Here is a 72,089-nt window from a genome sequence, read left to right on the forward strand (position 1 = left end):
TATAATCTATGTATGTATAAAACGAGAAAGAGAGAAAGGCAAAAGAAAACTGGGTAGGAAAATATTTGTATTGTATAATTATAAGTGTATAGGACGAAAATATATGTATTTGCATGTGTATATATAATTTTCTCTGGCTTTATACAAACAGAAGTGCAATTTATACATTTCATTTATGTTTGTATAAAGTGAGAGAGGCGAGTGAGCGAGCGAGATCTGGGAGAGGGGAGAGAGGGGAACGAAAATATATGTATATATACAATTTTCTCTCGCTTTATACAAACACAAACGCATTTTATACATTTGCATTTTTGTATAAAGTGAGAGAGGCGAACGAGACTGCCACCAAACGAGAGTGGCGAGCGAGATTCCACCAGGGAGAGTGACAAAAATAGCAATAGTTTGCTATAGGGTACAATTAAATCAAAGTATATTTATAGCATTTAATTTGAATTAATAGTTTGCTATTATATACAATTTTCCCATATATATATATATACTTTGATGGTATCAGACAGTAAACACTCATTGATAGTTTAAAACAAGAAATATGAAAGTAAGAGACTAGCCGCTTATAAATAGTTTTTTACTTTTTGGGGTACAAGTGTTTTTTTCCCTATTATCTTTTTTATATATGGTTGGAGAATTTGTATATCACAAAATAAAAGTAAACATGTTAATTATAAATTAATATGATTAAGTCGTGCGATATTCAAATCTTTACTCCACTCTACTATAATATTACTATTGTACTCCCTTTGTTTATATTTACATGTCTAGTATTAATCTATCACACTTCTTAATTTTAGAGAAATAATAAATAGAATCACAATTTTATTTAATAAAGTCAATATTTTGAAAAGTATACTGCAAAATGATAATAGTTAATGATAAATTAGAAACTAAGCGTGATAAATTTAGACAAATAAAATTATATGTATAAAAGGAACAAATGATATGTAAGTCTAAAAGGAAAAGAATTACAGATTAAACTATTGCACAACTATAATAAACTTCAATTCACATGTCTAAATAATATTATTTTTTTATTTTTTTTAAAAAGAGCCTAAATATGAAAACTCAAAATTACCCATGATTTTGAATCTATTGGCAATAAACATGCTCACACTTCTATATAGGTAGAAAGAATTTTTACCCTGAATAACAATATACTATAAGTTGATCCATTGTGAATCAATCCTAATATATATGTGATTTTTCTTTAAAATCTCTGCTCCTCTAGCTAATTAAATGTTCAAAGGGAAAAAACTTTGATTTATACATAAATTTTTCAAGCTATCAGTTTGTGTAGGCCTATGTTAAGAAATTGTTGAAGCTAAAAAGTAAAAACAACTTATAGCGTTATATGTTCTTTATGGATATTCTTGTACCAATTAGTTCGTAAATTGAGACTTAACACTCATAACAATAAAGTGCAAGATACCATATCTATAGATGTTAAGCATATTAATCTGAACATAAACAAAGAAGTACTATCTCCATAGAAAATTGTACATAAATCGATTTCGTATATGAAAAACCAAATGTTTCAGTGAGTTCTTTGTCTTCTGTTTGATGTTTGATGTGATAAGTGGGATTTGTGAATCTGGCCAACCAAATTAGGAAAATAAGTAAATAACAACAAATATTTTATTCATCATGGGTTAGAATTGAATCCCAGAGCTGAGAGTATGTCTCATTCCGTCTTTCAAATTAACATGTAGTTGAATTTATTTTGTGCATATAAGCCCCCACACTAATGAAGACTTTAAATGAACACGTTCTTCGGTAAATGTGAGCTTGTGTTTTAATACAAAGGAGTAATTAATCAGCACCATGAGCATGAGAAATACATGTGTGCTATGTTGCACCACATGCATAATATGGAGGGAGGGTGTGGTAACTTAATGAAAAAGGTTGATATCTACTACTTTGGAATTCTTGTCCTTGTGATAGTCTCTGGGAGGACACCATTACATGTCCTTAATTTTCTAATGAAACTGGAGAAAACAAATCTGGTAAGTTGATGTACACAACTAGCTCATGCTGGAAATGTGTTAGTTGTTGAAAATGGTGTACTAAGTTATGAAGAGGAGCTTAGTATTGTTGAACATAGGAAAGAGTTTGATTTGGGTGCTACTTTGGGTGATGGAGATCGATAATAAAGCAAGAAATATTAAACAATGGGATAAAAATTAGTGGTGGAAACAGGATGGTAGTAGTGAATTATGTAGCAAAGATTATGTAAAGGAGTGGATTGGAAGCTAGATTTTGTTGGAAAAATAATTGGAGTATCTCAAAAATATAATAATCTTCAAAAATTATCTAATTTATTCACCCTTTATGAGAATTATTGGGCATTGATATCCCTTCCTTAAATAGCATTGTTTGACCAGTTTTCCTTTTCCAAATTGCTAACAGTAACTTTTAATTTGGACATTATTCTTCATGATTAGCAATTACACTCCTTTATTCCCATTATTAATTTCCTTGAATTCCAATCCTTTTTGCCGTTGGAGCTATCAACCACTTTTATGGTGTGAATCCTTTTCCTATATATATTTACCATGATTTTTCCTATGGATGATATAGAAAAGAACAAAGTCTTCCTTGGATGTAGAACAAGAAAATTGTTCCTTCCTATTGTTTGAGTTGCTGGGTTTTCTACCATTCTAAGATCTTTGTTAGATTTTGGCTCCTAGTTTTATACTAGAAGAGCTTGTTGAATCCTGGGGGATACACCTTAACGGGTGAAATATCCTTAAGGACAATGCCATAGGCACGCCTCAAGCTATGAAATTTCCGTGATTTCCAATAGTTTCCGAACAGATTTGCCCATCAACTAATCCTGAATGGGACTTAAATGGTTGAGCTTTAAAGTGTAGTAATTCTTGACAGCCTATTTCATTGAACATTTTGCATCATAGATGCTATAGGTGATTTTACAGTGATAAGTTTCCACATACTTGATATCCTTAAATATTCATATCTTATTTGATTACATCTTTGTTACATTTATGATTCGAGGATGTTGTTTATGTTGGTATATATACTATTAACCATATGTTAAGATATAATATATATTTGCTCAATTTTAATAGATCATACATTCGTTTATGGTGTCTGTTTACTTATATAGTAGATGATTTAGTGTGTAGAGTTTTAACTTATACACAGAGGATTAAATCATCAGTTCTTATAAGTATAAAGTTTTTTGTTCACAATCTAGGATGGAAATTGGACATGCCATCGGGTATGATTGTAGCACAAGATTATATGTATTTATCCTGATTATGGGAACGGTATAGTTCCAACTTCTTGTGTTAGTGCATTTTGTATGTTGAACGGGACCGAGTAGAGATAGTTGTTTTAGACTGACTGACGAAAACATATTCTCTAAATTGTTAAATGTACTTATACTCTTAATCTAGATATAACTATTATGATCTGTCTATATTAATTATCGTTTTGATTTATTAAAATGTGAGATTCTGAGATGGGTCAATATTCCTGGTAAGTTGGATGATAATAATATATAATGGTGAAATAATAAGTTAGTTGATGGAATCCATTTCTTGTTATAGAGATTGATTGATATGCCTTTTTGAGAAACTTCTAAGTTTTCATCTTGTCAAACCTTGCAAGTGGATTTATGAATCCGACACATGAAATAAGTTAAGTAGTGCGCTAAAGGAAATTAATCATTAAGTTAAATTCGTCAGTAATTTAATTTATTGATTAGTATCTGAAATCTTAACATGGGGAATTACATAAGTGTTTAATGGGGAATTTCGAAATATAAATAGAGGAGTTCAATTACGAATTTCTAGTGGAATGATTTGTAATTTATTATGGTAAGAATAATTCAAATTAATTATTTGGAATTATTTCCAAAATAGAAAGCCTCAGTAATTAATTTTGTGGTCCCTACAGTGCCCATATTTAACTATAACTCAGAATCCTATTTTCTAAGGGAGAAGGAGAAAAGTAGCGTTAGTTTGGTTAAAAAGAAAACAAACGTATATTTTTCTTCTCCTGGTTAGAGTGGGAAGAAATCTCTATAAGTAGGGATTCTCCTAACCTAGAAAAAGATTGATTAGTTTTCTATTCATACTTGCCCACCCAAGTATTGAGAGAGTTCGGATGTGAACTTGGGATCACTGTAGAAGACCATAGCTATTGTCTATCTTGTAGATTCGTTTGAAGGTCTGTCTATCTTGGGGATTCGCTTGAAAGTATATGTTCACACTTCAAGAGGTAATTCATGAATTAAATTTCAATAAGTTTGTGTGTTCTAGCATGATTATGTGGTCTTAGCATAAACGGTATTGATTATCTATTATTCATGTAAGCCGTAAGATTCAGGTATGCTTTCGCTGTGCATATATGTTTTCCAACAATTGACATCAAGAGCCACACTTGCATCTATACATATGTTTTGTTGATAAATCTTGGTTGACGTGGATGTTTGGTGGCGAGAGCTAATCTGTCTTTTGCGACTTTTGAGATAAAAGGTTAACAAAATTGGCTTTGTTGATCCAAGCACGTCAGAAACATTTTGTTAATCACAACGAATAGTCTCTATGTGTTGTTGATTTATTATTAAAAAAATTGGACATTACAAACTGCACGCCATGTGAGTGGTTGAACATATGGTCTAATTATTAATGGGTACTGGACTTGCTTGTACAGAAACTTTAATTAGATATTGACATATTTTAAGAAATACTCACGCTATGTAATTTTTTGCCAATGTGATAAAAGAAATTTGTTGGGTACCAATTCTTGGTTCTTGAAGCTCACGTGCAAATGGTAGCCAATGTTGATTTTTTTTTAAAGAATTTTTTTGGGTTTTCTTTTTCTTTTTCTTTTTCAATAATTATTTGAGCATCATTCTTACACATTTTATAAATTAAGAATTTTTTGATTAATAAATAGTTATCATCAATGTGATTTATTTATTTGAAATCAGCAAAAATTCTTAAAAGTTATATATATATGAGATTACAATATGTGAATTAAGAATTATGATAAATAAATAGAATCTACGAAAGTGGTCTATTTATTTGAGTCGTTAGAATATTCTCAATGTATCATGTATGGATTGTACTTCATAAATGTATACTAGTAAAGGTTTGTTTACTCGGAAGGAGATTTACCTTTAGATACTAGTAACACTTAAATTAATTCATGAGAAGAGATATTAAAGATTTTCACCGGTTTAAAGGGAGAAATATAATATCTTGAATTCTCAAGTGTATTAATTGAGAGAACAATATGTTGTAAAGAGGTTAGTTGTGTGTCTTAGCCGAAAGACAGGACACAAGTATGTTTTGTGCTCATGTGATAATTATTAAAAAGAGAATAAAAATGTGAATCAAGTTATTTTAATCTTTAACTATGTCTGAAACTATTACTTTTCAAATTTGATCATAGTTAAGGTGGTCATGAATTTTATGATATCTGATTGACTTGAAATTTGATGGTTCCAACGAAAATTGTTTAGATGATTTTAAATAGTTTGTCGGATTAAAATATGATAAGATCATTCTTAATGTCAGTTATGTTGATGTAAAATCTAGAACATGATTACACATGATGATTTAATATGAATTGATATGTGATAAGAATGTAGGTCATATTGTTTTAATTCCTAAAAATGCTTAAATCACCCAAATTTGAATTTGGTCAGAGTTTTGGAAATAAAGATTCTTTATAGACTCCAATTGACCTGAAATTTGGTAAGTTCATTGATAACGGCCTAGTAAGAAGTACTCATTGCTATGTGGTTATATTTTTTTGAGGTTGTTAAATTGATTTTAAAGTTGCTCTTTGGAATTAAAATGTGATTTAGTATGAATGACATCCTTTATATTGGTTTTATTTATGTTATATGTGGTACATGATTACACGTGATGAGTTAACATAAATTGATATATGATAAGGATGTAGATCTGTTCATTTTTTCTAAAATCGTTTGAATCTAAATTTCATCATAGCTTTGGAGATAAATATTAATTTTGAACTTTGATTGATCTGAAATTCGAAAGGTTCATCAGAAATAATCAAATTTAAAACACTCATTGTTATATAGTGATTTGGTAATTTGAGGTCGTTCAGATGATGTTTGTAGATAATTTTTGTATCTTGAAAATTTAATTTACCGGAAAAATTACTCGACTAAGATATAGTGGTGATAGAGATTATTCTCTATGGTCTTCATGACTAAATTTTAGTGAAGTATTAAGTTCATGTGTTGGCTTAGACCTTCCTCCCTATCGGATGAAATTAATACAAGTCATTAAAATTTAATCTCTAGTTTTGATTATCAGTATTGACTCTCCCTATCTGAGTAATATTTGATTGGATCAATGGATCTAGGGATAATGATATTATTCACTTGACCTAAATTAACATATACTCTCCATCTGAGTTAGCTTTTGTTCTAAATTTGTCGAAGTGAATATCTGACACCATATATGTATGTTGCATGAGTAGTCATTTTTTCATCAAAATTTATTGTTCAAGATACATTGATATCTATGAGGTGTGTTTTGAATTTTAATATTCAATGTATACATAAACATGCTTTTCTTTTGGAATTTTAGAATTTCGTTCTTAATTCTTAATTCGTGTATCTATTTCACAAAATGATGATATATGATAAGAATTATTGAGCGGGAAAATCTTAAATTCTATTTTGGCCAAACAACGTTTTCAATCAAATTGATCATAGTTTTGGAATTCGAAAAAAAAAAGAACTCTGATTGATCTGAAATTTGGTAGATTCATAAGAACGACCTAGTAAGAAATTTAATTTTTTTTTGGATCGTTATATGAGTTTTTTGGTCATATTTGATTAAATAGTAGTGAAGTATTAGTTTTATGTGCTGGCTTAGACCTTCCTCCCTATCGGATGAAATTGATACAAGTCACTATGTATTTAATCGTCTAGTTTTGATAATCTATATTAACTCACCTAAACTAAGTAATAAAAGACTGGATCAATGTAACTAGAGGATTTTCACTTGACTTAAACTAACAGTAGACTTTCCATCTAAGTTAGGTCTGTATAAGTTTATGGAGTGAATAATCGGTCATTGTACATGTGTATTGCATGAGTAGTTCTCCAATCCCATCGATTGTTTATTCAAGATGCATGGATATATATGTATAAATGAGCCCTGAATTTTGTTATTTGGGATTATTCGAAATATTATGATCTATTTAATGTATTATATGTCATATTCTCAATAGACTTTACGCACCCACTGGGTACTACTTAAGCTTTTCTTTTGGTAGAGATAAGATATTAATTCAAAGAATGCAATATTGTACATATACCTTATGTTAGAAGAAATTATTTTCAGTTTCTAACTAGATAAGAGATGAATATTTGATATATTTATTTGTAACTCTCCTATCATTGAGTTTGATGAATATTTCATTTCTTGTGGTATATTGATGCGTGATTTTTTTATTAATATTATCTCGCATAAACTAAATTTTATTAATCTATCTCATAAGAGAAAGTATCTTTTAGATTTAATGAAACTTATTGTACACTAGCATCTAAGTTATTTATTTTGAATAGAACTTCGAGGTTGGTTAATGGATGGACATAACGGTTCATTGAAAGTGAAGTCACTACCAACATGTGAGTTCTGTTCAGAAGGAAAAATAACTAAGAGACCATTCCTCTTAAAAAGGAAAAAGTGGTAGTGATAAGTTAGAATTATTTTATTTTGATTTGTGAGGTAAATAAACATTCAAGCAAGAGGTGAATTTGAATATTCTGAGATTTCCACAAACAGTTACTCATGATATGAATATATATTTTTTGATGTTTTGTTAGTCTGAATGTCTAGATAAACTGATCAAAATATTTAAGACAAATAAAAATAGCATCATGAAAAATATATATAAAGTCACTGCAATCTAATTGTAGTGACGTCAACCTCTCTGCAGAGCTCATGAGTCACTCATCTTATAGAATAATTGCATTTCAATTGTCTGCACCAGACACTGCATAATAGATTGATGTAGAAGAGAAAAGAAGTAGACTCTTATGAAGATGATACGATTAAGTATTGACTTATTATTAGTCGTAATAACTACATATCACATCATGAATTCAATTTCTTTCGAATCAGTACCTTGAACAACTATAGAACTAGTTGGATTTGACGTAAGTCTAATCTATGACATGTTAAGATATAGGATTGTCCATGTACTGAGTGGGAGAATAAGAAAATTGAAATTAACAACGAAATGTGTGTGTTAATTGGATATCCTAAAGAATGAAAGAAGGTTTATTATAGTGTTCTAAAGAAAATATGCCAATTGTTAACACAACTGTCTGATTTCTAGAAAAGGATCATTTAGTAAACCATGTTCCTAAAAGTAAACTAGTTTTACAGGAATTGAACAAAGAAATAACAAATAAGTCAATTATAAATTCAAACGCTCAAGAACATCTAATGGGTATGTCAGAATTGACATTCCATTGCATTTAAGTAGTGGGAGAAATGTTACCAGACATAAGAAAACTACTATCTCAAGTAGTGAGAGTGATGTTGAGCAAATTAAAAGAACAATTCATGAAAAGTTGTTAATATTTCAATATCAAAAGATTTTGAAGAAAATATTAAAACTCAAGAACGTGAAAGTGTGATTATAATAGTAGTACTTAGTCGTAGTAGGAGAATCATAACGAAGATTTATTTGTTTTGTATGCTTGAGAGAACTTTTATGATAGAGCTCCTGAAAAGAAGAACACTCTTTGAGGGTTTCATGATAAGGTCTCTCAAGATCTAGTACAAAAGCGATTTGTTACGACGAAACACTACTAGACAAAATTGCATGAGAAAATAGCTTGGTAAATTTCTTTCGATAAGAAATAAAGGAATGCATGTGAAAGTTGTAAATGCATAGTTAAGAGTCTAAGTGAAAGATTGTTAGGGTATTATTAATCATGTGTTTAGACATAGTATTTTAACAATTTTCATGATTAAATATCTAAGTGGGAGATTGTTAGGGTATATACTATTAACCATGCATTTAGATATAGTACATTATAACAATTGTGATGATTAAAAGTCTAAGTGGGAGATTGTTGGGATATATATACTATTAACCATATGTTAAGATATAATATTTATTATAGAATAAATATTTACTCAGTTTTAATAGATCATACATTCATTTATGGTGTCTGTTTACTTATATAGTAGATGATTTAGTGTGTAGAGTTTTAGCTTATACACAGAAGATTAAATCATCAGTTCTTATAAGTACAAAGTTTTTTGTTCACAATCTAGGATGGAAATTGGCCATGTCATCGGGTACGATTGTAGCACAAGATTATATGTAATTTATCCTGATTATGGGAACGGTATAGTTCCAACTTTTTGTGTCAGTGCATTTTGTATGTATTGAACGAGACCGAGTAGAGATAGTTTTTTTAGACTGACTGATGAAAATATATTCTCTAAACTATTAAATGTACTTATACTCTTAATCCTGATATAACTATTATGATCTGTTTATATTAATTATCGTTTTGATTTATTAAAATGTGAGATTCTGAGATGGGTCAATATGCGTGGTAAGTTGGATGATAATAATATATATTGGTGAAATAATAAGTTAGTTGATGGAATCCATGTCACGTTATAGAGATTGATTGATATGCCTTTTTGAGAAACTTCTAAGTTTTCATCGTGTCAAACCTTGCAAGTGGATTTATGAATCCGACACATGAAATAAGTTAAGTAGTGCTCTAAAGGAAATTAATCATTAAGTTAAATTCGTCAGTAATTTAATTTATGGATTAGTATCTGAAATCTTAACATGGGGAATTTCAAAATATAAATAGAGGAGTGCAATTACGAATTTCTAGTGGAATGATTTGTAATTTATTATGGTAAGAATAATTCAAATTAATTATTTGGAATTATTTCCAAAATAGGAAGCCTCAGTAATTAATTTTGTGGTCCCTAAAGTGCCCATATTTAACTAGAACTCAGAATACTATTTTCAAAGGAAGAAGGAGAAAAGTAGTGTTAGTTTGGTTAAAAAGAAAACAAACGTATATTTTTCTTCTCCTGGTTAGAGTGGGAAGAAATCTCTATAAGTAGGGATTCTCCTAACCTAGAAAAAGATTGATTAGTTTTCTATTCATACATGCCCACCCAAGTATTGAGAGAGTTCGGATGTGAACTTGGGATCACTGTAGAAGACGATAGCTATTGTCTATCTTGTAGATTCGTTTGAAGGTCTGTCTATCTTGGGGATTCGCTTGAAAGTATATGTTCACGCTTGAAGAGGTAATTCTTGAATTAAATTTCAGTAAGTTTGCGTGTTCTAGCATGATTTTGTGGTCTAGCATAAACGGTATTAGTTATCTATTATTCATGTAAGCCGTAAGATTCTGGTATGCTTCCGTTATGCATATATGTTTTCCAACAGTTTACGATAAATTTAAAGAACATGTTTGGAGTATTTTTCTGTGAAATCTTATTATTGGTTCTATCTTTTCACTTTCCATACTGGCTGCAACAGAGTGCAAGTTGCATGTAAAAAGGATTTACTTATTTATATCTATCTTTCTCTGAATTTTGATTAACATTTAACATTGGAGTTTCAGTTCAGATGAAAAAAAAATAGAAAGAGCTATAGTAAATACATAAATATAGAAATGTTGATTTCCTAAAATAAAATAAAAATAAAAAATCTTGATTGTGATCCTCTTTTTCTTACCTGATGCACTTTTCTTTTACTCTGTAAATTCATGATCCTTGCATATGCTATAGTTGTTCTTTTTCTTCTTTTGTGGTAAAAATAACTAATCTTTGTAGATTTATTCTTTCGATATCTTTTATTATTATGTTAATTATTTTGTTATTATTAATCAACTTTTACCATTTCAAAAAGAAACATTATCCCTTCAAACTGTGGAAAATCAACTGAGCGGCAAGATATTCAACATTCAAATGAAAAAACTATTCACAAAAAAATTGGATGCAACACAAAATTTATCCATTTTGCCTTACATTTAGAAACAAGGTGTGATCCATAAACCAATGTCATCTACAACAATTCTTGTTACAGATATGAAAAAGTGCACAATTGAACATCTTAGTTCAGAGGAAAAAGAAAATCCAAGCATGGCAAACAAATGTAATCCTTCCTCCCATAAACATGGCATGGAAAGGAAAAATTCTCCCATGAAAAAGAATTAAAAGGTACTTGAATTATTTTATACATTGTTTAAAACTTCACCTTTGCAATTGTCACGACCTAGACCGTCGTGATTGGCACCCACACTAACTCACCGGTGGGAGAACCACTACTACAACTCAAACCAAGCAACTAAAGCAATAACTAAGGCATTTAAGTCAAACACTAAGGAAAATAAATAGGGAGTTCCCATAAACTCCAACAAAAGTAATAATAAACTAACAATGCGGAAGAATAACCTAGAACCTGAAAATCAATGTACCAAAACATCTAACAATGAACCAAGTCTAAACATTAAGGGATACAACCACATACTAATGAACTAACTAAACAACTGTCTAAGTCCGAAAATGGTGGACGTAAATGAAAGAGAATTCCATGGCAGCCCGGAAGAATTGACTCACCCTTGAATTCGAAAGACGATCATTGATCTCCTAAGCGAGTTCTGTCAGTAGCCGCCCGCTTGAAGATGTCCTGTACTCAATAAAAATAAGAGCAAGGGCAGTATCAGTACACAAGCACAGTATATTGGTAGGATCACACGACTATCCCACTAGTGCAACATAAACAAGTCAAGACAACAATATAATCACATGCATATATATCAACATATACAACATTATCAATATTTACGAACAACAAACAGTTTCACATTTTATATCAAATCATTGGTCCACTCATGGAACCCAAACCCAAACAGTTAGCATACCGGAACGTGGTATCCGATCCCATAATTATGCCAGAACGTGGCAATCAATCCCATAGTTATGCCATAACGTGGAAACCAATCCAAGTTAGTTGCCTGAACGTGGCAACCGATCCATTCAACACACCACAATCACAAGTATATCATCAAGATCATACATTTAAGTCATGATTTCATGGCAATCATTATCCATCTATCTCATTTACAACAAGTGTGATCAACATTGCAACATTCATATATGTACAAGTATCATAATGAAGCAAGAACAAGCATACATCACACAATCATAGAATCACAACCATCACCTACCTCGAAACAAGCTTGAAACCCTAAGAAACTTGATCGGTCACTTTCTGAATTCGTTCTGCTTGTTCTTGGTCTACAAACAATCAATATATTACGGAAATCAATAAACAATTACTAATTACCCGAATTACTAACAATTCTACGAACCCTAGATCAAACCCATGATCCCAATTATCCAAATTAGGGTTGTTTCCACCATAGAATCTATAACAACGCCCCCCCATCAATATTCCCCCATCCTATTACGTTCTACGGATCGAAAAATGGATTCGGGGAGTGAAAAATGTACCTTTAGCCTCAAGAATGGTGAAAAACGAGTAGCAGTCGTCTGGGGTTCGTTCCTTAGCTCTAAAATTTTAAAAGTGCATAATAAGGTCATTTAGGGGTTTATTAACGACCTTAAGTCGCATCGATCCCGCCAGAGCGGCAAAAAACGGTGCCAAAGCGGGTTACGCGAGACAGAGAGCTAATTCAAGAATTTCGAAATTCCCATTTCACAACACACCTCTAACCCACGACGCTCGGAAAATACCCATTACACCAAGATCAATTTCGGGAGTTCTACCCACCCAAATTCAATTACGTAAAGTCGTATGGATTCTTTAACGAGTTATCTAACTACTCATGTAATCAAAATCATAAATGATTCACCCGATTGTTACTAGATTTCCCTACACCTCGATGACTTCGAATTCGTCCAAATCTGGACAAGGTTAGGAAAATCCAAATACTACAAAAAAGTTTTTCGACCCCAAATTTCCCACCGTTGGCTTTTCTATAACGACGGAAACATGTCGTTACAATAGATACCAATTTACCCATCAGTCGTCCCCGAGTGACAAAACTTAGGAAAATAGGCTAAGGAAGGAACGAAGTAGTACCTGAATCGACGAACAATTGGGGATACTTGTCTCGCATGTCCCTTTTGGTTTCCCAAGTAGCTTCCTCAATGGGACGATGCTTCCATTGAACTTTCACGAACTTAATCTCCTTGGTCCTCAACTTGCGCACATCACGATCAAGAATTGAAATCGATTCCTCTTCATATTGGAGGTCCTTGTCTAACACAATTGAGTCCCACTTAATGATATAATCCCCGTCACCATGATACCTCTTCGACATGGACACATGAAATACCGGATGAACACTTGATAAATTAGGAGGTAAAGCCAATTTATACGCTACCGGTCTCACACATTCAAGAATTTCAAATGGACCAATGTATCTAGGACTTAGCTTACCCTTCTTACCAAATCTCATCACCCCTTTCATAGGTGATACCTTAAGAAGAACATTTTCACCGGATTGAAACGTCATGTCTCTTACTTTATGATCCGCATACTTTTTTTGTCTACTCTGGGCTACTAGAAGCTTGGCTTGAAACTCCTCACCTTATCTTGAGCATCATTCACTAAATCAACCCCCAATGGTTTCACATTTCCAGCCTCAAACCATCATATGGATGATCTACATCCCCTCCCATAGAGTGCCTCGAATGGTGCCATATCAATGCTGGAGTGATAATTGTTATTATAGCAGAATTCACACAAAGGTAAGAACTTATCCCAATGTCCTCCAAGATCAATCACACACGCCCTCAACATGTCTTCTAATACTTGAATAGTCCTCTCCGACTGCCCGTTTGTCTGTGGATGGAAGGTTGTACTAAAAGTGAGTTGTGTGCCCAATTCATCATGCAATTTGCTCCAAAACTTGGATGTGAATTGGGTACCACGATCTCAGATGATAGAGAGGGGGACCCCATAACAACCTCACTATCTCTTTCACATAAACTTTAGTCAATTTCTCACTATTATAATCTATTATTACCGGAAAAAAGTGGGTTGACTTGGTCAATCTATCAACCACTACCCAAATAGAATCAAACTTCCCCAAAGTCTTGGGAAAACTAACCACAAAATCCATGGCTATCATTTCCCACTACTATTCCGGAATTGGCATTCTTTGAAGTAAACCTGCAGGCCTTTGATGTTCATACTTCACTTGTTGACAATTTTGACACTTCACCACAAACTCCGCTATGTCTTTCTTCATGCCAGGCCACCAATAAATTAGTTTCAAATCTCTATACATCTTGGTCACACCCGGATGAATAGAATATCGTGAACCATGAGACTCCGCCAACAATTTCTCAATCAAGTCATCTACTCTAAGAACACAAATTATCCCTTTAAAATTGAGCAGCCCATCTGCATCAAGAGTGGTCTCCTATGCCTTACCAATCACAATTTTCTTTATAAGTTCCTCTAAATTCTCATCTTCAAATTATTTGGTCTTGATCTCTTCAATGAAAGTGGTCCTTACCGCAATACTAGCTAGCACCCCACCTCTTTCTGAGATGCCTAACTGCATGAACTTAGACTCTAAGGTCTAAATTTCTTTAGCCAGAGGTCGTTTGGCTACACTTAAGCAAACTAAACTACCCATACTTACCGCTTTTCTACTCAAAGCATTTGCCACCACATTAGCCTTGCCCGAATGGTATTGGATGGTTACATCATAATCTATAAGTAACTCTATCCACCTTCATTATCTCAAATTCAGATCTTATTGAGTGAACACATGCTGCAAACTACGATGATCAGTAAACACTTCACACTTAATGCCATAGAGGTAATGCCACCATATCTTAAGAGCAAATACTACCGCTGCCAACTCTAAATCATGTGTTTGATAATTCCTCTCATGCACCTTCAATTGGCACGAGGCATAAGCTATAACTTTATTATCCTGCATCAACACAACATCCAATCCAGAATGTGAAGCATCACAATAAACAATTAAATATTTACATTCTACCGGTAATGCTAGAATAAGTGCGGTGGTCAAAAGAATCTTGAGCTTTTGAAAGCTCTCCTCATATTTTGCAGTCCATTCAAATGATATCTCCTTTTTGGTCAAATTAGTCAAGTGAGTGGTGATAGAAGCAAAGTTCTTCACAAATCGACGATAATGCTAGCGAGCCCAACAAAACTCCTGACTTTTGTCACAGAGCTAAGCCTAACTCAATTCTTAACCGCCTCAATCTTTTGGGGATCTACCATTACCCCTTCTTTCGAAACTACATGCCCCAAAAATGCAACTGATTTCAACCAAAATTCGCACTTAGAAAAATTAGCGTATAACTTTTGCTTCCCAAGAACACCCAAAACACTACGAAGATGGTTGGCATGCTTTTCCTCACTTTTCGAATAGACCAAAATATCATCAATAAAGACTATGTCAAAAGAATCAAGAAATGGCTTGAACACCCCATTCATTAAACTCATAAAAGTTGCAAACGCATTTGTCAAACCAAAAGACATAACCAAAAACTCATAGTGCCCATAGCGAGTTCTAAACGCCGTCTTGGGCACATCCTCAGGCCTAATTTTTAATTGATGGTAGTCAGGCCTTAGATTAATCTTAGAGAAAATCGATGCACTTTGCAATTGGTCAAAAGATCATCTATTCGAGGCAAGGGATACTTATTTTGAATAGTGACCCTATTCAATTGTCGATAATCTATACACATTCTCATATTACCATCCTTTTTCTTAATAAACTAAACTGGAGCACCCCATGGGGAAGCACTAGGATGAATAAATCCATTATCAAGAAGCTCTTGGATTTGAGCCTTAAGCTCTCTTAATTCTGTCGAAGCCATGTGATATGGAGGGATAGAAATGGGACGAGTACCAGGTTCTAAATCAATGCATAAGTTTATATCTCTATCCAGAGGCATACCCAGGCAAATCATTAGGGAACACTTCACTAAATTCAGACACCACGGGAATAGACTCAATGGATAGAGCCCCAATCTCAACATCCCTAATATGAGCCATATAAGCCAAACAACTCTGCTCTACTAGTTTACTAGCCAGAATATAGGATATAATTTTAGCTTGTTTACGTTTGTACACCCCTTCCCACTCTAATTTTTTCCTTCCTGAAATTTCTAGAGTTACAGACTTAGTATTACAATTAAGCACAACATAATAGGGGGACAACCAAGTCATGCCTAAGATTATGTCAAAGTCAATCATATCCAAAATCACTAAATCAGCCCAAGTCTGAAATCCCATAAACAAAATAGGGCAAGCACGATAGACATGGGTAACTATGACTGACTCTCCAACTGGGGTAGAAACATGGATAGGGGCATCAAGTACATCACAAATCATATCAAACACTGAGGTAAATCGCATACATACATAAGATTAAGTAAACCCCGGATCAAATAACACATTAGTCATCCGGTCACATACAAGAATAGTACATGTGATCACCGCGTCAGACGCCTCTGCCTCATTCTTGCCCAAAAAGGCATAACAATGAGCCCTATCATCTTGACGAACCACTTCCCTGCCTGGTTGCACATTACCTCTGCCTGTATTACCATTTCCTCTACCTTCATGGCCTCGCTGATTACCTCTTCGCCCACCTTGTGGATGTCCTCTACCATTATGACCATTCCTCGCGAGTACCACTGCTCTAGGCTGCTTCTGCGCGGAATCTAACACACGTGGGTAGGGAGAATCTCTCCTCATATGTACAGGTTCTCCATAATTGTAACAAGTACGATCAAAAGATAGTCTGTCACCCGTCGAAGGAGCGAGTCCCTAGCTATCCGGAAAATTATGAGATGGAATTTATGAGTAACTACCTGTAGAGGCGGGCATAGCGGATTGAATTGGCTTGGCGGAGATAGTATGCCGCCGTCAGATTCTTCCAGTACTGCTGGGAAGCGCCCTGTTCCTATCACGACCCAGGGGTACCCCCTAGATGCGACACGGTGTACAAGACTCCGAAAAGTCTCATACAATCCTCATAGCATTCTTGAACATAATAACATAGAAAAATAATGCGGAATTTAAAAAATTTCTTTTACAGTCGAAATCATTTTTCATAAAAAGCAAGGGGAAGACTTTCCAGAAGATCAAAGCATCAACGATGTAAATATATTTTTTGACTAATTTAAAATAGTATGTAATAAGTACCCCCACTTTTGTAAATGTTTAACTATGTAACTATCCTACTTCAACATCCAATAGTATGATATTCACATGAATGAATATCTAGAAAACATACTTGGCAGGTATAATATAATAATATTGTTTTTATTCAAATGTATTTTATTTTATATGTGACTCATTAATTTTAGCTTCATAATAAGACTATACGTTGGGCCCGTGCTTAGCACGGGCAAGAACCATCTAATGACATCAACCATGAAAATTAGATGTGAAATAGGAATGGAAGAAATTGAGCAAAAAATTTAAAAAACAAATAAAAATGGACCTAATATTGAAACACCCGATGAATAAGATAAAGCTCCAACTGAAAAAATAATCTTTGAAAGCATGAGAAAAATAAATATCAACAAATTAAAAAGAAACAAAGGAAGAAAATTTATGTTGAAGAACATTAAAAAGAAAAGTTTTGACAGAATAAGCCATGAAATTGGGAAATATGAAAAGAGTTGAATAAAATTGGGGATGAGATAAAAGCTTAACCTAAGATTAGGAACATGAGAAATGAATTAAAAGAGTTGAACATAGCATTTTGAAGACCTCCAGATGTTTTTGCTCTTAAGAACTGATATTTCTAGAATCTAACATTGAGGAATACGTATAAAAAATCATTTTAGTGTTGAACAGGAGAGTAGATTTTTTTTGGTCAATAAAGAAAAGAAACTCTTGTGATCCTTCTATACCTTCCTTATAATGACTAATCACATAATTACTATTTTACCCTTCAATACAATCAGGTTTTCGAGAGTGCCCTTGGCCGTCCATCCTTCACATTTCTATATAATAAAAATTTATGTAGAGGTATGCCAAATAAGTGCTCAAGTTTTTCTAGAAAATTAAAAAAACCTTCATTGAAACAAAATAACACAGTGATTATTAACTAAAACTGTTTATTCAATTTTTACATCTTAGATACAATTTATTGTCCATGCTCTGCATGTTCTCATGAAGAAAGATTTAAAGATTGTAATAAAATTATAGAAATATCCTCTCTTACAGCTCTGCATAATCAATGGAATTAAACCAATTATGATAAAGGGCTCATTATTCAGCGTGAAATTACAAATTTGTTGTTTTAACTTTTCAACAATTTGTCTGGACAGGTCACATTCCCTAAAATTTTAGAAAGACTAAACCCCAACATATTGAAGCATGTTTATCTTAAAAGGATAACTGCGCATCAACATATTTCTGAAAATTCTACTGCGTAAAATAGGAACAAATATTCTTGAGGCATAATTTTTTTTTCAATAAAGGGTAATAATCAACAATGAAAATGTCACCGGGAATAAATATATGGCTCCTACAAAGATGAGATACCATCCTAACAATATAATTAAATGTAAAAGAGCAAGCATGCTTGTATAGAATTATAATATAGGTCAAGAGGGACCCCCGATTTAGGCTTAGAACTACTACGTTAACAATCCAAAGGGAAAGTTGAGTCGTTCAACGCATGAGATAGTACTGACAATGTACTTTCTCCTCAAATTTTCAGCAGAGAACAAACATATAAAAAAAAACATATATAAAAGATGCATCAGTCATCAAGGTCCTTTACTGGTTACCCTTTCATCTTCTAATTTATGGGTTTTGCTAACTGGTAGAATATATGGGATCATACTTGCTCGGATAAAGTTCTGAAGGTCCATTCTATCAAAACTCAAATATACAACACAAGGCCTAGTAAATTATTCATATGTACTTACCAATTAGTGTAGAGTAACCTCAAAACTTGTGTTATATAGGTACTAAATGATATATGCTATGCAAATAGCATAATACTCACATTCTCACTGAAGGGAGAAATTTTACCTTAGGTTGTTAATACTGAACCCATTACACATGATTATAGCCTAACAGGAGAATGACAAAAGAATTTAATCACAAATGAGACAGGCCACCATTTATAGTACAATCCACATAATATCTTGTGCAACTTCCTTTTGCAGTGTTCGTACACCCCTTCCCCCAATATATACATTTCATGTTTGAGGAACACATCATGTATGTTGTTATAAATCATCCCCAGCCCAATAAAGATAACAACAAGGATATTACACAATTAGATATTGGACCAAGTAGGCCCAACAAAAGCAATAAGGCCAGGCCTTCACAAAGGATAATCTGGGATCCAGACTGAGGGTACGTTGGTTGTAGTTAAATAGATTAGGGCATAGAATGAATTATGTGCAAAGGCATTTCTGTGTTCTCATCCCCAATTCTAGAGTCTAAGTTTCTCCTCTCCCTTCTTATATATATTTTTAGGTACTTGTTATTTCAATATTTCTATTGTAATTCAGTAGTTTGATTATTGCAATTAGAATCTTAAAGTTGTAATAGTGTTCCAGTGCTCTTATTAATATAGTGAGGATTTCAGTTTGTTACATTGGTGCTTTAATTGACGTACTCTAATGGAAGTTGTGATATTGGATCAATTCAATGGCACCAGCAATCTAGAGGGCTGGCTTTATCGAGCGGAGCGGTACTTCTCCTTCCTTGGCTTCGCCGAGGAGTATTGGGTACCTCTTCCTTCCTTTTACCTTGAGCGTGAAGCTCTTACATGGTTCGATTGGTTGTTTCATAATAAGTAGTTTTTCGATTGGATGCATTTCAAGGAGAAATTTATTCAATGTTTTAGCCACCAAACCAAAGTATATCCAGTGGTGCAGACAGCAGTTCCTAGCAATTTTTAGACGTCATTTGCATTGAAATCTGCCTATGAAACTAAAACCTAGAAAGAAGACCATGTGTTTGATAAATTGCCTGAGAAGTATCACGCTACAAATTCACTAATCGAGGTATTACTAGTATTAGGACTGCTGATGACATAATAACTCCTCGAAACGGGAGATCTAAATCAATAACTGCTTTGGTACAAAAACCTTCTGTTGTGACCAAGGATACAATGTGCGTTGAAATGTCTTATACAACAGTGAATCCCAACTTACATGATCCTAATGCTAGTGTCCATGATGAAGAGCACTCTGCACTTGTAGTTACTACAGCGTCCGACACAAGCATCTGCCGAAATGCCAATTTACACTCTGAAGTAACCATCCAGGTGCTCGATGAAAGTTCGCACAACATTAAATTCGGGGAGATAAGGTCAATTGCATCTCAAGTTTCACTCCTAATTACTTTTGAGGCTCCATAAGTCGTTAGGACGAATGAACATCTCGAACGTGATGTGTCAACGAGGTATGTAAATGTTAACTCTCTTGCTAGTAGCTCTCATATATGGAAAATTGATTTGGAGAGCTTCGAGGACTGGTATCTTGCTGACTTTTTCATGGAACATGTGGGTAAAGAAGATCCATTTCTCAATATCTTGATAAGTTCAATGCATTCTGTTAAAATACTTCCTAACACTGAAAATGGAAAATCCACCTGGGAGTTCAATGGTCAACATATTTTGAGTCAATTTCTATTGGTTCCTGCTGCTAATCTCTTTATTGTAACCATTATTATGATTGCAATGGATCTTTGTGTATGGGATCCAGGAATATGTTTTGAGTTCATAGCTCTAATAGATTTTACAGACAACACAAATGAAGTATTATTGTTGGGCTGTACTGGCAAATTTTTCTTAAATGTAGATTCACACTCATTGAGTAGAGAGTGGGATACCGGACAACCATGTTGTGTGCATTGCTACTTGTCTAATGGGTCATGTGTTATCTATAGCTACATTGCAATCACATGTCCATCAATCACATATAAACTAATCATCAATACATATTATGTTGTAAACCTTGACGATTTGGTGGCCAACTTCGAGCGAATATTAGTTTGGCGCTATAATGTCAACATTAATCTTGACTGCAAAATTGAGATCTGCTAAATGGTGCTTGATCAGGACAAATTCCGCAAGCTATTGGATGACATGGAACAAGCTACATCTAACCTTAAGTCTGCGCATTTCAAGGATAACTTGAAGCATCTTCACGACATTTCTTTACTCCTATTGGCTTACTTTGTGGGAAGTTCAACTAGAATTGTCCATTTAAACAAATGGGTTTCTGGACAGCGGCTTAAGGATAATTTACAAATGCAGGCCTAACAATGTGTCATAGAGGGGAAATTCTGGGCGGTAAGATGGAGGGTGTATTGATTTAATTATGTTCAAACACTAGGTGGTGGTCTACAATGATGTCGGAGATGGACTATAACTTAGTTTGCCTCTATTTTGTGTTCTTACTAGGTTAAGCTGGAGTGTGAGTGAGCATCTTGCAAATTTTGAAGTTGTTGTTGAACTGGATCATATCAGGGTTGTTAGCAAAGCAGCCTTTATTATGACATCCATTCTAAGGATATTTTGGCCTAAGGGACATTTAAAGAAACTACAAGATTTTTCTTGTCACACCCATGTCCAACAAACAATAAACTATGTTGACACAATATACAAAGCTTGATATAAAGCTCTTGATTTTTCTCAAAAGGGACTTGCAGGTGCTTGCCATCAAATGCACTTCGTCCAATTTAAAGTCAATGTAACTGCACCTAGATTACCAATGCTTTCATTGGCGAGATCTTTTGACTTGAACCTTGAGGACAAGGTTCTTATTAAGGACGGGAGTATTGTTATGAATCAGCCCCAGCCTAATACTAAAGATACCAACAAGGATATTACACATATAGATATTGGACAAAGTAGGCCCAACAAAAGCAATAAGGCTATGCCTTCACAAAGGATAATCTGGGATCCAGACTGAGGGTACGTTAGTTGTAGTTAAATAGATTAGGGCATCACTATCAGAGGGCATCGAATGAACTATGTGCAAAGGCATTTATGTGTTCTCATCCCCAATTCTAGAGTCTAAGTTTCTCATCTCCCTTCTTATTTCTATCCTTAGTTACTTGTTATTTCAATATTTCTATTGTAATTCGGTAGTTTGATTATTGCAATTAGAATATTAAAGTTGTAATAGTGTTCCAGTGCTCTTATTAATATAGTGAGGATTTCAGTTAGTTACATATGTGATATACAATAACAACGCCTTTGAGAAACCAGTAATCGTTGATAAATCATGTAATATGTATCATACAGGTAGAATACATCTCTTAGCCAATAACGATATAATAGTAAAAGTTGCTTCAGTGCTTTCGTGGTTCAACATAATGCTTATTGCAGGAATTTCACACCTTAAATTCATCATTACTACATAACTAGAAATGATAACTCTAGGTTTAAACCAGAACATACTCAAAGAAATTGATCAATATGGCTTAGATACCATTCTTTGTTTGTGGCTAATTTACCATTCTTTATTTGTGGCTAACTCCCTAATTAAATAGGTTTTTCTGTTCTCGAGAGTTAACTATATTTTTGTGTATATAATTTGCATTGTCTCAATGCCTTCTAAATACAATATCTCACTTCATCCTAATGAAGTTGGAGCTTTGACTTAACGGAATCAATCTGATTGTTAGATAAGACTAGTTAGTTGGTTAGTGATAGATAGTTTCTAACAGAATTAGTTATTATATCAGTTAGTTAGTGATGTACAACTGTCAATAATACTTCACATTAGATGTCTGTATAAGTAGGACCACTTAGCTTATTCTGTAAGCAACTCAATTACATTGTGTATGCTCTCTTCTTTGATCAGTAATGGAGATTACATTTTCTGCATTCTAGTTCTCCTCTCTATTCCAAATTATAGCTTTTTGTATTTGCTATTTTGTAATATGGTATCAGAGCAAGATGGCCATTGATATGGTCTAGATCGAGTGAATTCACAATTCAAGAGCTGAAGAATCAATGGCAATTGTGGTCGATAATGAACTGCCAGAGAAATTGAGACATAACCATTTCTTGTATCTGAATACAGCAGATACGTCTGGAGTAGTTCTGGTTTCTATTCAATTAACAGGATCAGAAAATTATTTTGTATGGAGTCGATCGATGCAAATCGCTATACTTGGCAGAAACAAGTTAGGATTCATCGATGGAAGATGCAGGAAAGAAAACTTTGTTCCTAATCTCTATGATTTATTGGAGCGGTGTACGCGATAGTTCTTTTATGGATAATGAATTGCGTTTCAAAAGAATTGTTGAGTGGAATTGTGTATTCCTCTGATGCTTGTACAGTGTGGAACGATCTTAAAGAACGATTTGACAAAGCAGACGGCTTAAGGATTTTCCAACTGCATCGAGAGATTGCAACTATGTCTCAGGGAACTAGTAGTATCTCTGAGTATTTCACTAGATTATGATTGTGTTGGGCAGAGTTTGATAGCTTGGCTCCATTTCCTGATTGCAATTGTACAGGATCTCGAGGATTTATGGAGTTTATGAATAGACAGAAGTTCCATCAATATTTTATGGGACTCAATGAGTCTTATGAGCAGGCTTGTGGCCATATTCTAATGCTTATTCCGATTCCTTCTGTGAATCAGGCTTACTCTATGATGATCGAAAGAAAGAGTCAAAGGAACATGACAAGTGTTACTAGTCAAGCCATGAATATAGAGATATTAGCTTTTTCGTCTGGAAGAGGCACACACAATAACTACAAACCCAAAAAGAATTGGAATGTTCAATGTGATCACTGCAAGATAATGGGACATGTTAAAAGTGATTGTTAAAGGCTGATTGGCTACCCACCAGATTTCAAGTTCAAAAAGAAATTTGGGAATCCTAATGCTCCTAATGTATGGGGAGGTGATCAAAGGTCACAGGCTAATTTTGTGAGAAATGATGATGGGAGAGTCTACAACGATGTGGGGCCAAATCGAGCTACTTATACTGATCCAAACAGAGATTTGCAAAACAATGGTAAAAGTGCAATGATGACAAACAATCACAAAGGTGATGGGTTTTCTGATGGTTCTTCTGGTGATTGGTACAGAGGACCAGGTCCATCCAACTACACTCAGACTCAATACAATCAGATGGTCCAACACATGGACAATCCAAATCATTATGAACAGTTTCAGAGGATCACTAATAGAGAGAAAGTGGGAGAACCTTCGGCCAACATGAACAATATGGGAGGTAATGCATTTGCTTCAATTCTACCTGCTACTGATAGTGCAGGTAATGCCTTTACTCCTTTTATGCCTAGATCTGAGAAAAACTGGATAATAGATACCGGAGTTTCTAACCACATGATCTCTGATAAAGATACTATGAACAGTAAGGAAACCATTAATGTTATTGTTAATGCAAAGAAAGTTCATTTACCTAATGGAGGAACAGTCAATGTGTCTCAGATTGGTAATTGTGATGTTATGGATGGGAAATCTATAAGTAATGTTTTGTATATTCCAGATTTTAGATTCAATCTACTATCTGTTTCCAGTATCACTAAGGAATTACAATGTTCAGTCAATTTTTTCCCTGACTTTTGCATATTCGAGGACCTCTTAAGTAATGTTTTGTATATTCCAGATTTTAGATTCAATCTACTATCTGTTTCCAGTATCACTAAGGAATTACAATGTTCAGTCAATTTTTTCCCTGACTTTTGCATATTCGAGGACCTCTTAAGTGGGAAGGTGTTGGAGATTGGTGAGGAAAAAAATGGTTTGTATTTGATACAACATAGGGTGTCAGACCATACAAATAAACCACATATTAGAGGGATGGTAGCAGCAAGGAATTAAGTTGACATTTTACTATGGCACAAGAGATTGGGACATGCATCTATTGGAGCTATGGAACATTTACTTAGTCTTGATCACTCTGAATGTAAACAAGCTTTAGATAAATGTGGCATTTGTCCTCTTCCTAAACAAACTAGAATGCCATTTCCCACTAGTAGTTCTAGAGTTGTTTGTGTTTTCGACTTACTACACTTAGATGTATGGGGACTATTTCATGTACCTACTTTTGATGGCAATAAAATGTTTTTGACAATTGTGGAAGACCATTCTGGGATGACCTGGATATATTTGTTAAAGTTAAAAAGTGATGTTGTGGTAGTTTTGAGGGACTTCATCAAGTTAGTATTGACTCAATTTGGTAAAACTGTGAAGACAGTATGATCAGATAATGGGACAGAATTTGTAAACTCTGCATGTTCTTCCTTGTTTCAATTATATGGGATTATACATCAGAAATCTTGTGTTTATACCCCACAGCAAAATGGGGCGGTGGAGAGGAAGCACAGGTATATCTTAGAATTAGCTAGAGCCATCAGATTCCAAGGTTCCATTCCCTTGAAATTTTAGGGACACTGTGTGTTAGGTGTTGTCTATATGATGAACATACTTCCTTCAGTAGCTTTGCTAGGGAAGACACCATTTGAGGTGTTTCATGGTTGCAAATGTACTATTGATCATTTTAGGACATTGGGATGTTTATGCTATGCAAAAGTCTTGCCACCTGGTGACAAGTTTACCCCAAGAGCAGTGTCTGCAGTTCTTATGGGCTACTCGGAAGTGTCAAAATGATATGTCCTCTACAATATAGAAACTCGTGTTTTTTTTTGTTTCCAGAGATATAAGCTTTAAGGAAGATGTCTTTTCATTTAAAGCTTCATCTCCCTCTCATCCTATATTTTCAGATACCTCTATAGGTGATATGACAGATGTTCCTCAAGCAACTCTAGCTCCACTATTAGATGCACAACCTGATGATCATGTGGTTGATCCACAAATAGATGAACCAACAGTTGATATTCCAGTAGTTGCAGTCCCTAGACAGTCCAATAGGCCAAGAAAATTGCCTACTTGGATGAATGACTTTGTTACCAATTCAGCTAATGTCTCTACACCTTATCCACTCTCACAGTCATTGTGTTATGCACAGTTTTCCTCCCAATATCAAGATTTTATGCATGCCCACTCTTGCATATCTGAGCCAACTTCTTATCAAGAAGCTTGTACAAATCCACACTGGATTTCAGCCATGAAGAAAGAGATTCAAGCACTTGAAGTTAATCATACCTGGGAACCAGTACCTTTGCCACATGGCAAGGTTCCCATTGGATGAAAATGGGTATACAAGGTGAAATACAAGGCTAATGGTGATCTAGAGAGGTACAAGGCTCGATTACTGGGCAAGGGATATAACCAAAAGGCTGGATTGGATTATCAAGACACATTCTCCCAATTGTGAAGATTGTTACTGTGAGAAGTGTCTTATTTATTGCTGCAGCTTCTGGCTGGCATATTCACCAACTAGATGTCTATAATGCTTTCTTGCAAGGCTTTGATGAGGTTTATATGACCTTACATGAAGGTTTTTCTAGCCAAGGGGAGAAGTCATGACTGGTATGCAGGCTAGTAAAGTCCTTGTATGGTCTTAAGCATGCTAGTAGGCAGTGGAATATGAAACTCACTGATGCATTAGTGGCTTCTGGCTTTATACAAAGTACTTGGATAATTCTTTGTTCACTAAAAGGCACCATGGAGATATTGTAGTAATCTTGGTGAATGTAGATGACATGATGGTGGTTGGTAGCAACCTTAAGTTGATTGAGCAGACTAAGGAAGAGCTACAAGCCAAATTCAAAATAAAAGATCTTGGAACTCTAAGTTACTTTTTGAGAATACAGTTTAGTAGATCATCAAAAGGAATATTGATGAACCAAAGGAAATATGCACTTGAAATGATAGTGGAGCTGGGATTGACTGGTGTCAAGCCATCTTGGACACCATTAGATATCAACTTAAAATTGACTACAACTGAAGTAGATAAAGCAGGAGGAATAACAGATGATCCCTACTTGACAGATATAGGATCATATCAAAGACTGATTGGAAGACTGTTGTATTTGACCCTAACAAGACCAGAAATTGGATTTGCAGTGCAGACATTGAGTCAGTTCCTACAGGATCCAAAGAAATCACACATGGAGGCACCTATCAAAGTGGTTAGATATGTGAAAAGGGAACCTCCAATGGGAATATTACTGAGCAGTAAAAGGGAAAATAAATTAGTGGCATTTTGTGATGCAGATTGGGCCTCTTGCCCCAATACAAAGAAGGTCGGTGACAGGATTTCTGATTAAGCCCATGGTTCTCTAATATCATGGAGATCAACGAAACAGATATCCAGGAGCTCAGCAGAATCAAAGTACAGAAGTATGGCCTCAACTGTTTCAGAACTTGTATGGATTATTGCATTATTCAAGGAACTTGGAGAAGAACTGGAGATGCCAGTGGAACTGTTTTGTGATAGTAAAGCAGCATTACAGATAGCTACAAATCTAGTTTATCATGAGAGGACAAAACACATAGAAATAGATTGTCATTTTATTCGGGAGAAAATTCAGAAGGGACTTATCAAACCACTATACATGACAACACATAAGCAACAGGTAGACATAATGACAAATGGGTTGATCAGGTCACAACACGAGTACCTAGTATCCAAGCTAGGGATGTTGAATGTCTTCACACCAGCTAGTTTGAGGGGGAGTAATGAAGTTGGAGCTGTGACTTAACGGAATCAATGTGATTGTTAGATAAGACTAGTTAGTTGGTTAGTGGTAGATAGTTTCTAACAAAATTAGTTATTATATCAGTTAGTTAGTGATGTACAGTTGTCAATAATACTTCACATTAGATGTGTATATAAGTAGGAATACTTAGCTTATTATGTAAGCAACTCAATTACATCAGTAATGGAAATTACATTTTCTACTTTCTAGTTCTCCTTCTTCTCCATTCCAAATTATAGCTTTCTGTATTAGCTATTTGGTAATACATCAAAAAAAAATGAAAGAAATAAGCATGATATCATCTTTGGACCTACCATGCATATAGCAGACTCTAAAACTCTAACACGACTTTCTTTCAAAATGTCACAAAGGAAGGGAAAAAGAAAAAAGACAATGCAAAACGGGAGGAAGATAAGTCATTACCATTATCCAGAAAACCTAAGCAGGGCTTCCTTTCCAATAGAAAAAATTCCAACCGAAAAGCAAGATACTTCCTGCAAATATAAGAAATATATACAGAAGTCAACAATTGGAAAACTGTTATCGAATCGCATCTACTCAAGGTTTATTAGATAAGAGGATCAAGCTAAACCACTAAAGAATCATCAATTAGTTTAATGTACTTTCTCTGTCTAGTTAAGTTAAGCTCTCATGCATGTTACGTACGTAGATTTGTGTGTTGTATACTTGTGAAGTCGGAAGGGAAATAACAATAAAATAAAATAAAAGACAGTTCATATATATAAAAGAGATCACCATCAATAATCTAGATAGAAAAACACCTTAAGAATAAGTAGAATCACCAAATAAACATTACATTATAAGCCTCCTTATAGATTATTTAAAACTCAGAAGGATACTCTGCAGGCAGAGAGAGAGAATCAGCGCAGAAGTTGCAATCACAACCTTCAAATCTCTATTATGAGAAAACTAAATATTACTTAACATAATTTAACATGATAAAAACAAATTACCCTTTCGTTTACCTTCTCAAACACTTGTAAGGTTTCTATTTCCTTACAATATATTTGTCGAGTTGATTGGAGAGATCAGCAAATTCATCCATTTGACTATTATCACTTGTAAACGCACTGAATTTTTATTTTTCAAAAATTTATAGGCAATGATACTTTAAGTTGCAATCTTCTTAGCAAATTAAGATGAGTCATATCACGTGGTTTATGGAGACAGAAAGAAATACACGTGTTTACCAACAGAACAATACATATGTTTCTATCTAGAGGGGAAGGTATTACCAGTTTACCCCTAAATAAATACCCAAGTTTTAATCCAACTTTAACTACAATCTAAATTGCTTTCCGTACAAACATAGAGTGCAGTATTCGTCCCAACCCTTGTTGGCTTATTAACTAGGGTAATACTAGTTCTGTTGCACGTTTATCCCAAAATACTTTATATAAATTTTGTATTGTAAATGACATATTTTATTCCCTTCAAATCTGTTGTTATTTATTAAAACAAATCCATTATTTTTCACAATAGATAGAAAGTACATATATCTTTCTATTAAAAAGAATACATCATTAATTATAAATTGACTAAAAATGCATAAAGTAAAAATAATTAACTATTGAACAAATATAATATTTGAATGAGGAATCTAAAATACTACATACTGGCTAATGTATAATGTGTGTAAACTTTGTTAACTTTTACGGAAAAATAACTTAAATACACAACTTTAAGTTCCTTATTGTCTATTTTTCCCTACTTTTTTTAAAAATGACTTAAATTCCTTATTTCACTTAAATATCAAATCTACCAGATACATGGTTATCTTTTACATCCCACGTTTCACCACTCCCTATGTCACTCCTTTTTTTCTCCCTAAATTCACTCCAATATCTTTTCATTTACAAATCATTATCCCAAATTGATTTTCAAAAAATTTCTCTCATAATACAACCATTTTCAAACTTTGTCTTCTCTATCCTCTCTCCCAAAGTCTGCCATTGTAGCTTTCATCTTTTTCCTTCAATTTTTATTTTGTTTCAATTTTTTCTTCTTGATACATATGGATCCTGATCCTACATCAAATCTTTATAATACTAATCGAACAATATACGACTCTGATGATGAAAATTGGGCAGAAATTAGATCAAAAAGTTTGCATGACCCATTAAACTTGAATAATCAGTCAACCAAAGATGTGCCAAAATCGCCTAAACCAAAGGTTGCAAAAATCCCCCAAAAAGGGGGAAGAAAAGTAGCACCCGCTATTTCCAGACCTTCATTGCCTAGAGTATGTGTTTTTAATCTTTGTTAAACTTGTTTGTGATTTGTATTGCGTTTGATATCTTAGACTGAAATTGACTGATACAATATATGGATGTGTTTTCTTGTTTATTGGGTTAAATCATGATACATTCAAAAACCCTATCTTAGTTTGATACATACTGATTTGAGAAGTAGTCGAAACTTATAAAACCTTTGTTGTATATGTGTATCGAAAAAAATGATACATGACAAACCCCAATATGAAAAAGAGATTTGTCAAATTTAACAAAAGAGTCGTTGATGTATCAGACAGGGCATCCTTTTGTATAATGTATCAAGTTTTATAATACGACTCTGTTGAAGTCTGGTAGCATGTATTTTTCTATGTATCAACTTGTTTTTATTATGTATCATTACTTGTTGTGTAGTGTGATTTGGTGTTTTTATTTATGTATCATAATATATCATTATAAATAGTATATGTTCATTTTGCAGTCAATCAAATATGTTATAAAAAAGGTACCATTAATAATATATCATATAGGGCATCCTTCTGTATAATGTATCAAGTTTTATAATACGATTATGTTAAAGTCTGGTAGCATGTATTTTTCTATGTATCAATTTATTTTTATTATGTATCATTACTTGTTGTGTAGTGTGATTTGGTGTTTTTATTTATTATAATTTTCTTTTTCATTTTGCAGTCAATCAAATATGTTATAAAAAAGGTACCAACACATGCCATAAGGTTTGGTGTCCCTTTTAACACAATTTTTTTGGAGTTCCAGAAGTCTATAGGGGATGTTGTAATTGAACTGTTTAGAGCTACAATTTTTGGACCCTATTTAGACATTCCTAAATGTAATTTTTAGGGTCAAATCAGTAAATGTTTGTTGTTGTTAGAATTGGAACAAGGCAACTCAAAGGTGTTGTATATTAGGCATGCAAACGGGGGTATCTTGAAATTTGGTATCAAAGAATTTGCAATAATAATTGTTCTTATATGTAAAGGCAATACCAAGGACTTTGAATACTTAGAATCAACTCCCTGTAGGCTATTCCAAAAATATTTTCCTGGTGCAGTTAAAAATATAAGCAAGAATCATCTAGTCCAACGATTTTTGATAGGAAACTGGGAGAATAATCAAGATGCCCTCCAGATGGTTATCCTGTACTTTCTCCATACATTCATTTTGGCTCAAACTGGTGATTCTTCAATAACTGTTAACGAATTCTTAATGGTTGAACATGGTAGATATCAAGTATATCCTTGGGGACAGATTGCATTCACAAAGTTCATGGATTCACTCCGACAGGATTTCAATCTTAGCAAGCAGTTGTATCAGTTATATGGAATGCCTTATGCACCTAACGTATGGACATATGAATTTGCATCCCAATTAAATCCTGAAATTGCTGTCAAAGAACGGAATGTCATCCCTAGAATTTGCAATTGGAGGGTTGTAGCTTTAAAGCCAAAATTTGAAATGCTTATGACTAGCATTTTTCAACAGGTAACATTGAATCCCATTTAATATTACATTTCATATATAACTAAGTATATGGTTTAAGGTTGCAAGTTTGTGTTTCTAAAATCTTTTTTTTTTGTGTTAGGATACATAATTTTATCTCTTAATATTAAAAAAAATTGTTTTTTTCAGAATGCATGTTCAAACATTGTTCCAACACCGGAGGAACTTGCAGCTTTTGATTTACCTGAAGATGAACGTGATCCTCCTTCTTCACCCACCACAACATCTGTCAATCCCAAGATCGTTCAACCGAATGACATTGCTGATTTCGATGATTTCTCCACAAGACCTCCCGAACAGTTGTTAAGGAGATCATCTAGAGTGTCTGATATATCATTTCCACCACCACCAAAAAGAAGAAAGAAAGGGGATACACCTAAAACAAAGGTGTCAGAACCCAGTCAGCTAGATCAGTCCAATGTGTCATTAAATCAGCCATTTTCTATTCCAGATGTTCCTTTGACACCGGCTGCTAATGTACACAGTTCTACAAATGCTTAAAAAGTCAACTATGTAATTCCAGATATTGAAGAACCGAAAGATCATTTGAAGAATTACGTAAGTAATTATTTTGATTTTATTATTTTTTCTTTATATTTACTCTAATTGTAGTTGTTTTTTTATAATTGTTTGATAGGTTGACAAGAAATTTGAGGAACTTGTAATCTTGATAAAGGAAAACCACTCGCAGTTGATGCTATCTCGACACAAGGAAAACAACAAGTCGATCCTCAATCAAGCAATAAACAACCATCTCCACATATACGGATTGATCTTGCTGATGCAGTTGGTGTAGCTGATTTTGAGGTTGGTGTATCTGTTAATGAGGGTGGACATCAAGTTAATGTCAATGCAGAGGTATGTATCTAATACATTGTTTGTAATTGTCGTTATACCTCATACATTAAGTATGTATTAAGAGTCAAAATCATATGTATCAGCACATATAGATCACGTATATAGTTAAGGTGATTCACCGAATCTTCTATCTCATTAATCAGTATATATTTCAACTTTATATTCATCACTTATGTTAAATAATGTATCAGTAACAATTATGCTAACACTTTTTTTATTATTAAAAATTCAAATATAGATTGATCATACTACTAGTAACCAACAACAAATGAAGCATTTTCAGAGCTCCAACCTACATATGAAAGTACTCATGTTGATACTGAAGCAAATGATCCTAAGAAGGTATCAGTATGATCAAAACTTTAAACATTACAATTTTCTTTGATACATTATCCTCTTTTTTTATATATATGATACATTATTAGTATAATGGAAAACTGATACATACAACATGCTTATATTCAGGATGATGAAGCACATCAAGCCCCACAAGATTTAAATGAAGTAAACATGGATGAAGATGGTGCTGACACAGTTCAACACAACATTCGTCATTTTGTGCCTTATAAAATAACAGTTGATACATCGGTAAATTTATCAATTATGCATCATGACACTAATATTCATTATATGCAATGATACTAAAAGAATAACATCATATTATATGGGATTCTTCCACATCAACAACAATATCGCCCTTAACACAAGCAGCAATAGATGCACTTGTATCTAATCTAGGAAGAGTTCATATTCCTGCTAAATCATTGTGTGTTTACAATCCACGGGATTTAACTGGCAGTCATGATTTGTTGTATGATATTACCCACTGATATTCCAACCACCGAGATTGTTGTTAGAAGTCATTCAAAGACTCATGCGCCTAGAAACAGGATGCCTTTAAGAATTATTCAATCTCCATACTTGACTGCTTTTGGGTCAAGTGAGAAGGGAAAATAGAAATTGGATGACGATGTTCGTCTGTATTTCTCATTTGAAGGATGTGGGATTACATATCAACCTTCGTCTAAACTAATTGATGAGTATATGAAGTGGTTAACCAAGGGGCTTCTCAAAAATCATGCCAATAAGTAAGTTTTATACATATATTTTGTAAATGTTTGGATTAAATTATTTTGATGTAACCAATTGATAATACAAATATTATCACAGGAAACCATCAGAGGATAAATACAGATCAAAAGCCTCTTCTTTTGACTTTGAGATGATGGATTTTGTTGTTACATTTCCAATTAACAAGAACTGGTTCTATGCCATGTCACAGCCAAACAAATGTTGGACTGATCAGGTAAAGTTCTTAATGAAACAATTTAAGCGTGTATCAGATACATTGGTATAGAACAACATGATACAAAAAATCATTCTGGATACACTCAAATAAAGTATCAAATTAGTATTTGTTTAGATTATCATTTAATGTATCAATTCTATCATAGACCTTTTTAACAAGTTTCTGATTTTGTTTATCATGTTTTTTATAGCACATCGATGTTGTTTTTTACTACTTCCGTAAAAAATCAAAACTTCGCAGCATGAATCAATACAGATACACAACAGCCAATTTCTTGTTCATCTCATACATCAAAAATACCTATGAAAGGTATTACCTGGCTAATGATGATGATCTTATTAGTACCCAAGAACACATTGATCGCGCTTCAGTTGTATCTGCATATGAGAGGTCAATCACTAACATCATCAAAGGTTTTGAAATCTCAGCTGCTTTACCATGGCATCTTGTAGACGATGTTTACATCCCGATTAATTGCATAGGACAATTTCATTGGGTGCTGGCTGTTGTTGAATTGAAAAACAGAGTGATAAGGGTGTATGACTCTTCATTAGGCTCAAGGAAAAAAGCAATTCTGTACGAGATAAAAATGTTGTCTAAAATGCTTCCTTCTTACCTCATGGACAGTGGATTCTTTGAAAAAACTGAGCGAATAAACTTTGTTGATTGTGATGCATACAAGGACAATAATTTTGGTTCACTTTTGGAGGCACAAGTTCCTTTCATGGTTGAATTTGCTCAAGATATTATGCAACAAATGAGTGATAGCCTGTAAGTATTATGCTTTTATTATTTTTGAATCATGTATGATTTAAGTTTATAACTGATATTCTGCATTTTTGTATAGACTGTGGGTTATATGTTGCTACATTTACGGAGTATCTGAGTGACCAAATCGAAATATCATTAGTAGTTTTTCTTCCTGAATACCTACGCAAAAGATATGGAGCATTTTTGTGAAGTTATGGCAGCGAGAAGGCTAAGGGTGCATACGTTAGTGAGAATAATGATCCACCAAAACCTAAGAGTATAGTCACACCACCACCAGAAGAAGATTTGGTTCACGTAGTGTAGTAATTAAGTATCTATGCATAGACAATGTTTTATTTTTTTTATCATTTTGACAATTTCACTCATATTTTACTGTGTTTTGATACTGTATGGACCAACATACTTTGCTTATAAAAAGTTAAATTTCAGACACATTATTGCATTACATAAAGAAAAAGTGCAGTATATAACATATATTGTATCTGATACATGTTTTCATTATTATTATGTATCTTATAAGTAATCAGATATAATAACATATTACTAACAAATATATTTTTGAAACTTTAACGTATATGATTCATTATTTATAATTAATATTATACATGAAACATAATATATATATATATATATATATGATACACGATTCATAATTATTGTGTTAAATAAATTGTTTACAAACTTAATTGTTTAATGTATGTATCATATAAATTATCACACATAATAGCTTATTGCTAACATATAGGTTGTGTATGTTTTAATGTAAACGATACAGTAATCAATTAATGTATATGATACAACAAACGTTATATAATTTGATGTATATGATACATTACTGAAATTATTTATTATTTAATGCATATGATGCATTAGCTTATACGTTAACCAACATTTTATTTATAATTATAACTGCACCTTAAAATTTATTTAACAGAATTAACATTGATACACAAATCATAACAAACTATTTTTTTGAACAACAATACTTATTAATAACAAATGTAAACAATACAGTTTAATTATTTTTGAACAGCAATACTGATTAATAACATTGATAACTGTTTATGTGAAAAATTATTCAACAAAAACATTAATGTCATATAAACATTATGATGATTTTACTTTTCTTTTAGAAAGAAAGTACAAGTTCTTTTGTTGTGACCTTCTTGTCCACAACAATTTGTATTCACTGTAATCTTTTCATCTACATTCTTTTTTCTTCTTTTCCTTAGTCGTCCAGCTAATCGTCTGTATCTAGGTTGATACACAGTTTCAGCTACCATATCCTTAGGAGCTGACCAATCTTCCTTATCTGGCATTGGAACCATTGGAATCTCATCTGTTTTTGCTAATGCATCAGGCTGGTAGTAATCAGAGCAATATGAATGCATATCTTTAACATTCTTTTCCGTTAAAGCATCGATTGCATGTGCGCAAGGAATCTCATCTAGTTGAAATCTTCCACAAGAATATACTTTCTGCTCAAGACAAACAATGTATCTTCTTCCAGCTTCATAAACCGAGAAAATAAATTCAGATGATGGAACAACCTGCGTACATTAAAAAAGTCACCTATAAAATTATTTCAAAGAAATCATGTTTAAACAGCAGAATGAGACACCGCATTAGATACATAGAATATAAAATATTGTATCATGACACATACCTCCATCTTCGAACTTTTAGATGCATTTATAATCAATACCTCCTCAAATCTTCTCCCCAATGTGTCCTTTGTATAAGAGGCAATTTCTTTGTTTTTGCAATGCCAAGAACCAAATAGAATTCTAACTTCTTCCAAGAATTCTAATATAGACAACTGTCGTGCTTCAACAAGACAACCATTGATACATTCCACAATTTTCGAAGTCATCATTCTACCTCTATTTACTGTTGAATGAACTCTCGACCACTACTCAAACCATGCATCCTCATGGTGCTCCTTAACCCTGTGATTAACTTTATCAACCTTAGCCATCAATTTATCAAAAACCTCCTTTCTGTATGCCTTGGCCATAGAGTAGAATAGATCACATAGGGTGTTTCTGCTCCTTTTGAAGTTTCCACAAAGATTCTTCCAAAGATGCCAGATGCATGCATAATGAGGTACATTTGGGAACACAATCCTTACACTCTTCATAATACTCTCATTTCTATCTGATACAACACACATTTCTTCGCACTCGCCAAAATGCATTTTTGAATTGTTCAAAGAACCATGTCCACGAACAGTCATTTTCAGTGTCCACAACACCATATGACAATGGAAATATGCAACCTAATTACAGAGCAACACACATTATTTCATTTAATACATAACATTTACAAACACCTCACAACTACAAAAAAATACATACATACCCAATCAAGTGTGCTTGCTGATACAAATGTCCCTTTGTAAGCTCCGCCCAGATGTGCACCATCGACAACAACTATTGGTCTGCAGTAATTGAACCCCCTAATCAATGGTCTTAAGGCTACGAACAGATACATAAATTCATCTTCCTCAGTTTTCTGCATTCTTATATAAGAATTTGGATACACGGTATTTAGCATGTATATGTATCTCGGCATCTATCTATATCCAGCTGATGGTTTACCCCTTATCATTTCTAGTGCACGTTCTTTAGCACGCCATGCCTACTGGTAAGATATTTGAACCCCATAGAATTCTCTAATATCAGCAATTACATCTTTCGGAGTATGAATTCTTTTATGGTTGATCAATTTGGGAGCAGTCACACCACTTGCAAACCCGACTGTTGCTTGGAATTTGGTTAGTACCCTATCCTGCATTGGACACGTATGTTCACTATTGAAGTATCTAACTTTGAAAACATCAGATTTTTTTCTGCAGAAAGCCTTCATAGTCCAGCCACATTCATCCGTAAAGCACACCAACACATAACTGTACAAATTTTTTCATCATATTAATACATATAGCAGTTACATGTTATAATATATAAAACACTAATGTTCAAAGTAACCAAAGAATGATGTACATTAATGTATCAACAATTTTCAAAGACCAACCCAATTAATTTAGTGTATTTTTTTGTATCAGATTTAGAAAATAATAATTTATCAACGTATCACATATTTTTGGAATGTATCGGCTACATGATTGTTGGGACTAAATTATTTACTGTTTCAACAGTATTATCTTAACGTATCAATAATATTAACGACCAACACAATTATTTTTTATCAGATTCAAAAAATAAATAAATAATGAATTATGTATCACAAAATAACGGTATGTATCGGCTACATGATTGTTGCGATTAAATTTTTTAATGATTCAACAGTATTATCTTAACGTATCAACAATATTAACTTAATGTATCAACAAATAATGTATCATTATCAATCTACCACTAATCATATTCAACAAACTAAAGAAAAAATCAAAATCAAAGACTTTCTAATTAATAATGTATCATACATTAAAACAAAATAATGGTATCACCATTTCTAGATCTAAAGAATCCAAACACAGTTCTTCAAAATCAATGACTTTCTAATTAATAATGTATCATACATTTGTCTATCAGATCTCTTTACTTTGCAATTGAAGTTGTTCTTTATCTTATATTTCGTCATCACATCTACGAGTGTTGCTTTATCCTTATATAACTGATATGTCTTCACATCTATACTATTTGAATCAATTATGTAATTTGTAACTTCCAATTCTGGAATGTATTACGAATCACAAATTCTTGATTCAACCACCGCAAGAGCTTTTGTATCCTGTGTTGTGCCTTCTACACACGTAATTTCTCCGCATGTTCCATCAAAGTTATATACATCACCGCCAATAGTTTCATTTGTGTCAATGCATAATGGATACATTGCAAATCCTGGCTCACTTTTTTTCACTTCTAAATAAAGTTTAACACCTATGTCGTTCTTAATTTTCATCGGAGACGAGTTACCTTCTACGATGTAACAAGTTTCAATGTTTTTCCTTGATACATCGATGTCCAACTCGGCTGAAATTACTGCTTTGAGATTCAAAAACGAAATTGATTGTCCAACAACGATTTCGTCACTTTTGTAACTTTCATATTTCACTTCGCTGACCCAAATTCCTGAATGCCTCAGTAAAATTTATATATCCATCTTGTATCAGCAAAAATTCAGAGTTTTATTCGTATTTCTAGCTTTTTCCAAATCGATGGATGTTCACAAATTGTTCTTCAATGTAGAAGATATAATTTTAAAAATTGAAATTTGTAATGTCAGAGTAGATTACCTATTAAGATAAGGAATGTTTAGGATTAGTTAGGCGTAAATTAAGCTAATTAAATTAATAGAATTAATTATTACATTTTTTTCCTTTTTTAGTGCAACAATAAGTTCTTTACCTTGTATCAGTGACAATGTATCAGAATGGTAGCTATGTATCATTCGCCTACCTTTTTAAGAGATTTTTTGTAAAATGTAAATTAGTTGGGATAGGATGTAATTTATATCTTACACTATGGGATTCCTTTAATTTTTACAACTTTTATTGGGAGTATTATTAATAATTTTTTATAATACTATCATTTTAGCAACTTATGAAAATTCATTCTATCTAATAAAACCATATTTTAATAGCATTAACATAGTTAAGTAATTGAAATCTTAACGTACAATTACACAAAAAGAAAAGAGATGACCTTTAAATTGGTAATCTAAATTTTGCCTAATATTCTTCCCACTTTTAGTATAATTAGTTTTTGAGTGCATTCCATATATCGTATCATATATCTACATGGAATACCAAGTAATTATGAATATGATCATTAGTTCTTTTAGGGTTATTATAATAAAAGATTGTGGAAGTAACAAAAATAAAGACCATTAAGTTTTACATTAATTGTTTTTTTTAATAAAGAAATGACCTTTTAGTTTCTTTTCTAAAAAAATGAAACATCAATAACTCACTAACTATTGTTTAATAAAAGCACACTAACTTAACCCTTCGGGGTGGCCCAGTGGTTTGGGCTTGGGACTTCCATGTTGGTGGTCTCAAGTTCAAAACCCCTTGCCAGCGAAAGCAAGGGGTTTGTCTTCTGGTTCGAGCTCGTCGCACCGGGTTTGCCTAGTGTGGGTTACCTCTCCTATGTGGTTTGCAAGTTATTGCATAGGAGCGGGGGTTTTACCCTGTGCGCACCCAAAAGGGTAGCGGCTATGGGTTTCTCTTGTCATCAAAAAAAAAAAAAAGCACACTAACTTTTGTCGAGCAAGTTCATCTTGATTCTGTCGCTTACTCCTTTTAAAGAAGATCTGAAATATGGTCATCCTTTGCAATTGAAAATCATAATATTGTTAAACTACTATTAATGGACCAATAATAAATCGGATTAGAACAATCATTATTATAAAAAAAAATTAAAAGGAGAATATTTCTTCCTTAATTACTTGCTAACGGGAACACAAACACAAACTTAGCATATTCAACTTTGGAAATGACACAGAAAGACATCATATCTTACTATGGTGTATGCAATAACATACAAAACAATTGCATTCCCTCAAGTATTTATCGAATAGACTATTGTAATGACCTTTAGGTCATTTTTGTGTTTATGCTTCCTGCTCATCGTTTAGAGCTTTCTTATAGCGCCCCCAAGTCATTTATGACTTGTTGGATTGACAGTTCGTTCACCTGGTCATTCATTTAGTTTTTATGCGAGGTTTAGTGTTTTGAGAGCTTTTGAACATGAACGGTCATTTTTTACCAAAAGTTCAAGAATGTAACCTCAAAATCGAATTCTAACAATTTCATCAGCTCCAGAAGGGTCATTTTAGGCTAGTAGCATAGATTACACGAATGAATCTGTCGAGTCAAGGAAACTGTACGTAGCAGCAAGGATGGTGCATCGCCTATTTATCGTTCTCGCTCGGGAGCCATATAACATCAACATAACATTAACATTATAAAGCAATATAGGCATTTATCCCATCCATCCACCGAGAAAAACACATGTCTTACCGAGGCATTCAATGTGAGTCTGTACGATTAGGTGTTTTAACATACAAGTTAAGGCCTAAGTTTGACTTTTGTCAACATTCTGAGTAAACGAGCTCATATGAGAATTCTATCAGGACAGTTAGCTCTAAAATGTTGATTTTTGTCTAGAACGACCCTTCGTTTAGGCCCCAAGGCTTTCAGGCTAATTTTGAGGGCCCTCGTGAGTTTTGGCTTAAAATGGAAACTGGGTGTGGGACCCACTTTTTGTCAAAACGACCTTGGATGGGAATTTCCATAGTTATGATGAGTATGGAATGTCACTTCTAATGGGGTAACATAGTTCTTTTACGCACACGGGATTCCGAACGAATCTCGAGTACCTTGTCGAAATTTTGAGGCCCTAGCACATTGCTGTCAACTGAGGCCCTCACATTCGCGCACCTGGAAATGAGCTACTGAATGACTGAGCATTGCCTCGCGTTCACGTGCGAGCGCGAAGGCCACCTATTGGGCCTTCTTACTTAAGCCTTGGTCACGACCAACCTTGACCCTTGTTGGTAAAATTGTGATTTCTCTTTCATCCGAACTTTGATTTTGGTGATTTGAAGTCCCACGCGCTCGTAATATTCGAGTTTACGTGGTGAAGTGATTGGATTGTGTTGGTGACTCTCGGTTCGAGTTAAATTTTTGCGGAAGCTCCTGTACCTTCTCCTTTTATTTGTGTTTTTATTATGTGTTGTTGTTTCCGCTATTTTAGGCTGAGAATTGTGTCCTATTTTGGTACACAAGTTCAAGGCATGATTTAGGACCTTTTGACAAAGTCAATTACAGAATCCCGGACACGGATCCAATGATTCTCCTTTGACTCTAAAAATTGGCATGTCTCCGTTTTAGGTGATTTTATTGTCTCTACGACCATATTGACATTGTAATCTTATTTTTGATAGCGCAGCAGCTTACAGAGGCCGTTCAAAAGGGGAAAGCTTCGACATTGTGTTGGTGTGACATTTTCATACTAATAAAATATATTACATGTCAAATTATATATCATGTTATGTCTATTGATGGACATTACATTTGTGCCTCTTTACTCTCATCAATTGTGGAAGAAAGTGGTCATTAATTTTAAGTAACTTAGGTAACCAACATGTCACGCCCCGAGTCCACACCCTGGACGTGGCCGGCACTCGGAGACCATTGTTGGCCACAAGAGAACCCTTTGCCTGGCTACTTAACTCAACACAATATAAGTTTATAAAACAACTTAAATGATAAAATCTGGCCAAAATGGCAACTTATGTCTCAAAATAGAATATATGTAAATACATAGATGAGAGGCTCAGCTACTATCTAACTGTCTATGAAGCCTCTATAATACTGAGATGGATGTAGGGACAGACCCCACAACATCCTATTAAAGAAAAACTAGGAAAGCGAATAAAAGAATCCTACGGAATGCAAGGAGGCTCACCACTGACTCTGGAGTGCTCGACTAGATCAACGGCGCACTGGATGTTGATCCTGGTTACTTGTGTCTGCATCATAATAAGATGCAGGCCAACTGGCATCAGTACATTGAATGTATGAGTATGCGAGTTGGAAAGCTAAACAACAACTTAATCTTGAAAGGAGTACAAAGGAACACTTACCTTGGCTCTGTTCAACGCACGAATAACTGAACTCAATGTAAAGAAATAAGACACATACAATATATATAAATCTTGTAAAACAGTGTAGACAACTTAGTTCGTTAAAGATAAAGTAATAACAAACTCAACTTTACTTATATAAAAAAGTAATATAACTTTAGTGGGAGATTCTTTAACCAACAACCACCACTATGAGCCCTAGTGATGATACAACATTTTACCTCACGTTGCCCAAGGACCATCCTATACCTTGCCGTGATATAGGACCTTACTTAACTTAGTGGATCCACTAGCTTAACTTATGTGATCATCTAAAAAGTATGACCCGTTAAATCCCATGTTGGCTACATGGTTCTTATGGAGAGTTGAGTTAATATGAACTCGCGTCCCCAATTCGGTGCTCAATACTACTCCAAAAATACACTTTAGCTCATATGTATTTTAAACACCTCTTTCTTTAGTTTGAGATAATTGCTCAAAGTTTAACCCAAAGGCTCTCTTGGAATCGATGTTCCCTTTACTGAAAACTAGCCCAAAGGCTCTTTTGGAAATCATAGTTCCTTCCTTGCGCAAATGTGAAAACATTTATAAACTTCTTTGGGAATACTTAGTTCCCTAATGACTTTTAAGAAATGAACTCAACTATTAACTCTTTACTTTACTTGAAACTTGAGCCTTAAAACGAAGTTTAAACGTTCAATAAAGACTCTTGAAAACTTTAAGAAATTTTGCTTTGACTTGCTTCTTAACTTCTAGACTTGACTCTTAACTTCTTTGACTTTGATCTTAACTTCCCTTGAATTGGATTATGGATTCAAGGTTCATGATGTTTAGATGTACCTTAGAGTGTTGGAATCAACTAGAAAACATAGGTACATCGATTAGGAACAAGTACAAAAAGGTGGGGAATGAATGGGGAGAACTGGCGTCCCTGGCGCTTTGAGAGGCGCGGGGAGACAGCCCTCAAAATTTAGAGGAGTTGCTGAGGTGTGCTGGCTGGCGCGTCTCCCGAGGGAGTGAACTTCAAAACACTTTTTGGGGCGCGCTGGTTGGCGCGACGCACCACCCCCTTACCGAGGTTTTAACGATTTTTCTTCTCCGTTTTTCATCACTAAACCCTCCAATCTTCCCTAGTTCTTTTCCCAAACACTTAGGGTCATTAGTACTCTCAATACACAACCAATCTAACTCAAAAAACAGCCCGGAAACATGAATCAACTCAACCCCCAAGCATCAACAACTCAACCAACAAGAACTTAACGAATTTCAACAAAGTTCTTCAAGGACTTCCAAAATTTTCATTCAATCAACAACCATTCTCTGAATAGAAATAAGATGGGAGTGTGGTTGAACTAACCCAACATGAAAGGATCTCACATACCTTAATATGGATCTCCCCCGATGAATTCCACTTCAAAAGCTTTGTTTTATTTAGAAATATCATTTAGAGTGGTTTAAGAGTCGCCACTTAATTTTTAAAGAAAAATTAAGAAAACCGGTTTTTTTCAACAGATTAAAACAGAAATCAATTGAAAATATACAAAGGATTCGGGGTTCATATTAACATTTTGGGGAGGGTTTGAAAGCACCCGAAATGCCCGCTAACACGCGGTTGTCCAATAATTAATTATTTGGCTGATGTTTTAAAAGGTAAGCATACTTAAGATAAGTTGGGAAATTTAACAACTTTTAAAGATTTAAGTTATCTTAAGGACAAAAGGGAAATATTAAAATATATTACTTGAGTAAAATATTTTGCAAATTTATTATTATTATTATTTTATTTTTAGTTGAGTAAAAATGAATGCTTACCTAATTTTGAAAAAAAAAAAAGATTAATTCGGGTTGGCTATCCTTAGGGATTTGAATTGTGATAACCTTAAAATTAATTTAAAAAAAGACAAGGATGCAAATAATAATAAATAAGCGAACATAAGACGTAAGTAATAAAAGATGGGCCCGACTCTGGTTTTCCTGTCCGCCTAGGCCAGTACTTGGGCCTATTGTTGTTTTGGGCTTTTGGCCCAATTTTCACCACATTTGTACCTGTCCTAGACTAAATTGAATTTTTTTTCTTTGGGTCTTAGGCCCATCTTCCACCAATCCTAAACTAATTTGAAATGACTTTTCTTTGGCCTTAGGCCCAATTTCACATATCATAAACTAATAACATAATAATAATAATAATAATAATAACATATGGGGTTAGGCCCAAACTAACAAAATACAATTGAATATCGAAGGCTCTTAGGCCCATTCTCCCATTTCCATATACACTAGGTGCATACTAGTGCATACAAACTCGTATAATCTCCAAACACTTGTACGCTGAATCCATGGAACTATTCTTCACCTTTTATGGCTGGCTTACTCAAATAAACACGAAATTGGGCCTCCATGGCCCAATAGAAGAATGCAAGGATCGAGCCCATAAGGACTTGAGCAGATTTCACATGCAAACAAACAAAAGCAAAGGAGAAAGAATTAGAATAGGATAGGATCCAACATTTTACCATAATATTTGAATCACAAGTAAACGAAATAAATGGGACAATCGACGTAATATATATTAAATAACCCAACTGACTTTAGAAGATAGGGCCACTGTATAAATACGCTCGTATGATGGATTTAGCAAAAAAGACAAGACTACAGGCATATGACAAGCACTTAATGAATAGAGGATAGACATTGTAGGGATAATTAATTAACAGCACATAATGGGTAAACGACGAGACATAGCAATATTTCTCGTAATTTAGCATCATAGAGCACATCAATTAAAATAATGAATAAAAACGTAACACTGCCAAAACATTTATTTTTTTAAAAAAATAAATAAATAAATAAAAAATTAAAAGCATGGATAACTACACACTTTCATAACTGCATGAGCAACAAAAATAAAGATTAAAACAACAAAAATTGAGATGATGCAGACAGAGGGAACAATATTATATCAAGATGAATATATTCTCATACGTAAGTTATGATCTTAATCACAAATAAATCACATTTTTAAGTAACTACAAAAAATCATTTTCACATCGATTTAACCATTGAAACAAGAAAATATTTACCAATCTTATAGTACCGAAGCAAGTAATTTTAAATAACCTACAAATGAAGTCTATCTAAAATAGAATAAAAGATTAAACTATATAAACATTCAAACTCAAAGGCATAACCAGACCAATTTGTTCATAGTTATTAAAGGGTGGTTTGGGCTACTGCTTAACCGACATACATTAACACTTAACAGATTTGAGAAGAAGAGTAATGCAGCAAGCTTCATAACAGAGAAGTAGATAATCAATGGACATTAAAATCGACTTGAGAAAATCACCCAGGTGCATAGATCACATTAGAACATTACAAACTCAACGACACCAGACAATAGACAAACTATGGAACAGAACTTTCCGACATCAGAAACATCACATCAAAAATACAAAGAGACGAGAAGAATGCTATAAAGGAGGAGAAGCTACCTTTTTCTGGGCAGCGAATCGGGACGAAACGAGCTAGAAAAGAGCGCTATCTCCACCACTATAAGGAGCTTTGCCGGAAAGCTTGAATGAAAACTTCGAAGGAAAACCTTAAGAAAAATTCGGACCCGAAAGCTCTTGACTAACTAAATCGGTTACTTTGTAAGTCTCTATCTTTGTGTATTTTCTATCTCTCTAACCTATCTTTTTCTTCCTCCAATGTAAGTTGCCTCTAACTTAAAAATTTCTCCCCCTTTAATATGAAGAAGAAGAGGTGTTTTATAAAAGGGGATTTAGGTTGAAATTTAGGGGGAGAGGCGGGTGAATTTTCTGAAAAGCTTGGGGTAGAATCGGAATTCTCCTCCACCCCATATTCAAAATTCTTGCTTCCAAAGTCGAGACCAAGCTGTTGTTGGTAGAAATTTCACCCAAATCCCACAAAATCTGGAGGAGGGCAGTAGCGCGGATGGCTCAGATTGATCCAAACGTCCTTGTGCTCGGCGTGGCGTCATCCCGTGCGAGCAAAGGACAACAAACGCTGCTGCCAGGACGAAAGCACAGGTGCTTTTCATTGCTAGAACAGTGCTTTTTGCTGCTGTTGTCTGTGTATTTGTGAGTTGTTGTCGTGTATTGATGTTTGAGAACATTGGAGCTAAAATGTGAAGGTTCTGGGTTCTTTTTGGGAATGGGCAATGGGCCGGGTTATGAAGTTAATTGGTTAGGTAGGGAAATTTGGAATGGGTTGCATTGAATTGAAAAAGGGAACAAGAGTTGGGAGAAATGGGCTACCAAAAGAAATGAATGAGGATTGGGCCAATGGTTTGCAATTTGGCCAATTAAATTTTATTACTTTGCCAAATTGAATTACTTAGCAAATTCGGCTACAATTCAAATAGGGTGAATTAATTTACGAGCTTCTCAATTTTAGCGAAATAAAATAATTAACTTGATTATAAATTAATTATTTAAAAATAATAATAAAAATTAATAAAAACTATTATATAACTAAACTAACAAACCCAATATTTAATTAAAACTAAAATCCTTTTTGAGACGATTTTCGAATATTTATAAAATGTACTAATTATATATAAAATTATATAAGAAAACATATTTATTATTTAAAAATTATAAAAAGCAACTAAAATTACTTTAAAATAACTTGAAAAATATTTTGAATTTTATAAAGCTAATTATTTCAAATCGTTCCAAATTAAAGAAGCTCGAAAGTTAATTTATATGTGAAGGTCCAAAATTGGGTGTCAACAAGCTTGATGTTCTTGGTGAAATCTTGGTTTTTCTCCCTTTCTTTCTTCTTTTCTCTCTTCTCCAAGCCCTAAGCGTATTTCTCAATTCTCCAAACTGACTAAGTCATGCTTTTACCCCAATATATCACTAAAAATTAATTAGGAAATTAATTAGAGAAAAGACTAGTTTGCCCTTCCCTAAATCCGGATTGAGACTTTCCTCAATCCAACGGCCCAACTTCCAAAAGGCATATCTCACTCATACGATGTTGAAATTGTGCAAACTCGGCGGCGCTGGAAAGATATTCCCAAGGGCTCCCCAACCATATCAAGAACTACTACTAACTCATCCTGAGCTAGGAGTTATGGTCGTTTGAAAATAACCAAAACTCACTTTCTTAACTTAGACAAAAATCCAAATTTCCACATGCTTTCCAAAAAATGATTATTTTCGGATTTTAAACTCTTTCTAGTCGTTTCTAGGTGCGAGATGTTACAATATCTCCCCCTTGGGAACATTCTTCCTCGAATGAGCTTTATTTCACTAAGCTAAGGGTAGTAACATCAAGTTCAACACTCAACAAGCAAAAAGCAAGTAACAACATGCATACTTATAATTTAGCTAGTACTAAGAAGAGGATTAGTACCTTGATCTAAATTTTCTCCGGATTCAAAGAGATGTGGATATCTCTTCTTCATATCCTCTTCAGCTTCCCAAGTAGCTTCTTCAACAAATTGGTTCCTCCAAAGGACTTTGACTAATGTGACCTTCTTTGTTCTCACCTTGCGAACTTGGCGATCTAAAATCTGAACCAAAATCTCCTCATAAGATAAATTATCCTTAATCCCAAAATTTTCAGTTGGCACTATCAATGAAGGATTTCACATGCACTTCTTTAACATAGAGATGTGAAATACCGGATGAACCGCTGCTAATTCCTGTGGTAGCTCCAACTCATAAGCTACAGTGTCAATCCTCTTGGCTATGCGATAAGGTCCAATATACCGGGGACTAAGCTTCCCCTTCTTACCAAACCTCATAACACCCTTCATGGGTGAAACTTTCAAATATACCCAATCATCTACTTCGAACTCTAACGCCCTTCTCCTAACATCAATGTAGGATTTCTGACAACTCTGTGTTGTTTGCAATCTCTCTTGAATTACTTTCACCTTCTCCATAGCTTAATGAACTAAATATGGTCCTCTCAACCCTGCTTCCAACTTCAAACCATCCAATAGGAGATCTGTATCTTCTCCCATAAAGAGCTTCATATGGAGCCATTTGGATGCTAGAGTGGTAACTGTTGTTGTAAGCAAACTCAATGAGAGGTAGGTGATCATCCCAATTTCCTTTGAAATCAATCACACAAGCCCTCAACATATCCTCTAAGGTATGAATAGAGCACTCTGCTTGCCCATCTGTCTGAGAATGAAAGGCAGTACTTAAATTCACCTTTGAACCCAAACCTTTTTGGAAAGATTTCCAGAACTGTGTAGTAAATTATGCACCTCTATCTGAAATAATGGAGACCGGAACTCCATGGAGTCTTACCACTTCTTGAATATATAGCTTAGCATAATCTTCTGCTAAATGGGTAGTCTTTACTGGTAAATAGTGGGCTGATTTTGTCATTCTATCGACAATCACTCAAATAGAATCATGTTGTCTGCGAGACCTTGGCAAACCTGTGATGAAATCTATATTAATCATCTCCCACTTCCATTCTGGAAGTTCTATATTCTGCGCCAAACCACCGGGCCTTTGGTGCTCGACTTTCACTTGTTGGCAATTTGGACACTTAGCGACAAATTCAGCAATGCCCTTCTTCATGCCACTCCACCAATAAACCTCTCTCAAGTCACGATACATCTTTGTAGAGCCCGGATAAATGGAATATCTGGAGCTATGAGCTTCCTCCATAATTTTCCCATGGAGTCCATCCACCATAGGTACACACAGTCTACCTTGATATCTCAATATACCATCTCCCTCTTGTTCAAAAGCTAATGTTTTTTGCTTATGAACATTTGCCTTCAATTCAAGCAAAATAGGGTCTTGGTCTTGCTTCTCTTTAACTTCTAACACTAGTGATGATCCAGCCCCGTTCATCACCACTATTCCTCCTTCTGTGGAATCCATAAGTCTGACTCCCAGGCGTGCAAGTCTGTGCACATCTTTGGCTAACTCCCTCTTTTCTTCCTCAACATGGGTGGTACTACCCATAGATAACCTGCTTAAAGCATCAGCAACCACATTAGCATTACCTGGGTGGTAAAGAATACTCATGTCATAATCCTTGAGTAATTCCAACCACCTCCTCTGTCTGAGATTGAGCTCTTTCTGAGTGAACACATATTGCAAGCTCTTGTGATCAGTGAATATATTAACATGAACACCATACAAGTAGTGTCGCCAAATCTTCAAGGCGAAAACTACAACAACCAACTTTAAGTCATGGGTTAGATAATTCTTCTCATGAACCTTCAACTGTCTGGAGGCATAAGCTATCACCTTGCCATTCTGCATTAACACACAACCCAAACCAACTCTGGATGCATCACAATACACCACAAAACCTTGAGTACCCTCTGGTAATGTCAAAATTGGGGCACTAGTCAACCTCTTCTTCAATTCCAGAAAGATTTTCTCACAAGCTTCAGACCATTGAAACTTCGTTGTTTTATGAGTCAACTTCGTCAAAGGAGACGAAATGGATGACAAACCCTCAACAAATCTCCTATAATAGTCAGACAAGCCCAAGAAACTCCTAACATCAGTTGGAGATGTGGGTCTAGGCCAATTCTGCATTGCCTCAATTTTCTGAGTATCAACATTAATACCATCACCGGAAATAATATGGCCCAAGAATGCCACAGACTCAAGCCAAAATTCACACTTGGAGAACTTGGCATACAACTATCTATCATTCAAGGTCTAAAGAACTATTCTGAGATGACTAGCATGATCTTCTTCATTCCTTAAATAAATAGTATATCATCAATGAAGACGATAACAAACATATCTAAATAAGGTTTGAAGACTTTGTTCATTAGATCCATGAACGTTGCTGGTGCATTGGTCAAACCAAAGGACATGACCAAGAACTCATAATGACTATATCTAGTCCTGAATGTTGTCTTTGGAATGTTGCATTCCCTAACTTTCAACTGATGGTAGCCTGATTTGAGGTCAATTTTCAAAAAACAGGTGGCACGCACCCTGAAGTTGATCAAATAAATCATCTATCCTTGGAAGAGGATATTTATTACTGATGGTAATCTTGTTCAACTGACGGTAGTCTATACACATCCTAAGGGAACCATCTTTCTTTCTCACGAATAAGACCGGAGCTCCCCAAGGTGACACACTTGGTCGAATGAAACCTTTATCTAGGAGATCTTTCAACTACTCTTTCAACTCTTTCAACTCTGCTGGTACCATTCTATATGGCGGAATAGAAATAGGACCAGTATCTGGAATGATGTCTATGCCGAAGTTTATTTCTCTCTCAGGAGGGACTCCGAGTAGATCATCAGGAAAGACTTCTGGAAACTCTCTTACTATAGGAACTAACTGAATGGGAGGTACCTCAACACTAGAGTCATTAACTCGGACTAAGTGATAGATACAACCCTTCGAAACTAACTTTCTCGTCTTAAGGTACGAAATGAAATGACCCTTAGGCACCGCTAAAATACTACTCCACTCCATGACTGACTCATTAGGAATCTGAAACTTGACAACTCGAGTTCTGCAATCTATGGAGGCATAACAGGCATGAAGTTCGTACATACCTAGAATGACATCAAAATCTACCATGTCTAGCTCAACTAGATCAGCCATGATGTCTTTGTGATTGATAGAAATGACAATCACGATAGACTCGCTCAGCTAGAATAGACTCCCCAACAGGTGTAGAAACACAGAAGGGTTCACACAGTTTCTCAGGAAGAATCTCAAACTTATTTGCAACATAAGGAGTTACAAAAGACAAACTTTCTCCTGGGTCTAGCAAAGCATAAACATCAAAAGTAAAGACTTTGATCATACCAGTGACAACATCTGGAGAGTTCTCTTGCTCATGGCAACTGGTGATTGCATAGAGGTGAATTGCTCCTCCTCCAGTACCAGAAGTAGCTCCTCTAGGTGCCGCCCTGTCTGGTGGCGCAACTGATGAAGATTGGGCTCTATTGCCCAGATTTCCACTACCTTGCCTGTTCTTAAGGCACTCCTTCATGAAGTGACCCTCTTGTCCACACTTAAAACAACCTATCTGGCTATCACGACATTTACTTGGGTGGGTTCTACCACACCTAGCACATGTAGGAGTCAAACTACCTTTTTGTGCCACACTACCTCGGGACTGTGCTGGTCTAGCCCTAAAGTCTTGCGAATTCTAGCCATTATAGTCACCTCTGTTTCTGGGTGCAGGTGCACTAACAGATGATGGTGCTAGCCCCTTTTGCATCTGAAAGGACGAACGACTCACACTGACCTTCTGCTGCCCAGACTCATTCCAGTCTTAGCTTTCTTGCTTCTATACTCTTCTCTGTCCCTCAACTTCTCCTCTTCAACCTGCTGCACATAAACCACCAGCCTTGATTTGTCCATGTCGCCTATCAGCATCGCAGCCCTGCCCTCTTTGCTCGATAAACGACCCAAACCAGCAACAAGCAAGCTCATTCTGCTCCTCATGTCCTTAACCATTTCAGGAGCATAGCGGAACAACTGGGTGAACTTCAACCCATACTCATGCACACTCAAGGAATTCTGTTTCAGTGAAAGAAATTATCGTACCTTAGCCTCCTTCAATTCTCGGGGAAAGAAAAGCCCCAACAATGCTTCTTCGAAACAAGCCCAACTAGCAGGTGGTGTATTCTCAGGTCTACCCCCCATTCCACTGATCGAAACATATTCTAGCAACATCTTTTAGTTGATATGCAGCTAGTTCAACCCTTCGAGCATCAACAACATGCATTACCTCAAAAACCTTTTTTAGTTCCTCAACAAAAAAATTTGGATCCTTAGTAGTGACCAAACCAGTGAAACTTTGAGGGTTCATTCTTAAGAATTCGTGAATCCTCGAAGTGTCAGCCTCATCTTTACTTGGTCCTCTTGACTGCCTAACCTGGTTAGTCACAGCTTGGCTCAGCATCCGGATAGCCTCACGGAATTCGGCATTAGTGACCTCGCCTTGAGGTTGCACGTTTGGTGCATTAGGTATCCCTTGCTCTTGTAGTTCAACATTTCTCCTAGCTGGACAACCTCGTGCTGCTCTTCGTGGAGGCATGGTTATCTGAAACACGCACAAGCATGAATTAGAGGGAAACTTTTAGAGATAAACTCTAACGCACGAGATGGATATGAAGGAAGTGAAGAATTTCCTAAATGTTACATCCTCCTAATTATAGACATGGCGCGATTCACACCGATAAATAGGACTCTACAGACACAGCTTCATGGACTCCCTAGGACTCTTGAACTCTGTGCTCTGAAACCAAATTTGTCACGCCCCGAGTCTACACCCTGGACGTGGCCGGCACTCAAAGACCATTGTTGGCCCCAAGCGCCCTTTGCCTGGCTACTTAACTCAGCGGAAGACTTAGCTCAACAAAATATAAGTTCATAAAACAGCTTAAATGATAAAATCTAGCCAAAATAGCAACTTATGTCTCAAAATAGAATATCTGTAAATACATAGATGAGAGACTCAACTACTGTCTAATTGTCTATGATGCCTCTATAATACTGAGATGGATGTTGGGACAGACCCCATAACATCATAATAAAGAAAAACTAGGAAAGCAAATAAAAGAGTCCTCCGGAATGCAAGGAGGCTCACCACTGACTCTGGAGTGCTCGACTAGATCAACGGCGCACTGGATGCTGATCCTGGTTACCTGCGGCTGCATCATAATAAGATGCAGGCCAACTGGCATCAGTACATTGAATGTACGAGTATGCAAGTTGGAAAGCTAAACAACAACTTAAGCTTGGAAGGAGTACAAAGGAACACTTACCTTGGCTTTGTTCAACTCATGAATAACTGAACTCAATGTAAAGCAATAAGACACATACAATATATATAAATCTTGTAAAACAGTGTAGACAACTTATTCGTTAAAGATAAAGCAATAACAAACTCAACTTTACTTATATAGAAAAGTAATATAACTTTAGTGGGAGATTCTTTAACCGACAACCACCACTATGAGCCCTAGTGATGATACAATGTTTTACCTCACGTTGCCCAAGGACCATCATATACCTTGTCGTGATATAGGACCTTACTTAACTTAGTGGATCCACTAGCTTAACTTATGTGATCATCTAAAAAGTATGACCCATTAAATCCCATGTTGGCTACATGGTTCTTATAGAGAGTTGAGTTAATATAAACTCGCGTCCTCAATTCGGTGCTCAATACTACTCCCAAAATACACTTTAGCTCATATGTGTTTTAAACACATCTTTCTTTAGTTTGAGATAATTGCTCAAAGTTTAGCCCAAAGGCTCTCTTGGAATCGATGTTCCCTTTACTGAAAACTGGCCGAAAGGCTCTTTTGGAAATCATAGTTCCTTCCTTGCACAAATGTGAAAATATTTATAAACTTCTTTGGGAATACTTAGTTCCCTAATAACTTTTGAGAAATGAACTCAACTATTTACTCTTTACTTTACTTGAAACTTGAGCCTTAAACGAAGTTTAAATGTTTAATAAAGACTCTTGAAAACTTTAAGAAACTTTGCTTTGACTTGCTTCTTAACTTCTAAACTTGATTCTTAACTTTTTTGACTTTGATCTTAACTTCCCTTGAATTGGATTATGGATTCAAGGTTCATGATCTCATGTTTATGGATGATTTCATGATGTTTAGATGTACCTTAGATTGTTGGAAACAACTAGAAAACATAGGTACATCGCTTAGGAACAAGTATGAAAAGATGGGGAACGAATGGGGAGAACTGGCGTCCCTGGCGCTCTGAGAGGCGCGGGGAGACAGCCCTCAAAATTTAGAGTTGCTGGGGTGTGCTGGCTGGCGCATCTCCCGAGGGGGTGATCTTCAGAACCCTTTTTGGGGCGCGTTGGTTGGCGCAATGCCCCACCCCCTTCCCCAGGTTTTAACGATTTCTCTTCTCCGTTTTTCATCTCTAAACCCTCCAATCTTCCCTAGTTCTTTTCCCAATCACTTAGGGTCATTAGTACTCTCAATACACAACCAATCTAACTCGAAAAACAGCCCGTAAACATGAATCAACTCAACCCCCAAGCATCAACAACTCAACCAACAAGAACTTAACGAATTTCAACAAAGTTCTTCAAGGACTTCCTAACTTTTCATTCAATCAACAACCATTCTCTGAATAGAAATAATATGGGAGTGTGGGTGAACTAACCCAACATGAAAGGATCTCACATACCTTAATAGGGATCTCCCCCGACGAATTCCACTCCAAAAGCTTGACGTTCTTGGCGAAATCTTGGCTTGTCTCCCTTTCTTTCTTCTTTTCTCTCTTCTCCAAGCCCTAAGCGTATATCTCAATTCTCCAAACTGACTAAGTCATGCTTTTACCCCAATAAATCCCTAAAAACGAATTAGGAAATTAATTAGAGAAAAGACTATTTTGCCCTTCCCTAAATCCGGATTGGGACTTTCTTCAATCCAATAGCCCAACTTTCGAAAGGCATATCTCACTCATACGATGTCGAAATCGTGCATACTTGGAGGCGTTGGAAAGATCTTCCCAAGGGCTTCCTAACCATATCAAGAACTACTCCTAACTCATCTTGAGATAGTAGTTATGGACGTTTGAAAATGACCAAAACTCACTTTCTTAACTTAGACAAAAATTTCCAGATTTCCACATGCTTTCCAAAAATGATTATTTTCAGATTTTAAACTCTTTCTAGTTGTTTCTAGGTGCGATATGTTACACACCAACTCTTCATTTTATCCATTATTCTATCTTTATGTCTTGTAGCTTATGTAACATTTGAGCCATCCATTTGGCAAATTTACTACCCACTATCTTCCTATTCATTGGAAGGAAGAATTTATTACCTATAAATAGTGTGGTCTTCCTTGTGTTGGGTAGATGTAGAGACAACAAGAGATGTACAAGAAAATATAGAGTGAAAAAGATGAGTAGTATTATGTTGAGTTTATATTGAGATTAGTGTAGTGAAAGAGAGAGTTGAGACATAGAAAAATATTCTAAGTCTTCAACTATATTCACTATACAAAAGAGAGTAATTATATGTTGAAGGAAGGTGTTCTTATGTGGAGCTTTGGACTCTTCAACTAATCCGAAGTTGCTTGAGTTGTACGATGTTGTTGGGCTGTTGTATCATGGAGGGGACAAGTCAAGAGTATTACTGCTGGATCGGTGTAGATTATGCCGCAGTTGGCTTGAATCTCCTTAAAGAGAGCGAGATATCCGCGCCTCAGCCTAAAGAATTATTTATTCATTTTTTGTCATTTTATTTTTAACTGTAATTTATATTATTTGTGGTATATTACACCAATTAATTGTAAGTAGATTCATATTTTTGTTACAGTTTGAAAAAGTGTGGATATCAAGATAGGGATCTCAACATAATTCCGCTCAACGTCGCTCTCTTCAAGAGATGTAAGAGAAGAGGTGTACGGTAAAGTGTTTTTCTACTGCTCAATTCAAGTGCAGAAAAGGTAAAGGAAAAAAAACTTTTTACCTAGTATTTTCATGAATAAAGTGATACTACTTTTCATGAAAAAAATTATATTTAAATTCTTAAAATATTGGGGGCTCATGAAATGAGAAAAAAAAAACCATTGTGAAAAAAAAATGATTTTTGCATCTTTGAGAAATGCTCTAAAAAAAGAGTATTACAAGTGCATATATATTAATTGTGGAATAAATCACATGTTATTATTTGGCTATAATGTGATGACTTTTGGCTCTAACATGAGAGTTATAAATAAATTATGAAAGCCATGTTGAGTAGCCATATAACATGAAATGTTTTGGGTGAGGAAAAAAATTCATTCTTGAAATGAAGAAATACCATTAAACATGTGATGTATTTTCCTTGTCGAGTCTCATAATATTGAAAAAATTGTGAAATACAATTTTGTTGGTTGTGTGAGTATTGAAATTCCTTTTGATTCAATTGTGTGAGAAAGTTGTGACAAATAAAAAAAAAAGAGTTTTCTAGCCTAATAAAAATATGAGCTATTTGACTAATAGCTTGACTTGATGTTGTGCTTGCAGTAAAAGTACTTTGAAGGTACAAGCAAACTAGATGAGAAAAAATTGGTGTTATTTGGTGGGATGAGAAAAATAAATTATTTTTTGCTAACTCTATTATGAAGGTTGAAGTAAAAAAATTAAACTTCAACTAGTGAAAAAGTGAATTGAAACACTTTATTTAGAGAAAATATTTTTTTCTAAATTTGATTAATTGCGATAACACCAATATAATGGTTGAATACAAAATCGTTATTATAACGGTAAATTCAGACTCATGAGAAGAAAACACAATATTGTGAGATCGTATTGATCATTGGTATACCATCAATATTAATTGTGTTAAAATTATTTGTAATAATCTTGCAGATTCATGAACTAAGGCCTTTGCAAGAAAAAGGATCTGAAGCACATCGAGGGGGATGAAATTGAAGCTCATAAATTTCTGAGTCATATACGATGAAACCCAACCTGGGACTAGAGATCCTATAACCAGGTTCAATGGGAAGAACGAATCATATGATGACTTGTTGTGAAATGCACTAATATTAATTTTATTCAATCCCTATGATGTGAGTGCATTTATCCTATAATGATTTGTGGAGGTTGAGTCTTTGACTCTTAATGAAAGTTTGTATCTCATATGAGTGGGGTGTCAAATTATAGGAGCACCCTTGACACATTTCACCTATGTGAGTGTGAAAGTAGGTCGCTTTCTATGAGAATGGGCTTGTTCTCAAAAAAACTCATGAAACTAGGATAGCACAAGGCCGTAATGTGTCGGCTATTAAAGCTTATGTCAACACCTTGATTGTTGTGTGTAAACAGTGATACTTTATTTGCCTTAAGCAATCATAGTTCAAGTCTGAGACCACTACTGACTCTGGAGTAAAGAATATTGTTTTACTAAGTGAAGGTTCAATGCAGAGCACACTTTCATTATGCATATTAGTCTACCTTCAACTGAGTTGTGAAGAACTCTCTTATCTTAATATTAAAATGAGTGGGGGATTGTTGGTGTGACATTTTAATATTAATAAAAATATATTATATGTCACATTATATATCATGTTATGTCTATTGATAGACATTACATTTGTACCTCCTTACTCTCATCAATTGTGGAAGAAAGTGGTCATTAGTTTTTAGTAACTTATGTAACCACCAACTCTTCATTTCATCCATTATTCTATCTTTATGTCTTGTAACTTAGTAACATTTGAGCCATTCATTTGGCAAATTTACTACCCACTATCTTCCTATTCATTGCAAGGAAGAATTCATCACCTATAAATAGTGTGGTCTTCCTTGTGTTGGGTAGATGTAGAGACAACAAGAGATGTACAAGAAAATATAGAGTGAAAAAGATTAGTAGTATTACATTGAGTTTATATTGAGATTAGTGTAGTGAAAGAGAGAGTTGACACATAGAAAAATATTCTAAGTCTTCAACTATATTCACTATACAAAGTAGAGTAATTATATGTTGAAGGAATGTGTTGTTATGTAGAGCTTTGGACTCTTCAACTAATCCAGAGTTGCTTGAGTTGTACAACGTTGTTGGGCTATTGTATCCTGGAGGGGACAAGTCAAGAGTATTACTGTTGGATCGGTGTAGATTATGTTGCAGTGGGCTTGAATCTCCTTAAAGAGAGCGAGTTATCTGCGCCTCAACCTAAAGAATTATTTATTCATTTTTTGTCATTTTATTTTCAACTGTAATTTATATTATTTGTGGTATATTACACCAACACATTGTGATTTGGAGCGTGTACGATTGACCTACGGATAGGCTACAACTTCCTTTCTAATTAGATTGAGCATGAATGTGTGAATTCATGATGATTAGTGTGAATTAGGGGCGGGTTCCTAGTTATTCCTGCTTTTATTTTAGAAACCATATGATTTAGGGTTGATTACTACTATTCCAAGTGTAGTACCATGATTAGTTGGGATTGTACGTGTGTTGTTGCATGCTATGTGATTTACTTATTTTATTACGTGTTTCATGAAGCATGTTTGGCCTTAGTCTAGAATAGACTAGTATTGCCTTAGACTTATGAACCTTGTGACTTTGGTACGTCTCCAACGTTGTTTGGATGGACTAGGTCCTTGTAGACTGTAACAACAGACTTGGGTTTGATAGAATGAGCCTTAGTTCATGCGTTTGTGCACATTGCTAGCCCTTTCAATCTCATCTCCCTATTTCTGTGGCTCAGATGCATTACGAAAGATTGTGTGCTTTCTTGGGATTGGAGTGCTTCCATCTTGGAGCCTTTTGTGATACCCTTGGGAGTGGACGTCGATCCATGGTGGCTTGGAGCCTACCTAAGACCCTCTTCAAAGTCGATATGCCCCCGGACACTCTTGCTAGCTGGGTGGCTGACACCCCTGGGAGTAGACTGGCTTGCTGGGCGGCTTGGAAATCTGAGATTCTCTACGGAGTTGACACGCCCAATTGGAAAAAAATATTTCAAACTCAATGGGATTGACAAAACAACCATCAAAGTTCATCTTGATAAAATGTTAATCAAAGTCAACACTTAGATTAAAAAACACCACCAAACATTCAAAATGATTCTAGAAGCCTCGGGATTTGAAGCAAAGGTCCTACTAGATCAAAATCTATATTTAGGAGCTAATAATGTTGATGAAAATCTCATCCAAACCAGTTTACTAAGAATGTTGAATGAAGTCAATCATTTCAACTTAAAAGCTCCAAAATTGGAGAAACCTTCCCAAAACTCGCCTGAATACCTTAAGAGTTGCGCCACCCATCCCAAAAACTCATAAACACAACACAAAAGCTAAAAAAAGGAGAAAAATAGTGAAAATTCACAAAAGCAAAAAAATGACCAAGAAGGTTAATAGAGGAACTAGAGAAAAAATTGTGTTGAAACTAATCATGTTGTTGAAAGAAAGAAAGAAAAAAGTTATACTTTCTGTGCTAGTGGTAACTCTTGGTAAGATTGTGCTTATGGGAAAAAAAAGAATTATGGGTGAATGTTTTAAATCAAGGAGTTGTGTTCAACATAAGTGTAAAGTTTGAGCTTTGATTTTGTACGTATTAAAGTTCTTAGAGAGGTGTAGTCATTATTTTTCATATGCATCCTATCCGTCCCCTATATTACATTACAATCAAGTTAAGTCCTACTTGATATTAGACTAAAAGAGCTTGGTTTGGTGCAGTAGTACATCAAGGATAAGCCTATGGTACATTATTTGTGGCACATGAACTTTATTTTGAGAGATTCATTCGATCTTGAGTCCTTGAGTGTTATTAAATTATATAGGGACTTTAAGTAGGGGGGAGGGGGGATGATGGTTAGATATTCAATGAATTTTATGAGCTTATTTGATGTGAATTTATTCAAAGTTAGATTAGGCGTGGATATATCTAAATTGTGTTGTTTTATGTACATGTGAAGAACAATCCGACTTGAGAACAAGATAAAGGAATCAAGGGAGAAAAACATAGAAGAAATGCATCAGATGAATTATGAAAAGTTGTGTGATCGCCAACCTAAAGTTGAGACCGCATAACAAAGGCATACGCAAGAAGCCAATGTCAAGGCGATGAGATTATTTGCACCATCAGAATCCTAGGTGTGCGACTGCACATAAGCCAACAAGATTCTTTCAAGTCGGGGCAATTTCAAGATTTCAAAAGAACACAACGCCATGCTATATAAGGTTGAGACGCGTTTAATATTAGGTATCTTGATATAAGGGGGAGAGACAGAAGGTCTGAAAGAATGCTAAGAATGGAAGAGCTACTCCAATCCAAAATGAAAGTTGAGATTGAGAGTTTGATTGTAATGTTTTCTCGCTTTTTATATATTTTTGTGAATTTTTCTTTTCTAATGGACTAGATGAAAATAATTTTTTTTTCGTAGGGTGTTTTTATAGACAAGGTATTTTGATGATTTATTGCAAATTTTAACTTTTGTTTTTATGCTTGAATTGGAAAGGTGAATTGAATTGCATATCATTCACTACTTTATTTAATCGTAGAGAAATTTGTTAGTGAATATTTCAATAATATCTTGTTTGGTTCCAATCTGTGAGTCGTCTAAGTAATCGTATGAGCTTGTCAAATTATCAATTGAACTAAAGAGAAAAATATACGAAAGACATTTTCCTCGAGACTTAACCATTATAGAGTTTTTGCATATATTTTCAACGAGATTCTAATTAGTTTATTACATAGAATTTAGAATTGAAATAGGAATCTAAGCTTCGAGAATAATCTAAATAACTATTAAATTCGTAGAATCAATCGAACCTTTGAAGTTAGATTCTCAATAATTATCTTGCACATATCTTATCTACTAGTAAAATTACCCGCGCTTCGCGCGGGAATTTAATATCACAGAATTTATAAAATAATACTTAAAATCTATCAGTCATTAAAATGAAAATACTATATTATTTTACATACAAAATTACGTAGTAACAAACTTTAATAATGTAAAGGAAAATGAAAATTATAACATCTTATCATTTATTCTTAATAACATAAGCATAAATTTATGACTCTAAAAAAAATACCAAGATCTCTAACATAAGCAAGGGTGTCAGTGAGCAACTCAATAGGAGCAAAGTATACGAATATTTAATTGTGCAGAAGATGGAAAAAAAAAGAATAAGACGTTCAGAATTTTCGTTGTTTTAAAATGAGAGGAAATCCCTCTATTTATAGACAACAAAGGATAGTGTGAACAAATATTTGTTGTGCCTTATCGAAAAGGTCACAACTATTTGGAAAAGTTATAACCCTTCGGAAAGATCACAACCTTTCATAAAAGTCACAACTTTTCATAAAAGTCGCAACTCTTCGTTGAATTCACAACTTTTCATAAAAGTCACAAAATAAATTAAAAGGGAATCCTGATTTGTGGTGGTGCCACGTAGGCGGGCATAAGGTTCTCTTATATATATATACTAGTAAAATTACCCGCACTTCGCGCTGGAATTTAATATCACAGAATTTATAAAATAATACTTAAAACCTATCTGTCATTAAAACTAAAACACTATATTATCTTACATACAAGATTACGTAATAACAAACATTAATAATGTAAAGGAAAATGAAATTTATTACTTCTTATCATTTATCCTTAATAACATAAGCATAAATTAATAACTGTAAAAATACATACCAAGATCTATAACATAAGCAATGGTGTCTGTGAGTCACTCAACAGGAACAAAGTACACAAATATTTAATTGTGAAGAAGAAGAAGAGGTTTAGAATTTTCGTTGTTTTAAAATGAGAGGAAATCCCTCTATTTATAGACAACAAAGGGTAGCGTGAACAAATGTTTATTGTGCCTTATCGGAAATGTTACAACTATTTGGAAAAGTTGCAATCCTTCGAAAAGGTCACAACCTTTCATAAAAGTCACAACTTTTCATAAAAGTTGCAACTCTTCATTTAAGTCGCAACTTTTCATAAAAGTCCCAACTCTTCATAAAAGTCGTAACTCTTCATAAAAGTCACAACTTTTCATAAAAGTCAGAACTCTTCATTAAAGTCGCAACTCTTCATAAAAGTCACAACTTTTCATGAAAGGGGAAGGCTAGTTTTGGCAATAAATAAATTTAAAAGGGAATTTTGGTTTGTGGTGATGTCACGTAGGCGGGCCTAATACTGATAGCATTATTGCTCTCGGCATCAATTGTCTTTACTTATAATTTAGTCTATAATTATGGTTAAAAACACAACAACTTCAAATTTTAATCGCTTGAAATAATCAGTAACAAGTTCTGTTAGATTTTACTATTCATATCAATCCTTGCAGAGACGATCTTTATAATATACAATTTTTGGCTAGCGAAGTTAAGTTATACATCGTTTTGTACTTGTCAAAGAGTTTTCTTTATTTTACTTATTAATCCTTATCTCTCAATTTGCGAAAGTCATATGTCATTTTAAAACCGATTTACCGGCAATGCATAGTCCTCGGTCTTCCACATACAATAGATACCAAAATGGATTGAAAAGACCTGATAAATTTACTTTGAATTGATTCAGAAAGGTAATATGACTCTCGCAAAGTTAAAATATGTTGTTAAAAATAAAGTACAAAGTTATGGAAGTATTTTGTAATTTATGGCAAGTTAAAGCAAAGGTGTATTTGTACCATTTGTTTCCATATATGGGAGGGAAATAGAAATAAGAGAAAGTGAAAGGGTGAGGATGGAGCACCACTGAAGAGACAAGGTACACCTCTCTTCGTTACCCCCCAAACTGTTGTTTTTTGGGCATTTGGGGATGGAGTTGGCATTTTCATCCCTTCGATTTTCATCTCACCAACACAATGCTTACCGCTACAGAAAGTTAACCGCTCCACCTTCTTGTAATGCTGCTAACTTGGTGTTCAAATCTTCCAACAACTTGTCATCTTTGCCTGGATTGCGCAAAAAATTTTCAAACACCCTTTTGTGTAGAAACTACAGGCACACTTCCATTCGGGTATGTCTACAAATTTGAGATTATTTCAATTTTTCATGTCTAAGCAGAGAGAGGGGTTTGACATTTTATAGGATTGTCAAGTTCTTGAAATTTATTTTGTCCTAAAAAGGAATTAATTAGCATTTTCTGGCTTTGTTTGGTTGGTTTTTTGCTGCATCTTTCTGGTTTTAGTTAAATATGAGAGAGCAAACAGCTTGAAGAAGAAATTGATTACTCTTTGGATATATAATTTTGTGCTTTAATTAGTTTGAAGTTTCATTGACAAAAGTGCCCTTTATCCTACTGAACCTGAAGATGACGAATTGAGTGAAGCTTTTCAAAAATTTGATAGTTGCTGCATCTTACCATTAGCACTAAGTGTTAAAGAGCTCAACTTTCTATTGATTGCTTAATTATCTGTTTATATTATGATACACCAGTTATTGACCACATATATGGATCATTTATGTTCTTATTTCTATGTTGATTGCGTACGGAGATAAGATGTTCTGACAAGGGGTATTACTTTACTACCTTGAAATATTCAATTAGTAGCATTCTCATGAAAGATGAACATTTCCAGGCATGTTCTCAGGTTGGTACTGCTGGATCTGATCCAGCGTTGGATAAAATTTCACAGTTCAAAGATGCCTTTTGGAGATTTTTGAGGCCCCACACTATACGTGGGACAGCACTAGGATCCGCGTAAGTGTTTATTATGTGTATGATATGAGCAACACTTTGGTTAACTTGTGTTAACATGATTTCTTTGGCAGCTCATTGGTTACTCGAGCGTTAATTGAGAATCCAAACCTAATCAGGTGGTCATTAGTATTGAAGGCCTTTTCTGGTCTTATTGCCCTAATATGTGGGAATGGTTATATAGTGGGCATCAATCAAATATATGACATTGGCATTGACAAGTAAGTGATTGTAGAATAGAAGTATTTGTTAGGTATTGATTGATAGATTGTTTCTTTGTTACTTTAACCTGCAGACTACTCTTGCAGGACAGGATTGCAACCCATAAAATCTCAGCTTCTCAATTTGATGATGCAATTCATATATTTCTTTGATTACTGTTTTTCATAATGTTTTCAGGGTAAACAAGCCGTACTTACCCATAGCTGCTGGAGATCTTTCAGTTCAGTCTGCATGGATCTTGGTGTTATTGTTCGCTGTGGCTGGCCTTCTTATTGTTGGGCTGAATTTTGGCCCCTTCATTACTTCGCTTTACTGTCTTGGTCTCTTTCTAGGTACCATTTATTCAGTCCCACCATTTCGGCTGAAGAGATTTGCTGTCATAGCATTCCTAATAATTGCCACGGTATGCTTATTTGTTGATGTATTTGTTTGTTTCTTACTTCTCCTTACAACACATCTTGCTTTTCTGATTTTTTTGAGAAGTTCTGCATGTGCCGAAGTACCTCCATGGAAAAAGCAATATGCTTGATATCGCACTTGAATAAACTGTGGACATCGTATTGCAAATGTGAACTTTCCTTAGGGCAATCTTTTGCTGGTATAGGAAAAATGTTTGGTGTTTTGATGGCTAAATTCTTCCGTTGAATATGAATTATGATTTACCTCTTCTGAAGTCCCTCTTTTTATGCATTTCGTTGGCTGAGACTTCCTTAATTTGTGTACTACTTAGACATGATGCCTCAATAATTACAAGTACTATCTGAAAAGTAAAAACAGAGCCTTGAAACTTTTGATGCCTTTGGCTTTGGCATTGTGAGAAAAAGTGAACAGGATACAGTTTGTGCTGAGATGAAGTCTAAAGTTTCTGATTGTAGGAGAAGGTGTAGGGCAGATGGTGGTAGTGTGTTTAGTGCCTAGTATTATTTTTCTTTTACTTTTCTGTTTGGATATATTTGCAGTTAGTTTTAGAGGAGATAGCCAATTGAACATGACTATCAGCCAAGTGTTAATTTGAACATCGTGGCTACCTACGGCATATTAAGCTCTCCTCTTACTGTAATGGGGTTCATATAGCAAAAGGGTTCTTCATCATGAAGACAATTGTTAGCATGGCTTGGTGATGGTGGTCTGGGGGACATGACCACCTGTGGTACCCGCTGTTTTTCTCCTTGGCTGGTGCTCTCTGAGAATTAATTTCAAACCCATAAATAAAAAGGGGCAACTTTCCCAAAGTGACTCCAATTCAACATTGTGGTGCAGCCTAGTACCCTTCTTCCTTTTTGCGTGCACACCCTTTCCATCATTGAGTTAGGAATTTCTAGCAGCTTCTACATGTGACTGCTAGAGGCCATTTCTAATAGAAACGACTATATTATCTTGGTCCACACTTATTGCCTTTACAGAGGTATGTGAATTCTCGGAAGTCCAAAGCTTAACCTAAGCACCTGCTTCTCGCAGCTGTTCATAGTTGCATCTGTAGATGTCCTCATCATTAGTTGCAAGCAGTGTAAACTATGGAACCACTTATGTTGTAATGTTTCAATCATATCCTTTTCAATGGCTTGATCCTCTTTCCTATCAACAATTATTTTGTTGAACCTTACATTACCTTCTGTTTCTGCAGTAATCATCGACTCTGTTTCTGCAGTAATCATCAACACTTGAAATATAGGATAGAGCTATCAGGGCAGTTTCTACGTTTTTCACTGTTTGGGTATTGGGAAATAACGCTGATTAACATCTAGTCATCCATAACCAGTCTTAAGTCTTAACATCTTCTCACAATTCTGAATGGTTAATGTATGCAGTTATTCATTGTATTTTAAAGTTTTGCGGTGCATATATCTTTTTGCACGGGCCAATAAATATCACCTGCTTTGAGTTAAGAATGTATTGGTCACACGGAATCAAGAATTGATATGCATTGCAGGTGCGTGGATTTCTCCTTAATTATGGTGTGTATTATGCCACAAGGGCTGCTCTGGGGCTAAGCTTTGAGTGGAGGTGAATGCTTTCTGTCATACACTCTATTTATATGAGTAGATGCATGTTGCCTTTTCTCTCATCTCTCTGTATATTTATTTGTCTAAAGAAACAAAGCCTGTCAATTAACATATAATTATAGCGGTTAAGCGAATTTCTTCCAAAGCTAAAAGGGCATTTAGTTATATATGAGAAATAAGGATTTGATAAGAGCAGTAGGATCTCTAGTAGTCATCAGAAGGTAGCTACACCCCAGCATTTGCCTACTTTCCAGTCTTTCCTTCATGTTTCTAGAAGCTTTATTGTTATTGTTGTGGGATAATCACATCAATTGTGGGGATCCTGCTGAGATCCTAAAAGGTACTTAAGGTTTCAAGTAATATCTCTTTATTTTTTCTATATTTTAGCTGTAAGTTGGTGGCCTTTTGGTTTAAAAGTAGGTAGGGTTTGACCAAGTAAATTACAATGTAATCCCTTCTATATTTTTTATAATTAAGAAGATACCAGCTTTTGTTCTGCCATGTTTGCTAGATTTGTAAGGTCTTCCACTACAATCAACAGAGATTTCCTCTGCTGCAGTATCTTGTATAGACGTGGGAGCTTCCGCTCTGTAGTTACTCTTTCTTTCCTCTCTTTACCTCTTCCTTTGCAAACCCAAAAAAGATGAAGATTGGTATATTTGCTCCACAGAAGAACAGTACTGTATTAGTGCATGAATATACACTGATGATCTGACCAAAGGGAAAAAACCCTCTTTTAAATTAAAATAATTTTATCTAAGAAATTTTGAACTTAAAATTGATTGAAACATAAATTAATTTGTAGGGAGAACAGTTTAGGATTAAAAATCTAGTAATAATCAGTTCATTTTTAGCGTTGACCGTTTAAGGGCATTTCACCTAGCTCATCAATTACTTATTTTTTGCTCTAGCACTTCTAACCAAATACTTAGTTGCTTATAATAAAATTCAGCTCAGCACCTCTTAAAGTATCAGCTCCAACGCTGAAAGAGTGCTTTTAAACTACTTTTGTTTCACTATGCCAAATTGGCTCTAAGCCAATAAGCAATTCATCGTCTATAATACTAATTCCACTTCATAATTAGTTTTACACTGGGTTAACATTTCTTCTACATACTTATTATTGATTATCTGATAAGTAAAACATATTTCACCTGCAGCTCACCTGTTGCATTTATTACTACCTTTGTGACTGTGTTTGCACTAGTCATTGCCATCACCAAGGATCTACCAGATGTGGAGGGTGATCGCAAGTAAGTTGTAATACAATTTTTGAAGAAATTTGCTACTTCTTTCCCTACTTTAGTTGGAGGTTTTTATGACATTGAATTTCCTCGATGAAAAAGTTTTAATTGCTTTATACCTGCTGTCAATCTATTTCTCTCAATCCATGTTGCCTTACTTGATCTCCAATATTTTGGTTACAACTTTCAAGTGATTCACCCCATACCCCATTGCTGATAGACATTTCTTCCACCGCCTTATTTTATGAAAAGAGTTTTTTTCATGATTTGCCGTTGAAATATTCATACAGTTATTGGTGTTATAATTTGTCTGGATTTGTGGTTTTAGAAAGAAAAAAAAAAAAGGAATGTGTCTAGATTCAATTGATATGGTATACTAAATTAATCTGTACCTCATTACAGAGAATAAGTACTTACCTTATTGTAAGTAGAGGATAATTACTACTAGATTAAAACTCCTATAGAAGGGGAGATCCACTTGTTTAGTGTCAACAACTAATTCAGTAAGAATTCTTCTTCTTTTTTAGCCTCTTTTTCATAACTGTTGACATCTACAGAGTTCCTCTTTTTCATATAATGTACTAATCTAGGTTTCAGATATCTACCTTGGCAACAAAGCTTGGTGTGAGAAACATAGCATTCCTTGGCTCTGGTTTATTATTAACAAATTACATTGGTGCTGTAGTTGCGGCAATATACATGCCCCAAGTGAGTGATTTTTTTGATATTCATGTTATGTTTGATATGGTATTGACATTTTCTTTAGGGAAAGAAGTCTCACAAATCCTGATTTTGCTCTCCGTCAGAAATGATTAATAGCATAATTCTCTTCATCGCAGGCATTCAGGTGTAGCTTGATGATACCTGTACATGTCATCTTAGCATCGTGTTTAGTTTTCCAGGTACTTTGTTTGAGATTTGAATCTGATCATGATTGCGCGTCAGGGAGAGACTTACCTAGCTTATTTAATCACTGCTCTGTCATTTTGTTAACACTACTTAATGCTGTGTTGGATAATTCTATTTTATTTCAACTCTATCGACTATCGTGCATTTCTTCAGTGGTGAAGAACATGAATGAACTTGAGAGAAGTATTCTCAACTTCGCTTGTGTTGCTTTGAGATACTATGGTATAATACACTGTTCAACTATTTTGTAATTTTTAAATCCATTGTATAGCTTGAAGAAGCTTTTTAATGCAGGTAAACTGTTACTCTATCTTATGATGTCTCTGGTTATACAAGGAAAACCAAACGTGAGCAATGATAGGATTTGCAAATAGTTCTAGATTCTAAACAACAGTTCCAAAAGCTATCTGCCGTTCCTTAATTTACTTTTGTCAGTTGAATAAATACATTTTGGCTTCTCTCAAACATATGAAGATTAATTAGCGTTTATGCCTTTTGATTGATGTTTTCATTATCAATTATATTCTGGGGATAGTGCTATTGATTTAGCACTTCCTTCGTGGAATAAGCTGTGGTTATCAAGTTAGATGTAAAAATGTTTTTTTATGTATTTGCAGGCATGGTTGTTGGAAAGAGCAAATTACACCAAGGTAATTTTAAGTTTTGCATGTTTGTGTGTATTCTACTGGTAAACAACTGTAGTTTGCAAGGTGTTTAATCACTTTGTACTATCTGATATCTGCATTTTTGCAGGAAGCAATCTCAGCATACTATAGATTTATATGGAATCTTTTCTATGCGGAGTACATCATCTTTCCTTTCATCTAAAATCTACTTGATGAAGGTTTTTGTTCGATGGACCTCGAAGAAATGCAAGTTTTCTTTCTGGTTTGCAAAGGAAAATTGTCTATAGAGATGGGGGGGGTGGAGAATTTATTTATCCTGTTGTTGTATATTCTTAGGAAATTCATCAATCTATTCTTAGGAGATGGAATGCTTCTTGTGTGAGTCAATTTTGTCTATTGTAACACCCTGTATCTCCATACCAAAGGAAGAATGAATTTGTTCAACCTCAAGAGGATAAGGTGGTAAGTGGATAAATATATGGGAAAAGGGTCAAAAACGGAGAGCATTTTTGTTCCTTTCACATAGTTTAAGGGCATTTTTTATCCTATTCCCTAAATATATCAAGGAACCAATATATGAATGTTTTTGAAAGGTTAAAATAAGGTTGGAGGTCAATGGAAAGCTTAGCATAAATGTTGAAGGGTGTGCTGCTGCGATTGATTGTTTCAAATGAGTGTATCTACCAATCTAAAAGGAATTACATGGTGTTCTACCTATCAAATTGAAGCTCTGTGAGTCTTTTTTCTAATACAAATTGTTTGTCATTTCGAGTTTTAACTTTCGAGCAAAAAGTTATGGCCTTTTTACTGAAGGGTTGCAGAGTTATATATGCATTTTGCATATCAGACCTTAGGCTGTATATTGTGATATGTGGGCTGCATTTTCTAGCGTATTTTGGTCTAGCAATTGTGAACATTCTGTTTAGAAAGTGTGTTGCATTCATCCAAATGTTATAAAACTCTAATACTGATATGCTCAAATTACATCTTGCAATGAAGTATAAAGTGATTGTTATTCAAATATAGAATTTAACTAGGTTGGGGTCGATCCCATAGGAAATATGGCTAGAAACTAGGTCAATGCAATTATTTAATCTTCTAGTCAATTATTTTCAGAGGGAGTTTTATAGTAACAATCCACAATTTATCAAATATTTGTTTGAATCAATTATTAGAATGGACTCGGACAATATTTCTCATGATTTCACAACTCAGCAAGTATATTGTATTGGTGATGTATTTTGATGCTTAGCATGCAAAATGATAAGTTTGGTATATTTAAATGTTGTTCAGCCCTATTTAGATGAATGTCATTCTAAATACCTTTTGGTTTTTTTGAGTGTTTGAATTCTAAGCCTTACCTCTATTTCAGATTAACTTTATATTTTACCGCTCAAGTCATTAGACGAGGGTTGGTAGATTCGAATCTCCGTTGTTAATCTCTTTTCTTGTTCTATACATCTTTTATTAAGCAAGTTAAGAATTAAGACAAGTAATAACGTTTGCAACCGCTACAAAATAATCATTACAAAGAGAATAACAATAATTGTAGGGTAGAAGATAAAGTATGTAAGGTAATCGCTCTATTCCTATTTCCTAATATGAGCGTCCTTCGTACAAGTTAGGAAAATTTATGTGCCACAAAGTTCAATTCTTGATAAGAGGATTCTCTTTATGGGTATGTTATACTTTGATATAATTATTATTGAAATAATATTATAATTTATTAAATAAGTAATTTTAATATATAGTTTAATCAAAATAATAAGACCAAACATAAGAAAAAAGGTTCAGCCGAAAACTATTTTTTAACTTAAATAATGTATTATTTTTTTAATATTTGAATTACAATCATATATATTAAAAAAGCTTTCCTAAATTATTTTCCGTTGGGAAAAAGTAAAATAATGTATTGTTATTTGAAAGTATACCCACTTAACCACAGAATCAAAGGATATGAGTTGTTCAAGCGGGGTAAAATTTTTTATTTATACTAATATACCTACCGTATATATAATGAATGCAAGATGTTAAAAAGGATAATCCACATAAGGTAATAAATACTAACCTAAAGTACCCACACGAATGATCACTCTTGATAAAACACAAAAGGCCCCGAATGCTTATTGTTTATCACACGTTGTGTTTTGTATGGTTTACATACAACATAATTTTATATCTACTTATATTTATTTTTCAGTGCAGAACTATATATATATATATATATAATCTAACTTTATATTGATATATACTATATTCGTGCGATATGCGGTTAATTGATGTATGTAATAATAAAATAGATTTGTAGCACAATTTCAAAATTCAATTTTTAGTTGTAAATAACTAAATATTGATATTAATTACCTATCTATGGTTTACAAATTATTATTTTTACCTATCTATGAAATTAAAAATCTTTTAATGCACAATATTTTCAAATCTTCAAGAATAGAAGGAAAATAAGTGAGCACAACCACAACAATGTGTTAAAATCTTAAATTACAAAAATGTTGGTTTTAACATGAAGAAAATATATAGTTTTCTATACTAAGTATTGTAGTTAGCGTGAACTCGACTTTGATGGATCTATGGCTCAAACTATATAAAAAAATTTTGTAGTTAATATTAATCAATAAAGGAAATAAGACCAACCATAAACTTCACTCAAACAAACATTCTCTCCTATTTATAAATTAAGGGAAAATATTCAAGCAATTACATTTTCTAGTAGATATGTATGAACAAACTTCACACAACTTAGATAACCGCAATTATAAAAATTTAGAAGCGATCCCACTAATTAAATCACATGAATAACACCAAAAAGAATTTTAAAATTAAACAAATTAATTTAACTATCATTGGAGGCAAAAAATGTCCTTGAAGCAACTATAAAGAAGTAGTAAAAAAGACTTGAATCAATTCGCCGCATTTATTTTTAATATTGCAAGTGAAAATACGTCTTTTTCTATAATATTTGCCTGATTCACATTCATATTTCTAATTTATTGAAGAAAAAAAAAACTTAAAAACCGACGTCCAACATGCAAGAAAAATAAGTTGAAAGGCTAAAAAATGTAATGTCATACGGTAACCTCTAAATTTTGGTCTAATTTACCTTTAAACTTAAAATTTAAATACATTAGTTTAATAATTAAAATTAAAATTTTAGTTTAACTTAAATTCAACCTAATAACTTTCAAAAAAAAAAATCTAAAAAAGATAAATTTCAATGGGTTACTCATTGAAATTTGGTTGGTTTACTTTTAAAATAAAAACCTTAAATAAAGGATTTCCTTAAGTTTAATTTTTTTCTTCCTAGTGTTTAGGAATCACCTGCATGTAAATTATTTTTTATTAATTGTAGATTTAATTTAATCTTTGAATATATAGATAATCATCACTATAATTCAAAAAAGTAATTTATCAGCTTAAGTGTAAAAACTTATCTAAAAAAAATTTCTTTATTTTAATTTATCCTCATTTTATATTGTTTTCTGATAAAATAATATAATATGGGATCAGAAGAGTAACACAACATAATTCAAATATTGTTTGTTTAGAGAAAATCTAAAGAACTTGTGATTATTGAAATCTTAAAAGATCTGATGGCAGAAGAGAAGAGTAAATACTAAAAATGGGACTCGTTTCTTCATGGCTCAATAACATTCATCAAAGCTTACTGTTGTGGCACTCTTCATACATACATACTTCTTTGTCTTCTCACTCGCATATGTCTCCCTTAGTTCTTCATAATCGCCTGAGTCTCAATATTGTATCATCATTTTGATTTAATTTTCACATATCTACAATTGCAAGCATGTAATATGACACAATTTTCTCTAATGCAATTTCTTTTTCCGCAAAAGCCACTAAGACACTTAATTTGCTGTCAAAATTAAAGGTTAATTCCAATCCAATTTTACCTGGATAAAATAGGAGTTCTTTAC

At 34.3% G+C, this 72,089-nt stretch overlaps 1 protein-coding gene and 3 pseudogenes across 1 annotated transcript; 2 read left to right on the plus strand and 2 right to left on the minus strand.

Annotated features, from left to right (window-relative positions):
• Positions 1-30,742: 30,742 nt before the first annotated feature.
• Positions 30,743-34,694, plus strand: LOC125830113 (uncharacterized; annotated as a pseudogene).
• An 815-nt stretch (positions 34,695-35,509) lies between these two features.
• LOC125830114 (uncharacterized) lies at positions 35,510-36,965 on the minus strand (annotated as a pseudogene).
• Positions 36,966-37,031: 66 nt separating this feature from the next.
• LOC125830115 (uncharacterized) lies at positions 37,032-52,034 on the minus strand (annotated as a pseudogene).
• Positions 52,035-62,157: 10,123 nt separating this feature from the next.
• On the plus strand, positions 62,158-68,502 carry LOC125830051 (homogentisate solanesyltransferase, chloroplastic). Its single transcript, XM_049509270.1, has 10 exons — positions 62,158-62,454; positions 63,017-63,138; positions 63,210-63,356; positions 63,535-63,760; positions 65,288-65,361; positions 66,521-66,613; positions 67,195-67,312; positions 67,444-67,506; positions 68,131-68,163; positions 68,267-68,502. The coding sequence occupies exons 1-10, from the start codon at positions 62,254-62,256 to the stop codon at positions 68,339-68,341; spliced, it is 1,152 nt and encodes a 383-aa protein (XP_049365227.1). The 5' UTR covers positions 62,158-62,253; the 3' UTR covers positions 68,342-68,502.
• Positions 68,503-72,089: the final 3,587 nt, after the last annotated feature.

Source organism: Solanum verrucosum, unplaced genomic scaffold, assembly GCF_900185275.1.
Source record: "Solanum verrucosum unplaced genomic scaffold, falcon-dt-bn FXZP01000151.1, whole genome shotgun sequence".
NCBI lineage: Eukaryota > Viridiplantae > Streptophyta > Magnoliopsida > Solanales > Solanaceae > Solanum > Solanum verrucosum.

Bases quoted from the DNA above. Each gene is read 5' to 3' on its own strand.
- LOC125830051 (XM_049509270.1), top strand. From the start codon at position 62,254: ATGGAGTTGGCATTTTCATCCCTTCGATTTTCATCTCACCAACACAAT. The intron at 66,614-67,194 runs GTAAGTTGTAAT...GTACTAATCTAG, and splicing joins GATGTGGAGGGTGATCGCAA to GTTTCAGATATCTACCTTGG. The intron at 67,313-67,443 runs GTGAGTGATTTT...TCTTCATCGCAG, and splicing joins CGGCAATATACATGCCCCAA to GCATTCAGGTGTAGCTTGAT.